We start from the raw sequence: 52,057 nt of genomic DNA, 5'->3' as shown, positions 1-52,057 counted from the left end.
AATTTAACTAAATAATTTGCCAATTAATTAGGGAAAGACAATCACTATAGAAGATAAGGAAAGATGAAAGAGGTTAGATTTCAAATAGGTGATGAAATATTTTTACAAAATTTTCTTTTTGATTATTTAAAAATAGAGCGCAATCTTTAACTAACAACAAGAACTAGGGAAACAATAAAAAAATGAAATAGAATAAATAAATAACTATAGGAAGGATTGAAGGAACAAATGGTCCGAAAAAAACAAAAAGAGGAAATAGGATAAGAGGGTAAGAAAACGGAGAGAAGAAGAAAATGATAAAAAAAAATCGAGAGAAAATAACTTCTTTTTCAAACTAGAGCTTACTATTTAAGGTATGAACAATTGAGGGGATATTAGATAATGGGAAAAGAAAAAAAATTAAAAACAAAAAAGTTAAGAAACTATATTAAATATACATTTCATTTCTACTTAATTTCTACCTTTACTTTTCATTTCATGCTTACTTTATTTTATTAGAAATAAAAAATTTACTATATATTATTGATTTTGTAAGAATATCATGAAAAAATGTTATTATCTCAATTATATTTAAATAATTTTATTTCTAAATTTATAAATAATTTTATAACCGCGCGAAGCGCGAAAATGTTCACTACTTATATATATTACGTAAATATAATAACGAAGAAACTTATAATTCTCTGAATATCATAGAAATGGGAATGCCTTTCATATTATTATCATATCAAAAGTCATTGATTTGTTCTTTTCCTTTTTTGAGCTTTGCCTCCATCAAAATTGCTTTGTATCTTCCTTTTTTTATTTCTATTCTTTGTATTTGTCTTTTGATATTTTATACCTACATTAAAAAAATAATTAAATAATATCAATTATATACATTGTTTGAATATATTACCTTTCATATCTTCTCAAGTTACTCCTTTCATGTCCTCAAATTTTCTAGACCATTAATAGTAGTATGAATATATTTTATTTTTTAAAAATAATAAATAATACCTTATTAGTTTTCTAAAGTAACAATTATTCGTCAATACTTTGAATTGGCTTAAAAAAATAGCTAAAATATGCCTTTAAATGTGATGTTATTAAGATACCGTTTGAATTGGCTTAAAAAAGTAGTTTTTAAGTAAAAAATAAAAAGTCAAATTGAAATAATTTTTAAGTCAAAAAATAAAAAGTAGGGGGAGACCTACTTTTGATTTTTGATCCCCCTACTTTTTATTTTTGACTTATTTTAAGTCATTTTTTATTTTGTCAAACACTTCCTAATTTATTTTAAGTCATTTTTGACTTATTTTAAGTTATTTTTTATATTTGACAAACACTTTCAGAAGTAAAAAACTGACTTAAAAGTAGATTTGACCAACTTTTAAGCCAATCCAAATACCCTCTAACTCAAACATATTTTAACCTTTCAAATATGATAAAGAATAAGTATCACTTTAGAAAAGCGATAAAGATGGTAATTATTAGATTTTTTTTCAAATATATCCTTGCTACAATTAATGGTGTAGAAAATTTGAGAAAAGAGAGGAGTATAATTTAATGGATTTCTTAAAGAATGTACAAAATATTAAAAGACAAAATACTTCTTAGTTGAGAAAAGAAAAGGAGTATAATTTAATGGATTTCTAAATGAATGTACAAAATATTAAAAGATAAAATACTACTAAGAACAGAAATAAAAAGGAATACTATAGAATTGACCTTGATAGGAGAAATGTAGAAGAATTTGGGGATATTTTGATTTGGGTATATTATTAAGGTGTCAGTGAGTCGGTGGGTTTGATCGGGTCTTTTTTAATCCGGATGGTTTCTCTTTGTGGATTAAAATTAAGCGAATAATCGGGTAGATACACAAAATGAGAACACGTGTTCGTCCGCCAGTGAAGTGATTCACTTTTTGGACGGGAAGGACTCTGGTGTCTCAATAATGAAACGAATGGTATACATATACCATTCTTGATAATTTTGGAGGTATATTTGTCTCTTTTTTTCCCCTAAAATGAAATTAGTGCAAAACTACATATCCAAACATTAATTTTCATCTCATAATTTCATATCGTGACATAAAGTCACATATCCAAACGCATACTTAGTGACAAAACTTGTCAGATAAAGGTAGGAGAAGAGAAAAACTGACTTAGAAATGTTCTTGCAATATCTCAAAGTAAATTTGAACTTGAGCTTCTAATTATATAATATATGAACTGATATTCTTGTTGAAAGGGGTTTCGGGGTTTGGGCCTTGGGCCTTGGGGTTTGAAATTCTTGCTCAATGTGGTTTTTAGGGTTTGAGATTCTTATTCAAAGGGATTTTAGGATTTGAGATTTTTATTCAAATTCAGAAATTTGTCTGAACTAGGATTTGGGGTTCTAGTTCAGAGTGTAGGTTGTGTATCGATCGGGTGAAGTTGATTTTATAGATTTTTTCACCTTATATTGATTTTTTTGAACCTGATTCCACTCTCCTATAAGACCACAAATTAAGAGGGATTAGTTGTTTAAAATCAAATTTAAAAAAAGTTATTGGTTCATCAGTAATGATAGCGGTTTCGGTAACGATTTTAATTTGATTTATTATAGGATTATCGATTCTTAACGGTTTAAAATTTTGTTTAATGGGTTAACCGATAACCCGATATATTGTGACTTTATAATTTATTTTTATTACCATTCGGTATATAAAGTCTTTCACTAAGGATTTAGTATTCATACTTTTATTTCTAGTTGTCTCAAATTCACGGTTACTCTACAATGTTTAGCGTTTGCTTTTGAGGAAAATACAATTTATCCCATTATTGGACTTTTATCTCAAACTCTACTCTACAATCTAATGATTCTATAACGATTTAATTAACATATCTATAAATCAGTAATCGATAAACTTCAAAACTGAACCGATACACAAATATTCCATTATTATACCTTTATATTTGTGATTGTGATCAGTTGCAGCCCAGTAATACTCAAAAAAGTATGGGCCATCAACGTATTGGGTCCTTATCGTCCTGGTTTGGTCTTAATTTTGGAAATATCAATAAATAATACAATTAATATCCCTAATAAAAGAGAGATTATTTAGTTTTCAAAAACTAAGCAAAACTACTTTTTTTTTTCCTTCAAAATATACTATTCAAACCTTAGTAGTCAGTCATACATGCATATCCTAGTTGTCAGTCATACATACATACATACATCCTTCGTCGGAAAATTATGTTATATGTCAAATTCTGTATTTAAATGATATATATATTTAAAGTTGGACATCCTTGACAAAAGCTAAACCTTTGGCACAGTAGTAATGGGTTCGAACCTCAAATAACACAATTTTATGATGTTATCTATTTTGACAGCCACACACTATCATTTTTGAATACCCTTGATAAAATTTTTAGCTCCGCCACTACATACATACTCTAATGACTATACATATTTGAACTACGCCTAACATACATTGACATGCACAAGACATACACACAATATCACGACCCAAAATCTCATTATGAAATGTGTTTAGTTTAGGGATATATTTATCCAAATATTGGCTACTCAATGCAAATTGACTATTTTTTAAATAATTACGTTTTAAAAGAGTCCCCCTGAAACCGGCTATTTGTGCACTTTCCCCTCAATGAAATGAAATTGGATTTGGGCCAATTAATAACCAAAGGCCTATGGGCCGAAAAAACTAAGCCCAATGGAATCCTTTTATATTGCTTCTCCATCACAAAACCCTAATCTCCATTGTCGGGCAGCACTGAGGCTGAAGAGCAACAATGGGTATGTTTGTTCATTTTTACGTTTTCAGTAGTTTTTCTTTCTGCTCATACTTTGAAATATCTGTTAAACCGCCGAATTTGTATTGTAATTTGTTGAACTGAACAAAGGCAGATCTAGCGTTTGAATCACTGTATATTTATTTGCGTCTATGCACATAGAGATTTGTTCTTAGCGACTAGAGTTAAGTTGAATCGCAAGGTCCTTAAGGTGTAATAACAATTGCTACTTATTTTAGTTTTTTTGTTTTTTTACTCATCATGATCAATGCTATATCGTACAACTTTAGTCTTCTGCCATGAACAGTGTATTAAGAAGAAATAATGGATTCGTTCAAAATCTAGTTGTTTGTTGTGATAGCGGAATTGTTGTTGAAAAATATCTCTCAACTACAATTTTAGACATTGAGCTAGTCGAACACTTTGGGCATAAGTAACTTTAGATAGCAGCCCTGCGTTTTAAAGTGACTCATATTATCATGAGCAACGAGACGAGTATGAATAAAGCATCTAGTTTAACTCACATTACAAACCAATGTAGTTCAATTTTAAAGCACTTTTCTTTTGAGACCAAGTTAATAATTGGTCATGTGTAATATCATTACAGCTACAAGAAGTACAACACACCATTGTTTGTCGGGAACAAATGGTCTTAGTAGTAATAAAACCCATATACTACAAGTAGAATTTAAACTACTGCATATTCATTTTTGCTGTATATGCTTCATTTCCCTCAAAGATTGTCCTTTTTATTGCAAAAAGCTGTCATATTTGAAAATATGATTGGTCTTGTATTGTTTTGGATAATGGTATTGCTAGAATAGCTGTTGATGTTTGATTTTGGTGGAAACGTAGGTGCTTACACTTATGTGTCGGAGCTATGGAGAAAGAAACAGTCAGATGTTATGAGGTTCTTGCAAAGGGTGAGGTGCTGGGAGTACCGCCAGCTCCCATCTATTGTCCGTGTCACCAGGCCTACCCGTCCTGACAAGGCACGCCGCTTGGGTTACAAGGCCAAGCAGGTACATTTCTGCTGTGTCTAGCAATGTATTTAACCACAGATATATTTTGTCCGTAAAATAGTGAGTTTGGATATTTAGTGAAAATCAATTTTGAGATTTATGTTCTTCTCAACAGTGTTTATCCGTTAATCGTTTATGAACTTAAGTCTACTTTTATTTGGCTCACTTTTAGATACTATTTTATTTCTCGGTTATGTTTGAGACATTCGTTGGTGGATACTGAGATGCTTGTGCAATTGTGTTATTGTTCTACCTTTATGTGTAGTTTGTAGAAGCAAAACATAGAAACACCCTGTTTCTTGTATACCCCTTTAAAGGAAAAGTATTATGCAGAAGTCTTTCTTTTATAATGTTAATTCCACATTTGCTTCTTTTCCCATAGTGTGTACTTTAGAGTTGTGATTTAGACCATTATCTTTCCAGGGCTATGTGGTCTACCGTGTTCGTGTGAAACGTGGTGGAAGGAAGAGGCCAGTTTCCAAGGGTATTGTGTATGGTAAACCCACCAACCAGGGAGTCACCCAACTCAAATTCCAGCGCAGCAAGCGATCTGTTGCTGAGGAGCGTGCTGGTAGGAAATTGGGTGGTCTTAGAGTCCTCAATTCTTACTGGATTAATGAGGTATGTCTTTTAAACTTTTAACCTATTTCTTCTACTTGTGCATTTTTTATCTTCTCAGTGCATAGTTAATTGCATTTGTAATTAAGACAGAAATTCAGTCATATGGCGGTTGAATTTCTTTTATGAATATGCAAATACCACTTTGTAAATGGTTCTATTTCGCTGACTGAAACTTGGCTTGATGTTCGGAACGGAATTATATTATTCTTATCTTGTCTAATGCAGGATTCTACCTACAAGTACTTTGAGGTAATTTTGGTTGACCAAGCCCATGCTGCTATTCGCAACGATCCAAGGATCAACTGGATCTGCAACCCAGTGCATAAGCACAGAGAATTACGCGGTCTCACTTCGGCTGGTAAGAAATACAGAGGACTTCGAGGAAGAGGACATCTCCACCACAAAGCTCGCCCCTCAAGAAGGGCAACCTGGAAAAGGAACCAGACTCTATCTCTCCGCCGTTACCGTTGATCTGCTTGACCTTTCTGAGAGATTGTCGCTTTGCTTAATATTTTTGCATTATCTGGTTTTTAACCCCTTTATCTTGAGACATTCAAGTTGTTTACAATTTTGAACAACTAGTTTATGTTGTTGCTGAGGCCTGAGAGAGTTTACTGAATTCAAACAATAGTTTCTAGTAGATTTTGTGTTGAAGTGTCCATTTTCCTTGCTTATAATATTAATTGATTGAAGTAATGACTCTAAACAAGAAGTATCGTAGATGAATGATACAATTCGTATTCGTCAAATACAGTCTATATCTAGCTAGGGATGGCAATAGGTCGGGGCGAGTTACATGTGGGGCAGGGTGGGTTAGATATTTTGTGGGTGCGGGGTGGCGGTTTAAATGTATTTGGTCACAAATCATATGATAGTTTTTTTTTTTTGAATGGCCAAAAAAATTGAAAGAAGGAAAAAGTTTGTCACTATTTGCATTTTTTGCTTATTACATCAAATGTACCTAATTCAAAGCTACCAAAAAATATGCTATTGACATTTTTAAAAGATGAGTATCGAAAAATTGCATTTTAATGCAACACTAACAGGTTAATTTAGCTGTTAACATTTAACAAAATTCAAACTTTTAAGTTAAAAACTTGTATGCCTATCATTTGAAATGTTTTTAACTAAATATATGGGATGGGGCGGGGAGGGTTGAAAACAACTAATCATGCTATGTGGAGTGGGGCGGGACGGATCAAAATCTTAGCGGGTTTAAGCGGATTTGCCCCGCAACCGCCCCATTGCCATCCCTATATCTAGTCTCTCTCCCAAATCTCAATCTCATCTTTCCTCTATCTCACTCATGCATGCCTCTTCCCTTCCTATAACAAGTATATATCAAATACAATTTGTATTAGCTTGTATGCATTAAATTGCAGTCTTTGCTTCTCTCCTTTAACTTTCGTTATACAACTTGCATCTATTGTCTCTCTCGAATCTTACTTGCCTCTCTCTTCTATTTCTCAATCTCATCTCTCCTGTCACTCTCGCCTGCCTCTCACCTTCCTCTAACAACAAGGATGTGTCAAATATGATTTGTATGCATTAGATTGCATTTGTTGCTTCTCTCCTTTAGTTTTCATTATACAACTTGCCTCTACCATCACTCCCGAATCGTACTTGCCTCTCTCTTCTCTCTCTCAATATCTTATCTCCTCTCACTCTCGCTTGCCTCTCACCTTCCTCTAACAACAAGTATGTATCAAATACAATTTGTATAGCATGTATGCATCAGATTGCAGTCGTTGCCTCTCTCCTTCTAATGGTAGCTTTCGTTATACAACTTGCATCTACCATCTCTCCCAAACTAACTTGCCTCTCTCTCCTCTCTCAATCTCATCTCTCCTCTCATTGCCTCTCACCTTCCTTTAACAACAAGTATATATCAAATACAATCTGTATGCATCAGATTGCATTCGTTGCCTCTCTCCTTCTTCTAACTTTAGCTTCCATTATATTACTTGCATCTAGCATCTCTCCCGAATCTTACTTGCCTTTCTCCTCTCTCTCAATCTCGCTCACATCTCTCCTTCTTCTAACTACAATTATGACTCGTAATTAGACAAACTATAGCTATAAATCTCTAATTAAGCCTAAACTATGATAATTTTTTATAAAGTTCCTCAACCGTCTTTTATATGTTTTAAATGAGTAGCCCAACTACAAAGCCCAAATTATCAAGAATTCTGACCCGACATAGTAATTGGGAGTATCCAGAATGTTCTACACCAAATACATTCGACATAGTCTACAATCTTTTTGTTTTATAGACATTTTTGAATTATCCTTTAGTTTGTTAAAATGTAAATCGCAACCCTCCTTAATAAGAGTTTTTGAGTTTGAGCCATGAATATGAAAAATTATTGATAGAAAGCGCTACATGTAGATGGGGCTATACCCGATGAGAATCCGATATAATAGAACTCCAATACAAGTATTGAACAACAGATGAGAAGAAAAAAAAAAAAGTAAGCAATCACAATAGAATAGCCATAGGAAAATTATTTTTGAGGTGTTTCACACCCTTTAAGCAAAGTAACATTTTTTTCAAATTGTAATTATGTCCAAACACAACTCTAATTTCTAATATCGTTTTTAACTTCTTTTTTTTCGAAAAAAAAAAACACATTTTTTTTATTTCCAAAACGTACAATTAATTATTTCACTCTTTGAAATGCCGATTCAATCACACAGCTTTACAAGAAATCAGAAAAAAAGTTTGCCTCTAAAAGTGAATATTCACACGTTCATGTTTTTTTCTGTTTTAGCTCTTTATGTCTTTCTTTTATTTATTTTATTATTTTTGGTGGGGATAAAGAAAGATTTTGCTAAAATGGGAAAATCTATTCAATTTTTATAATTCTGAACACTGAATGAAAACGTTGAGAAGATTCAATTTCCAAGTAGGAATGCATAGGTTTTTTTTCATAGTACATTATTTCGCTTCTTGAATTATTGGGTCAAGATGCCCTACGACTTTAATAATATTTAAATTAAATCCACTATCCTAGTAGTAATATATTATTGGAAGATTTCATGATATGTTTTAATTTCACACTATCAAAAAAACATTATTTTTCTACTAAAAAACATTTAATGCCTATTCCCACAAATATTTTAATTGAATCTGTAACAAAGGAAAAGAGAATAATGTTTTCACATGAAAAAATTGAAAAGTTTTTCACTATTTTAATAAGAATCTATTTCTCACTATGCATTTTTCTAATAAGTTGGTTAAATGAAAAATGAATAGGAAAATTATGTTTTATATTACACAAATTTTCTATTAATTTACGATGGGAGAAACCTTTCGTTTCTAATAATGTGAGAACCAAAAGAAAAAACCAACAAGAAAAAGAAGAATAAAAAAACAAGGACGTATTGTTGTTAAGACCTCAATTCCTAGGTCAATAATAGGAAAAAGTTTGGTGAAAAGTTGTGATTTGAGTATAATTCTAGGTTTACTTAAAAATGTTGTAAGTAATTCAATCTCTCAAAGAATTGTTGACACTCAATCATGTTATCTATACGTTAAATACTTTTTACTCAATTGTATCAAGGCCTATAACTTCTGGTCTAAGAAAAGTTACAATTATGCATTCCAAATTTATGGGTTGCCATATTTTTTTGATATATTTGTACTCTCCATTCAATTTTATTGATATATTTATCCTTAATTTTATTCTCATATTTAGCATCTTAAGTGATACCTAATGCGTGTATATAATTTTATTCTAATTTCTTCCAATATAACCCTTCTATCCAACTTATCTAACCTAATAAATTAATTTTTTAGTTGAATTAAACAAATAAATGTGAGTAAAAGATAAAACTCAATTATGCCGTGTTTACCAACTATAAAAAGGAAGAGAAAAGAAAAATGGTTAACTCTCTTTGACAAAAACTTTATCACTTTTTATATCTCTCGTTCCTTTTATCCTCTAATTTCAACTCAAATTATCTCACATTTCTAATTTATTTTCAATTGTATTTCAGGAAACAGGTTTTACATATTGAAGTCCAAGAATTATAATTTACAGATTTAAGTTCGGACTAAAAGTGATAATCATGCGATACAAGTTTATTCGAGTGTTGATTGGAGGAGGACGTGAAGAAATCACTATTGAAAAAAAATTCCAGTCATTATCTACTTTGCAAGTTAATGTTAGTTGTAGAATTAGTATCGAAATCATATCTTAGATATAAGTTTTGTTTTTATTTTTTCAAAAATAAATAAATATCATTTATTTCTTTTTAGTTTAGCTTTTAATCTTAATTTAGTTTTTCTTATAACATATTGGTCTAGAATTAATTATTCTAATAGTTAAAAAAATGGAAAAAGAAAATTAAAACAATAATCAATAAGGGCACTTGACTAAAGGAAAGTTCTAGGATGACATAGTCAGAAACAAATTGTAACATGGAAACAAGAATGGGATATAATAAACTTTTGTATGCTATTAGTTTTTCATATATCAAATTTCTTCGAATTTTTTTTGTATTTATTTTTTTAAATGACAATCATTTGCACCCTTAACTTTGGTTTAAAAATCAAATTTCTTTCTCAATTTTTAAAAATAATCATTCTCCTCCCTTTTTCATATGAAAGTTTATTTTACCCTTATCATTTTTTGTCTTCCATCTATGTAACATCTTTTTAAAAATATATATAATATTTGTTTACATATGTATTTATAGATTTTTATTTTAGTTTATTAACCTTAATATAAGCTTAAATGACTACATTTTAAAATCACAATAATTATGAAAGATTTTTTTTTTTAAAAAAAACACAACATGAATACACAAAAAAAATATCATATCAAAATAAATTTGTCAAACTAACATACAACTATAACAACAATAATATCCGGTATAATCCCACAAATTAATATAATATTAATAATGATTAAAAAAAGTAGCAAACACACATAATTTTTCTTGCATTTTTATAGAGCAACTTTCACATATAACAAACATAAAAATTATATTTGTATGTTAGAGCTATAGTTTGCATAATTGCGCTCCATAGCAAATTTTATGTTTGTTATGGAGCTTTTGATTTGTATAATTAGCTATAAACATCCAATTTTATACAAATTGTTCAATTTTGTATAAACTCATTTATACATTGTAATTTGTATAATAAGATCTGTATTTGTATAATTATAAGTGTATAGGATAAAAATATATGTATTTGTATTGGTATATAAACTTTTCTCTCGCTTTGTACAAACACAAACGCATTTTATACAGTTTATACCGAAATGTATAAAATGGCTAATTGTATATCGAATTAGATGGCAAAAAAAGGGGATGTTTGCTGCGAATTACAATTAAAATAAACTGTGGCTATAACATTTAATTTGAATTAATAGTTTGCTATTTCATACCATTTTCCCTTTTTTATATTTGTTCAACACAATTTATGTGTAAATATATTTTCTCTCTCTTGTTAGTTGTAGAAAGTTCTTGTTTTAAAGCAGAAAAGTACATAAATGGCCCACTTGTCCATGTGTCAAAAAATAAATTGAGTCTCACACGCCCAATTCTATTAAGTATAACGATTTTTTTTGTAAATAGCTAAGAGATAAAATTTAATTAGCCTTCATAGTTACAGTGTTTACCTAATTACGCTTCATTGTTTTGCTATAAATACTTTTGTTTGTATATTTTGTGTGCATTTAATAATTTATACAATTCGACTTTCATTTTTTTCTTGAGGCATGGATTCCATTAATATAAATCTAAGCTATTTGTATTAAAAAAAAATGGACAAAGAACAAACCTGATAAGTTTTTGAATACTTAAAGGACTAAAATCGATAAGTTTATAGTTAAGGGACTAAAATCGGTAAGTGTATAGTTAAGGGACTAAAACTGATTGAATAGTTAAAGGACTAAATCCGTTAAGTGTATAATTAAGGGACCATTTTAGACCTATTCCTATAGTTAAGGGACTATTTATGTCATTTTCTCGAACAAACTGATATGTAGTCACTAACAACAAACTCTTATTAAAAGCCTGAGCTAGCTTTGAAACGTTTGGAATTTAAGGAAATAAAGTTGAAAGTAAAGATAGAGTTATGCCTGATTATACTTTTTGCAAAGAATATTTGAAATAATCTTCATACTTGTATATAATTAAATATAACTTAATTATTATGAACAAATATTAATTTCTAAATAAATTAAAAATATTCCAAAAAAATAATTGATGGCCAAACGAGATTAATTATTTCACTTTTAAAAAGCTAGATAGAATGTAGATCCGATCACACACCTTTTTAGTCCTCTAAAGTGAATATTCACACGTTTATGTTTTTCCTTTTTAGCTTTTTATATCTTTCTTTTATTTATTTTATTATTTTTGGTAGGGTTAAAGGAAGATTTTGCTAAAATGGGAAATATATTCAATCCCAAAAGATTTTTAATAACCTATAAGAGCAAGAATTAGTGCATATTGAGTTGTCATAATTCAATATAGTAGGTGTACATATTATTCTTTAACCTTTATAAGGATTAATCTAAGGTATATATGTTGGTGATAAAAATATTTTATATTATTTGTAACTTTTAACTTGTGATAGCATATTATTGTTATTATTACTTATCACTTTTTTTTTTTTTTTTTTATCATTTTACAAATGAGCTTAAATTATATACACTCCCAGGGTAAATGTTTTTCTATATTATAAAAACGAGTAGTTTAAAAGATATATACATGTTAACCTACTTAAAATATAAAATTTGTAATCTCGAAATTAAGAGAAAGTATTTGTAATAATAAGCAAAGACAGCCTCATAGTATAAAAATCTCTTACATATAGTGACGCTGTGACGGTACCATAATATAACTTAAACTCATTACTAATTAACGAAATCATCTTCGAGATTTACTAGCATTCAAGGGTATGGGCTAGTGTTAATGAAGTGAAATAAGAACAATAAAATTTAAATTAAATTTCCAGCTTGCCAAAATAATGCTAGGTAATTTTTTATATATGCAGCTTAAGCCTTAGACGTGGACATAGTTATCTTACATATGTGTTAGCAGAAGATAACATCTATTACATATATAAAATTAGACTAAATATGCGTATAACTGACCTGAATATCATAATTATCGAAAAATTACTTAAATAGTATAGTAATATATATATATATATATATATATATATATATATATATTGTGTACATTCTTAACTTTATTCTAGATCATTCAAAGTAAGCCAACCCACCACCCACAGTTTAAATAATACTATACTATTTAGCCCACTGCCCATACATAAGACTACTACTATATAAAGACTTGTTTTTATTGATGGTTTCATCACTCTTAATTAATTTCTACAAATAATAGTAATCTTTATTATTTTTCACATAAAAAGAAAAAAATATGTCGGGGTTTAAGAAATTGTTGGCAACTTTTTTTCTTGTGCTAATGCTGGTTTTTGCTACTGGTATTTTTCTTTTACTTACATTTGATTTTTCTTATGTTACAATTACCTAGGTTATATATATATATATATATATATTTATTTATTTATTTTTTTTGCTTGTTTTGATGGATTCTAGAATTTTAAAGAAAGATCATGTGTGATAATTTCAAAAAAGAAATTTTGGATGAGAATTATATGCATATTTCATTAGTAAAAAAAATCAGAAATTAGCGACGAACAAAACTTTTCATTAAATAAAAAAAAATTGAGAAAAAATTAAAACATTTGACATATATATATATATATATATATCAAATGTATTCTTTACTTCCTTATAATGCAAGAATATTGAAAATGAAAAAAAAAATATGTAATAAGGAATTTTTACGCTATTAACCTTATGCAGCGTCAATCTAAATTAATAAGGCAGTTGTATTTCAAATGTCAAATAGTTAAACTAACAAAAGATCACAAGTGGTAAAACTCTTTAAAATTCAACAACTTATGTATACTAACAAAATAAATACTACAACTTTTATATTATTATAATTTAACTTATTATAACAAATTTACGTTTGACGTAACTTTTACAGAACTGGCTGAGGGAAGGACTTGCGAGTCCCAAAGTCACAAGTATAAGGGGCCGTGCGTGAGGAAGAGCAATTGTGCTAATGTTTGTCAGACTGAAGGCTTTACTGGTGGTCACTGTCGTGGTGTCCGTCGCCGTTGCTTCTGCACTAAACACTGCTAAATTAATTAATATTATTTCGCGAATTAATTGACATCTTATTTGAGTGTTTTTTTAAAATAAAATATAAATAATGGATGTTTTTTTTTTTTTTTTGCTGTTTGATTTTCATCGTAATAATAAGTAAGAAATCAAAATGTATGTACTCGGAAATTGATCTTTTCAGTTTCTGAAATTTGATGGTTTTGGTTAATTAATAGAGTGTGTTGTTATTAGAGTCAATTTTTTTCCATTTATTTACACAATCTTAGCTTATTTTAACTTTTTATTCCTTAAATGTATGTAACTAGCCATTTTAACTTTTTAAATTTAACATGGAAATTGTAACTAGCCAAAATGAAATTAACTGGGAATAATTAAATATAGAAGAACAATATGTGAAAATTCAAACAAAAAATAATTGGGTTTATGTATCTCCTTCACCCGATACATAGCAAACGATACATAAGTTATGCATCAGATACATAACTACAAACCAAATTCATATTGAATTAGGTTTGAAATAATTGGGGTTATGTATCAACAATAACAGTTATACCAGATACACTGTACACAAATAAAATTGTAATGTATAGGTGGAGTGATGTATCCAAATATTAAGAGAGAGAAGAAAAAAGGGATTATTTTTTTTGGTAATTAATCCAAATAGTAGGAAATTTTAGAGATTATATTATGTTAAGTCATGTAATTATAAATTTTATTAAAGTTCATAAACATGATTATACCATCTTTGATTAACTAAAAGAAGGTACTCAACTCTTCTTGCAAACGATATTTCTAATCAAATTTTTAATCATAAAATATAATAAAAAATATTAGTGCTTTCTTCACCATATAATAAAATATAATAATGTACAAAAATCAAAAGTGTGAAATAACAATTTGAAAAATTGTATCATGTATTTTGAGAACCAAAAGCAAAAACCATCTAGAAGAAAAGAAAAACATATTAATCGCGATAATTGAATTTCTTCAAATCATTTGCCTTATAGTAAGAAAAGTGAAATTTGATTCATAAAATAAATATTATATAAATAAAATAAAAAATTGGCTAGGTTATCTACAGAACAAACTGTCATGTAGTCACTAACAACAAACTCTTATTAAAAGCATGAGCTAGCTTTGAAACGTTCGGAATTTAAGGAAATAAAGTTGAAAGTAAAGATAAAATTATGCCTGATTATACTTTTTGCAAAGAATATTTGAAATAATCTTCATACTTAAATATAGTTAAATATAACTTAATTATTATGAACAAATATTAATTTCTAAATAAATTAAAAATATTCCAAAAAAATAATTGATGGCCAAACGAGATTAATTATTTTACACTTTATAAAAGCTTAGATAGAATGTAGATCCGATCACACACCTTTTTTAGGCCTCTAAAGTGAATAAAACACTTTTATATTTTTCCTTTTTGGCTCATTATATCTTTCTTTTATTTATTTTATTATTTTTGGTGGGGATAAAGGAAGATTTTGCTAAAATAGGAAAATATATTCAATCCCAAAAGATTTTTAAAAAGCAAGAATTAGTGCATATTGAGCTGTCATAATTCAATATAGTAGGTGTACATATTCTTCTTTAACCTTTATAAGGATTAATTTAAGGTATATATGTTGGTAGCAAAAATAATTTTATATTATTGGTTAATTTTAATTTGTAATAGCTTATTACTTATCACTTTTTTATTTTATTTTTATCATTTTACAAATGAGCATAAATTATATAAACTCTCAGGGTAAATGTTTTTCTATATTATATAAACGAGTAGTTTAAAAGATATCTACATGTAAGCCTTCTTAAAATATAAAATTTGTAATCTCGAAATTAAGAGAAAGTATTTGTAATAATAAGCCTTACAACCTCATAGTATAAAAATATCGTATATATAGTGGCGTTGTGACGGTATCATAATATAACTTAAACTCATTACTAATTAACGAAATCATCTTCGGGATTTACTTGCATTCAAGGGCGTCGGCTACTGTTAATGAAGTGAAATAAGAACGATAAAATTTAAATTAAATTTTCAATTAGCCAAAATAATGCTAGGTAATTTTTTATATATGCTTAAGACTTAGACGTGGACATAGTTATCTTATATATGTGTTAGCAGAAGATAACATATATATATATATATATCACATATATAAAATTAGACTAAATATGTGTATAAACTGATATGAACATCATAATTATCAAAAAATTACTTAAAATTACTTCAATAGTACAATAATATATATATATATATGTGTGTGTGTGTGTGTGTGTGTGTGTGTTTGTGTGTGTGTGTGTTAACAGGGGCGGCTCAACAGATCTCGTGGCCTAAGGCAAAATCATATTAAGAGGCCCTTAAATTTATTTTATAAAGTTTATACACTAACAAAAAAAAATTATTTTCTACACAATAGATTAATCATTTAAGACAAAAATAACAATTTTCACACACAAAAAGAAAAGGAAGAAGAGTACAAAAAATAAAGTGATGGATTATCGATGTTAAGCTTCAAAATTCAAATTTAAACTTTAATTTGGCTATCATCACAAATAAGAAAAAGAAAAGAACATATATAACTTAATAGTTGAAGTTTTGAACATGGATAGTAACAAAAAGATATACACCTTCTTATCAAATATGTGATCAATTTAAATGATATAATTCATTCCATTGAGTAGCATTCATTGGTGAATAGCTAAAACAAATTATAAAATTTTCATATAATATATTAAATTAAAACGAATAGGAAACTTGTGCATGAATGTTTTTGTGTTCACGCAGTTTAAGAAAAGGTTGAAAAAAATTCATTATGTTATCAATATATATAACTTAGCTCCTATATAAAAATGATAAAATTTAAAATTGGAAGTTAAAACAAATATATCAAATAATGAGTGAAAAGATTATGAGAATTTATGAACTTATTGATAAAAAATACTCTCAAACAAATTATAATAAAAAATATACAATAACAATTTTATTTATATAAATTATATTAATATATAATAAAATCAATAACAATAATTTAAATAAATTTGGGGCCTTCAAATTTTTGAGGCCTAAGGCAATGGCCTCACTGGCCAAGCCTTCAGAGCCGCCCCTGTGTGTGTATTGTTAACTTTATTCTAGATCATTCAAAGTAAGCCAACCCACCACCCACAGTTTAAATAATACTATACCATTTAGCCCACTGCCCATACTATATATATATAGACTTGTTTATATTGATGGTTCATCACTCTTAATTAATTTCCACAAATAATATTGATCTTTATTGTTTTTCACACAGAAAGAAAAGAGTATGGCTGACTTTAAGAAATTGTTGGCAGCTTTTTTTCTTGTGCTAGTGCTGGTTTTTGCTATTGGTATTTTTCTTTTACTTACATAATAATTTGATTTTTTCTTATGTTTTAGGTTATGCAGTGAAATTAATTTTATTTCCTTTATTATATATATATGCTTGTTTTGGTAGAATTTAGAATTTTAAAGAAAGATCATGTGTGATAATTTCAAAAAAGATGTAAAAGAAATATATATATATATATATATACACGCTTGTTTTGGTAACTAGAATTTAGAATTTTAAAGAAAGATCATGTGTGATAATTTCAAAAAAGATGTAAAAGAAATTTTGGATGAGAATTATAAGCATATTTCATTAGTAAAAAAATAATAATAAGAAATTAGCGATGAACAAAATTTTTCATTAAACAAAAGAAATTAAGAAAAAATTAAAACATTTGACATATACCAAATCTATTCTTAAAATTAAAGTACTTCCATGTAATGCAAGAATATTGAAAATGAAAAAAATATGTAATAAGAAATTTTTACGCTATTTACCTTATGCAGCGTCAATCTAAATTAACAAGGCTATTGTATTTCAAATATCAAATAGTTAAACTAACAAAAGAGACACAAGTGGTAAAACTCTTTAAAATTCAACAACTTATGTTTACAAACAAAATAAACACTATAATTTTTATGTTATTATTATTATTATTATTATAATTTAACTTATTATAACAAATTTACGGGTGATGTAATTTTTACAGAACTGGCGGAGGTATGGACCTGCGAGTCCCCAAGTCACAAGTATAAGGGGCCGTGCGTGAGGAAGCAGAGCAACTGTGCTGCTGTTTGTCAGACTGAAGGCTTTACTGGTGGTCATTGCCGTGGTTTCCGTCGCCGTTGCTTCTGCACCAAAAAATGCTAAATTAATTAATATTACTTATAAATAATGGATGTTTTTTTTTTTTTTGCTGTTTGATTTTCATCGTAAAAATTAGTAAGAAACCAAAATGTATGTACTCGGAAATTGATCTTTTCAGTTTCTGAAATTTGATGGTTTTGGTTAATTAATTGAGTGTGTTGTTATTAGAGTCAATTTTTTTCCATTTATTTACACAATCTTAGCTTATTTTAACTTTTTATTCCTTAAATGTATGTAACTAGCCATTTTAACTTTTTAAATTTAACATGGAAATTGTAACTAGCCAAAATGAAATTAACTGGGAATAATTAAATATAGAAGAACAATATGTGAAAATTCAAACAAAAAATAATTTTGGAATAATAGTTCTTGAGTAAATTGATGGTGATCACATGACCCTAACTTCATACCTAAACTATTGATTGTTGATCACAGGACCTCCCTCGACTATTAATTATCATGAACTCATATTAAAATACTCCTCAGAGAAATAATACATGTTACATGAATATTGAACTCCAAAAACTCCTGCAAAGTGGTAGTACACGTGAATTTTTTTGTGTGTGAGTAGGTTACCCTCCCCCTCCCAAACTATCATTGTTTACGAGTTTCATACCTAAATTATTGGGTATTCATTGAATCCCTTGAACTATCATAAATTGATTGTGCCACGTGAGATTCATTTTTATGACTTTTTTCATCTTTCACGTGTCTCTCACAAGTTATCCCAAACATTTTGATATACATTCAATCAAGGGTTATAATCCAAATTGAGTTATAGTTCAAAGGGATAACATAAACACTTATTAGTACTTTAGATGTGAAACTCGCAAAATACTGATATTTTAGAAAGATTTAAACATAATCGCTCTTTACTTTTCTTTCATTTCCCTTCAATCTAAGCAAATTATTATTTTGTATTTTGGGCATGGAATCGACCCAATAATCATGGGCTTGGTACCTATGGCTTAGGCCCAATTTTTCAGTACCACACTTGCACTTATCCAACTCATAAAATGAGCTGCTAAAATGAAAATTGAAAATCTTTTTTTCTTATTAAGAAGTTTAATACTATATTTAATTATTCGACAATAATAATTAACGTTATCCCAAACTGAATTTTCACAGTGTCAAGAAAATCTTAATAGCTAAGTTGGTTGGCTACTTGAACTTTCATCTTACTAGTGAGGGCTCAATTGCCTACCTTATAATCCCCTCATCCATTTCTACTTCCCCTACCCCCAATTTGAAGAAAAAAGTTTTCATTGTGTCGTCAACCGATTGTTAGTGGATAAAGTGTACGCATCCAGACTGAAAATCCCCATGTGGTTCGAAAGATACAGAGTTGATGAGAAGACTTTTCTAAGAGCCTGGTATGGTTCTTTAAGTTCTACATCTAGAGACAGCTGAAACAAACCTTAGTCTTACCTTATGAAGATAGAGAGACTATTTCTAAAAAACTCTTGACGTATGTAACTTATTTTTAGTGTATAGTTGAAGCATTATTAACTTTTTAAAAGTAAATCTAAGCACCGTAAAATATTCTACAATATGCAATTTCTCACACTTGCTAAAATGAAAAACTAAAACGATGTGCGTCTCATAATACCTTTTAATGGTCTTTCAATATAATACTGTACTAAAAATACATATAACTAACATCTATACGCACAGAAAAAAAAATTAATTCATTAAAAGATTTTTGTTCATGTTGGCGATTTCTGATGTAAATTAGGCGGGTCATCCCCCCTTCCTACGGATTCCCCCCACCGACCCAGTGACACATCAACCATGCCCCTTCTCTTTCTATGATCATAAAGCTCCCTGATCCTTTTATTTGACTTTCATCCTCCTGAATAAGTAAGACCCCGCTCTTTCCAATTCAAAAAAAAAGAGGGGCGAAGTGGCCGTTTGAATGGCGAAGGCCTATATATATGCTACAGTAAGCAAAAAAGTAGATTAAGGTTACGAAGCCACTTAATCGAACTAGAAAACTATAAAGAAAGGGATGTTAACTTTTGTAATCTATGGACAATATATGACTAAACATAAACTTTTGCCAACCTCTTACTTATATAACAAAACATGTCATTCAGGTGAAAATACAAGATTTGGGGTGTCATAGTTCAAATCACTATACAATCAACATGAATTGGGGTGAGATGGTTAGATTTTTCCTTGACCCTTGACCAAAATTCATGGATTGGGGTGAGATGGTTTGATTCCCTCGATCCTTAACCAAAAGTCTAATGTTCAAACTCTTGGAATTGATTTTTTAAATTAAAAGTATTGTCCTAAATTACTTCTATGACATAAATTTCTTATATATATATATTTATTTATTTTTTATTTTTATTTTTTTATCATTGAATATTCCCGAATGGACATAAACGTACATAACTAAAATCCTAGTATTATAGTTCCTATATATACAACACTCAAATACATCAGTAAGAACCATAATGTATTTATGAACACATAATTTAAAGTTCAGATAAAAGATTGGTTGATCAGATAGTTAACACCTTTTATGAGTGAAATCGATCAAATAGCAATTCAAATGAGTGAAACTGATCAAATAGTATAATCCGACAGAGTCAGGAATGTGACGAAGGGCATAGAAAGGAAACTTAAGCTGACACACTATATATAACTTTTATCGCTAAACAATAAATTAAAAATGCAAACTTTTAAAATCAAAGTCAATATTGCCAACCTGTTATGGAATAACCTTCCATTGTGTGAATTGCATAGAATACTATATTTGAATTTTTGTCATAAAAAATAGACCATAGGATTCCCAACCCTAATTCCTTGAAAAATGTATTGCAAATAATTATATTAATAATCATGCATGTGATTATATAGCTGTGATCTTTGACCTTATTACAATTATTTATCTTGAACAATATTCCTACCTAAAAGTCTTAAATTAGAGCTTTTTCCATTCTCTAGGTAACATTCTATCCCTTTTTTGTTTAATTAACAATATTCAAACATGGCTACTAATTTGGTCAAGTAAAATTGACCAAATGAGAAAACACAACTTTTATTTTGTCAAAGATCAATTTATAGTAGCTAGCAGGTTGTTTGTCAGAATCGTTCATGCAAATAAATAAAATTTTTAATACTTATAAAAATAAGGGGAATTTACATTTAAGGGTGTGTTTGGTTTTCAAGGAAATTTTTATTTTTTTTTGGAAAATAAATATGCTTTATACATATTTTCTAGCATTTGATAAGTAACCAAAAAAAATATTACTTCACACAAACAATTATATGTTATCTAGAAAAATACTGTAAGATCAGATAAAGCGGGCAGGGAGTAGGGGTTCATGGTTTTGGGGGTGGAATATAGTCAAGTGGTGGGGGGTTGGGGCATCCGGTGGGTAAAAAGGAAACAATGAACTTAAAATATCATTTCAATCATGGTAAGCAACTTGTTTTCCTAAAGAAAATATTTTTCAACAGTGGATCAACCAAATTACATGAAAAATTTGAATATATATTCTGAAAAATATTTCATACCAAAAACAACACCCATATATTTTTATTTGGAAACCTACTAAAAGAAAAAAGTTAAAAGGTTTTCAATGCAAGGCAATAGAAAATTATTATTTTTTTCCTTTGTTCCTACCCTTCCCAAGTTTAAAACAAGAAGAAAATAGTACTTGTTGGGATCCAATTTTGGATTATTACTTCAAATTAGCATAATATAAGAAATTAAATGTCACATCAAACATCCATAATTGACCTATTTTGTGCACGAGTGTTTTATCACAATGTTGCATATCTAGTTTTGTCAAAGTGTTAGCTCTTCATTAGTGGCTCATTTTGTGCACATATTAATTAAATTAACTAGACAAGAGCTGTAATGAATTCATTCATAATTTCTTTCATCGAAGAATTATAATATTATATGAAAATTGTTATTTATGTATACAATAATAATTACTACATCTCTCGGCTTCTTCTTGTATTTTTTTCTTATATATTGAATTTCCTAAGTGATAACGTTCGCTCTGTCACACTTCTAGAAGAGTTTAGGTGACAGTTTTTATCTCAAAAAATCTCAGGTAACTTTAACTCTCGTTTGAACATGACTTTTGAAGTTGAAACTTAAAATGCAAATATTGAATTTTTGTAATCGTTTTTTTGAAGATTGAAATTGTGTTTGAACATGTATGTTACATGATTTTTTTAAAAGTTATGCGACTGAAATTATTTGAAGATCAAAATTCATGATTAAATAAATATTTAAAAATATTTTTTAAAAATGTATAACCACCATATCTATATAAAAAATATATTTACAAGATATCAACCTTTACTACAACTAGATAAATGAGATATTGATGGTTATTATAACTCCACGAAACAAGACTCATATTCACAATTTCAAGTTTACTAAAAGTCTTTACTTATTTTTCATCACATTTCCATGTTTAATATATTTCTTTATATCACCTCTAAGTTTTGTTATTATATACATATAAAAAAAAACTAGAAATACAAGAAAGATTATCTTTTGGCAAAAAATCATATTGAAAATATCAACACTATCATATATTCAGTGGAATTTTGGAAGGATAGTTTGTACTCAATCTTATCCATTTCGCGTGAAGATTGAGCGATTGTTTGTGATAAACCTTCAGCTCAAATAAAACAAACAAAATCGGGTATTAAAAAGGAAATATAGTAATAATAAAGAAGCCATATTGAAAATTATGAATAAAAAAAACAGTAGCAACAACATATAATACAAAAATCGAAGCAAAAAAGTCAACCTATAAAATTGGTAACTTTTGGATCGTCCGATTAAAATTAGTATTTTTTTTAGAACACCAAAATAACCCACGGTCACTACTATATATTATTCATAGCATACCATATGATTAAAAGCTAGGGTGGACGTAATGCTTACCTTATTTCTGAGGAATATTGCATGTCAAGGTTTGACAAAATTGTAAGTACTTTTCCAAATGTACATGAACACCAAATTAAAGAGTATGTATAATTAATTATAATTCATGTATGTTGCTAAATTCAATCACTATCTTACCTAATTTGGTGTCTCACTTGGATCAAGAGTCAAAAATCATGGGCCCTATTACATTCTATTCTTAATTTAATGGAATAATTATGGCTTCAATTAAACACTTCAGTCAATTGATTTACAAAATATGTACAAAATGTATGATTATACTAAATATACATATACTTATATGCACTATATACTTTGATAGTATATATATTGTATATATTTTGAGCATATTAATAAACTAGTTGGTCAAACAATATATATTCATAAATTTTCGAGAGGATGGTATCAATAATTTATTGTTGGGAAATTCTATAATATGGGTATTAATATTTCTAAGTAAGTTAATCTATAAGTTGTTGTTACTTACAAATTTCTCTTTTGTATCTGCCACTATATTTTTGCATTATATATTTTGCAGAAAATAATTATACCAGTCATTATTTTTTTGTCGTGATAAAATAGAGAAAACATATGATAAGTTGAATTTTAGGAAAGCTAAACATAAATGATCAAGACATCAAGTTACTCATTTGATATCTGCATGTACGGGTGTTCACGAGTTGGTTTGGGTTGATTATTGATCAAAATCAAAATCAAATCAACTTAATCGGTTTTAAAATTATTAAAACCAAACCAAACCAAATATAATATACATTTATCGGTTTAGTTGTTTTCGATTTTGGTTTGGTTTGGTTCGGTTATTCGGTTATTAACCATACATAAAAATAAAAGAATCAATTCATTCAAAACGTGAAAAAAGTGACAACAATCCATTCAAACGAAAAAATAGTTAGAATGACTGGCATTACAGAACTTTGGATAATTAAATTTACTGAATAAAACTTCAAAATTCACTATTTTGGCATAGAAGGAAGAGACAATGACATTTTCAGTCCCACAATGAATTTCCATAGACATTTATATACATGAAACCAATAAGAAAAATGTTCTCACGTTGGACATTTTTTCTTTCATAAGTAAATTATAAATAAATTTTGATGAAACATCTATAAAATCTTTAAAATTGTTTATGAATATAATATATTATGTATGTATAGTAATAAAATTTATGTATATAACTTGTTGGTTCGGTTCAATTATTTTTCGATTTTTTTCGAACAAAACCATAACCAAACCAATGACTATCGATTCTTAACAATCTAAAACCAAACCAAATCAAAACCCAAATTAAATCGGTTCATTTAATCGGTTTGGTTTGGTTTGGTTTTTCGGTTTGGATCAGTTTTTATCCAAACCATGAACACCCACATCTGCATGATAGACGCCGATTCAAGATTTAGAAAAGCTAAACATAAATGACCAAGTTACTCATTTGATATCAGCATGATAAACAACGATTCAAGATTTAAAATTTATGAATTACATTTATAACAATTCTTGATAGAAGCCAATTCAAGATTTAAAATTTACTCCCTCCGTCCCTATTTACTTGTCCATATTTCCTTTTTTAGTTGTCCCTATTTAGTTGTCCATTTTGACAAATCAAGAAAGGACAACAAATTTTTTCCTATTATACCCTTATTTACACTTCTTGAAAATTGTAAAAGTGTATATTGTTTCCCTCCAATTTATTTCACTTTAATTCAAATAAGTTATTGTAATTTTGAAGTGAAAAGTTGTCATAAGGGTAAAATTGTAACTTCACTGTGCTAATCATTGTTGCCTTAATCTGTGTGCCATTTCTAAAGTGGACAACTAAAAAGGGACGGAGGGAGTATTAATTATATTTATAACGATTCTAAATGATACACAGCAAGATAGCACAAGATTATTTTTCCTTTTTTCTTATTATTTTTTTCTTAACCTCTCTACCCTACAAAAGAAAAGTATACTTACATTCTACCTTTTTCAAACTATATCAATAAAATTACGTTGAACATGTTATTGTTATCGTCTTAAATCTTACTTTTTATACCAATTCAACAAATATGTAAAAAAGAAATTATTTTCCAGTTCATGATTGACAAAATTGTACATTAATATGACTTTAGTATTATTCATTTTAGTCATAAAAAAAGACAAAAGTGCAATACAACACCATCTTTAATGTTACAAACAAAACAAAATAATAGTAAGACAAATATGAAACCCTAGATTACTCAAAAAGACATAAAATATAAAAATTACATAAAAGTTACAATACACTCAACTTACTGAAGTGTTTCTCTAATATCAACATGAACAAAAAGACAAAAAATAATAACCAAAAAAAAAAAAAAAGATAGAGAGAGAGAGAGAGAGAAACACTACAGTTAAAAAAGTAAAAATTCACCCCTTAATATATATAAAGACTAAATAAAATCTCAAAATTTCACCTAAGGGGGAATTTAATTTTCTTGTAATTAAGTTTCATAATGCAATAGATAGATTAAGATTAACATTTTGTTTTTCAGATGAAGAATGCCAAACATTCAAGTTTAAGCCTCCTGAGTATGAAGAAATTGTTTCACTAATCTCACTTATTATGGACGATGCATTGCTTCTCTGAGTCGTAGGACGATGCAATGAGAGAGACAACGATAATCCACGTTCATCCTCCTCTTCTTCTTCTCGAATATTATCTATCTTCATCGAGCCCTCAAATTTGAATCTCTTTGATGAATCCCTACTTGAATCTTGTGTCTTCAATACCTAAGCAACAAAAAAATTGATGTACATACTATCAGTATAGTTTAACATGTTAAACTAAGTAGATCATTGATTATCTAAACATTGTTCGTTTATAAAGGTTTAACTTAATTGTAAACTAACATATTTTGTAATGATAAGATATATAGTCCAACCATAAAGAGCAATATAACTTATGATGTCAAGTACATAACTTTCGAAGGATCAGATATGTACCTAATGATTTATTCTAAAAAGTTTAAACAACATAGCTAATAATTTTGACCTTTAACTCTAACTTGGCTAAAATTAGAGATTATTTTTCTTGGTAATGCCACAACAAATGTTGTTGAATGTGAATTATCTTCTAATAAGTCCAAAAGCCAAAAGGTCTATTTTTATTTAATGTTATATGAAGAAAATTTTCAAATATCTTAATGCACTGCTCATTTTGTGAAAAAAAATGTACCAAAAAGACTACTCATTACTTATTAAATAATTATGGTCCACCAAAATAAATGCACTGCTGCTTTCATATTTGTTGTACCATACTATATGTATTAAATACCACTTGGATTTTTTTGTTATAATATAAGATCTCAAAGAGATTTTGAAATATTCTTCAATTTCCCTTCCACATTTGCATGGTTTTCTAAATGTACTATATGTTAACAACCATAAAAAAATTTGTCAAATGCTGAGGTTACTGTATGAAGAAAATACAAAAACTTAGGTAGTATAGAAAGACTAATTAATGTTGGAATATAATTGCCAAGCATGGAAATTCCATTTCCCTATCAACATGTTTATTCATGTCAAAACATGACCAATGCACAATAAATACTCTCAACAACCCATCCAACAAATAATATATATATTTGAAATTTTATATCTAATATCGACGTAGATATATTTGAACGACCAGATCACTTAAAAGTTATAACTATTGGTAAATATACATAATAAACGAGATAATAGACCTATAAAATGAGGCATGCAACTCCCATGAAACAAGAATTAGCACTACAAAATTTTAGTAGCTAGACAGCAAAAATTCGTCGATAATCCTATTTATCAAAGGATTAGCAACAAATTATGTCAACTATCAGCACTTCAGCGACGAAGTTCGTGGCTAATTCCACTTTTTTGTACTTATTATTATGTTGAAACTTGTTAGTATTAGTTTCCAATTTTTAAATTTTTTTTTGGTGGGGGGGGGGGGGGGGAGGCAATGTATCTAACCATACTTAATTTATTTTCTTCTTAAGGAAAAAAAAAACAATTTAAAAAAAAAATTATTAGAAAAAAGTAGGAAAAAACAAGAGAAGAGAAAGCAACATTAACTTTATCTGTCAACTACTTACTAGTGTACCTAATACCCTATAGAATGAAGACTTAATAGGCTTTGCCAGTTGTAGACACCATGTTGAAGATTCAAGCAAAGAATTTACTGGCAAAGTTAGACAAAAAGAAGAAAAAAAATTTGAAGTATGATGTATGACTAGAGTTGGAACTTCAAAGTAGACCAAAATTAAATAGTATTCCTTTTTATTTTCGTCTCAATTTATGTGACACTTCTAAGCTTTTTTTTAGAGTTTATAATTTGACTAACTATCAAAACTAAACTAGATTATATAAACTCAATACTCTCTCCATCCAAATTCATTTTTAGTCTGTTTCAAATCGTATGTTACATTCCTATATATTGAGTAAAGATTTCTCTATTATCGCTAATAGAATGATTTATAATCACACAAATTTGTCAAATAACATCTTATACTATAAATTTCAAAAAAAAAATCTTTTTTTCTTACACTTTGGGCTAAGTCTAGCAGTTTCACATAAATTGAAACAAAGAAAATATTATGAGATTAAAATTCTGAATATTTAAAAACTAAACAAAAAGAATCATACGTAAGCATATTCTTCGTGCAATAAGATATGTTATATGTTAAAATGTTGATCAAATTCTATATTTATATTTAAAAGTCCTCTTTATTATGTACCTGAATTCAAAATCTATAAACTAAAAAAATCTCGACTCCACCTCTAATAACACAAATAGTACACTCAACCTTATGTTATAGTAAAAAAAGCTGCACAAAGGAAACTACCCCTACTATTTCTACTACTACTCCTAATACCAAGACTTATAACTAGCAGTTTAATTTGAACAAACAAATAAAAAAGTATATTGGGATATGTACCTTGAAAAATTGAGATTCTTGAAGTTCATTGCTTGTTGTAAGAGGATTAAAGATATGAGTAGTACTATTGCACAATGGTTGTGCTGCTTCAATTTTCTCATCTGCCATAATACTATGGATATTATAATCATTTCTACTGTTGTACTCATTGCTCACTGCTTCACGTATTCTCTGGCTGCTGCACCTCTCTATTCTAGCCCTGTAAAAAATAAATTCATCAAACAAAAAGTTGTTATTTTTCAAGTTACTAATGTCACTTGTTATCTATAACTCTTTGTTGCTCGAATTCTTTAAAAATATAATTGATGTGTGTTATATTTCTAAAGGATATGATATGAGTATGGTAATCTTTTTTGGAGAGTTCGAGAAACATGATTGACAATGTATGTAGAACTAAAGACTTTTTTCATGGTCAATGTTATTTGACGTGCGAATGCATTTTATGTGTAGAGTATTAAAAATATTATCGGATGTGTATCAGATATTTTTAAAGGATAGGAGTATGTATTTTTTAGGATTCATTATGGGTGAGACAATATTTTTGGAGGGTTTAATATGGGTGCAACCACATTTACGAAGGGTCTGAGCAATATAACTATAGTTATATTTTAACGGGTCAGTTGGTTGGTGGTATGATATAGACAAGAATATTGTATGAGATTATGTTATCTCGTGGAATATATGAGATAAACTATATTACTATTTATATTAATAAAAATAATTTGAGACTAAATAATATCAATTACCAAACACTGAAAAAAATAACTTCAAAAATAATTAGAGATTATTATTCTTACCCCGCCGACTAAAATTTCTTTTAGATTATCAATATAAGAGTCTGAAAAAGTTTAAAAGGAAAGAGAATAATGCCATATCAAAATTCATAAATGCAAAATCCTTTTTTGTTTCTTAGCAAAAAACCACTTTATAACATGGGAAACTGAGGCCAACAAAGAGTACAAAATCACCTTTTTGTTGGTTGAACACTGTTAAAGTATGGTGTAGAATCTGTTCTCTCCATATTGGGGCTGCTGCTAAAAGATAATGGATATTGGTAAACCAAAAGCTTTTGTTGTTCAACACACCCTTCATCTTCTTGTTCTTCTTGTTGTTGATAATGACAACCAAGATCCTCTAAAGACTCTTGTTTTCTTGGTTGAATACTCATTCTCTCTGCTATTTGTCAAACACAACAAAAAATGTTAACGATTAGAGTCTATCAGAAACAATCTTTTTACTATCACAAGTCAACATCTCAATACATCACTTGTGGAATTATCCTGAGTCTATCAGAAACAATCTTTTTATTCCCACAAGTCTATGTATATTGCAATGTATTAAGATGTTGCTCGTGAAATTATACCGAGTATGTTATGATGTATTGATAATGAAAAGAACCATGCATTCATTGGGAAAGAAATAAAGGATATGCAATAAATGAAAGTGAGATTATTTCCACAAACATGCTTTACATGTTAGATATGCACAAATGTGAAAAAAAGCAAAGATCAAGAAAGTCTAATAGAGGAAACAAAAAAGATATGGTCAATTAATCCATAATGAAAGAACATTTAATATACTACTAGTATAGTATAACAATGAACATTAATATATATACCTTGCTTGTTGACATCACTCTTCATGCTTCTATACATCTGTTTTCATGTAAACAAGTGTTACTTATAATAAAGTCTTGAACTTTACAAACTTTATATAAAAAAAAAAAAGATCTTTAACCTGAAGATGGCTTTTGACATGAGAAATAGTAAGTCCTCTCACATCCATCATTTGAAGAACAAGCTTAGGAGTAGCCTCTATACATATATTAGCACCAAAACAAAAAGTCAAAAACAAGTACGACAATGTTATGTAGAATGTAAGCAGGACTTACCACTAACTCATTCGATAAAAGAAGAGAAAATTAGTGAGTTTAAAAACTTACTGTCTTGGCCACCAAGTTTTTCAATAGCATGAACAAAACAATGATGAAGATCAGGTGTCCATCTCAAACGTGGAACTTTTGATCTTATGTATTGTCTAACACCTCCATTTCTTCCACAATTTCCCATTCTCTTTTTAAGCTCAAATATCAAAAAGGGTATCTTCAAGACTCCTTTTTTTATCACAAAAATCACTTCAAATTCCAAAAGGGTATCTGTAAAACTCCTTTTTTTACCTCAAAAATCACTTCAAAATCCAAAAGGGTATGATCAAGACTCCATTTTTACCTCAAAAACCACTTCAAAAAGGGTATGCTCAAGACTCTATTTTTACCTCAAAAATCACTTCAAATATCAAAAGGGTATCTTCAAGATTCCTTTTTCCCACAAAAACCACTTCAAAATCCAAAAGGGTATGATCAAGACTCCTTTTTTCCCACAAAAATCATTTCAAAATCCAAAAGGGTATCACCAAGACTCCTTTTTTTCCACAAAAACCACTTCAAAATCCAGAAGGGAATAATCAAGACTCCATTTTTACCTCAAAAAAACTTCAAAAACCCAAAAGGGTATCTTCAAGACTCCATTTTTACCTCAAAAAAACTCATCAAAATCCAAAAGGGTATCTCCAAGACTCCTTTTTTTCCACAAAAATCACTTCAAAATCCAAAAGGGTGTCTTAAAAATGATTTACCCAAGTTCTTTTTTTTCTATATAGAGGTCGAACAAGAAGGTGATATTTGAAGTTAGAAAAGAGTAGGTATTTTGGCAATCCCGTTGGAAATGTCTAGGTTTAAAGCAACAAAAAAAGGTACAATTATTACTTTTACCTGTAGAAAGAGAAAAAAAGAAAGATCACGAGAAAATGAAATTCCTTGTCAAAAATATTTCACTCTGTCTATATATGTATTTTGTTTTCACTCTGATAAAGAGAAATGATTACAAATATACAAATAGTAGAAGCAACTGATGCGCTGATACTTTGACTCTCTTCGCTTTCTCATCATCACATATACCCACCCTACATATTACTCTCGTCGTTTCATTTTTAGTGACACCAATATTACTGCACATTCGATATTCAATAATTAATAATTAATAATTTAAAATCAATATCACCTAGTAGTAAATTTTGATTTGATATAGTATTTAGTAATATCATATTGAAGTTGTAGCTGATTGCTTCAATTATTTCTATCTCTCTATGAAGAAGCATGATATTTTAGTCCGTAAACTTATACTAATGAGTAATGAACATGTTGATATATGATATTGATTAAGTAATAATATGATATTTAGTTTCAAATATCAAATGATACTGATGTCTTATACCAAATTTAAATACGAAAACTATAAGGGTAAAAAGGTTGTGGGATTCGGTAATTTAATTTTTGATATTTTATGCCGAATTCTATGCAACAATATATGTCGGAAATCATATAAGACACAAAATTATCACGTAGAACATATTGTGTTTATTTGTTCAATTTTAATATCTTTCTTTTTAAATGTATAATTTTATGTGTTTTTTAAGTATTTTTTTTAAATTCATTTTTGTATTTTATTATATTTTTCGTATTGTTTTTAAATATTTTATAATATTTATTTATTTTTGAAAAATGATTCTTTATTTCGTATTATAATAAGACAAGTAGACCGACATGATCAGATGTACAAGACACCACGTTTTACTCAATTGGATACACATTTGGTTTATTCAATTAAATAAATAAAAATATCAGTATAAATTAATGTATTTGATCAATAATTTGTCTTTTAAAATAAATAAATTAACGACTATCAATTATAAATGCAGTTCATAACATTAAGATAATCAAATAATTAACATTTATATTAAATTACATTTTAAACTCTAGTCTAAATAGAATGGTATTACATAACAAATTTTATATATACGATTTAGATTATCTGCTGAGCGATGCATAGTTATTATTATCTATTTCCCACCTCAATTTCATAATCATAATTAGACTAACAAAATGAAGAATAATTTAATTAAAATTAATTTGAAAACAACCTCAGACTATACACCATCAAATTTTGTGGTAAAATTGTAAGTAATTTTTATAAGTATTCATCTATCTTTAATCGAGGTCTATTGACCCCCCCACCCCCACCCCCCCTCCCTTTCCCTCCATCTCCATGACTCCACCCCTTTCAAATGTGAATTTAAATTACTCTAACTTCAAAGTGAATATAAAACACTACGTAGAACCCCCCCCCCCTCCCCCTCCACTCCCACCATGGCTCCACCCCTTTTTAGATGTGAATTTAAATTACTTTAACTTCAAAGCGAATATCAAATACTACGGTCTACGTAGAACCCCCTACCCCATCTCCGCTCATTCCACCTCCACTTTTCAGATCTGAATTCAAATTAATCTAATCTCAAAGCGAATACCAAACACTACATAGAACCCCCACTCCCTAGATTCAAGGTCAAAAGAATCGAAAACAGACTCGGAAATAGAATTTCCCCCCCCCCCCCCCCTCCAAGAAAAATAATAAATAAAGTTCGAGGCTATTATAAGGAAAAATATTCCTTCTGTCCAAATTTATGTTTTGCTAAAAAGAATAATCATATTTCTATGATTCGAAATAACATAACTTAAATTTTCTTTATCCCTAGATAAAATAATTTATATTCATAAAAGTGGTCAAGAAATGTTTTAAATTGTAAATTTCATATTTTTTATTTTTTATATTAAATCAAACGATATCACATAAATTACAACATATGAAATATTAGACTCAAGAAAAAATGGTCCTTTTTCTTTCTTTTCACAAAGTCAAGACTCAAGACAGACAAAAGTCAACTTTACCTAAAACAAAGGCAAAAGATAATAGAAAGAGTCCAAACAAAGAAAAAGTCATCAAAGGACAAATAGAAACTAATCAATGAAATCCTAACCGTTCAATAAATATCTCTTATTGGAAATCAACGGTAGAAAGACGAATAGAGAGTGAGGACAAGATGGTAAATTAGTCAAAAGACGGATTTGTTAGCCGGTGCCAATTATTTGAAAAATCAAACTACCCATTAAAAAAAAAAGCATCCTTATTTTCCTGCACTTTAAATGCCAATGTTGAAATTTTTCCTAATAATAATCATATAAATTTCCATTATTTTTTTTAATATTGCATATTATTTGCTATAACATACTTGATCCTATCATCTTGTTTTCAAATTTGCCACTATATTATTTGAAATTGTCCAATATTTATTATTCGTTAAGCTTTAGATTGAGAGTAAAACAATGGTGTATATTTAGAATACTCTATTATATCATTCGTTACACTTTTTGTTGTTGTTTTTCTTACTTAGGATGTGATATTACTAATAATACTATTTTTATCTTTGCAGGGTGGAGTTATAATAAGCAAATTCTCTACTCAAAAGAAGTATAATTAAAGCATGATCGCAAGGAAAACGGCAATAGCAAGATGAATAGCACGTAATAGTAAAAAAAATGAAAAAAGCAACATACGCAAAGACTAATTAATACTGCTAAACAAGGAGATCTAGAAGATGAGAAGAAGAGACTAACCCCTGCCTTTTCTGCATAAAAATATGACAATACTAAGCTACATACTATCCTTTTATTATAATTTTTGATATTTATAATTTTTTATCTAGAGTCATATTCACGTTAAGATGAAATATGTCAAGTTAGATCTAATTACCTCCACTTAATCTTCTTTGGCCTACTTAATTTTAACTCTCCCAAAATATGTGTCATACAACAATGTAGGTTTAATCATCACTCTGTAGAACTTAACATCAAATCAGAGTGATACATTGTTATCACATAGTACCCCTTTGATCCAATAGGATGCGCGACATAATCAGTAATCTCTTTACTTTTTGGAGTATAGATTCTAGATACTTGAAACTTTGTCTTTTGTGACTTGTATATTGATCTTCACTCTCGTATATACACTTCATATGTTACAACATTAAACTTTTACTCTAGTCTCTAAGTACTTCATTTTAGTCTTGTTCATCTTATCATTACCTTCAGTCCTCCACCATGCATCTCGTTGATCAATATAATATCATTTGTGATTTGTGAATAGCATATATCACGATACCTCTCCTTAAATATATCATCATTTGTGATTAACATACATCACGATACCTCCCTCAAATATATCGATCAATTGTGGATAATTTATAAACTTTCATGTGCAAAATTAATCTATTTATTTTCCTAAAAAAGTTAATAGATCCTTAATCAAGGTTAAAATTGTCATTTCAAGCTATATAAAAAGTAGTGTTTCCCTAAAAGGGGCAGTAATCATACAGTACTTTTATATACCCCTTGTATAAAATACAACAAATACAAAAAGCCATTTGTGCATTAAATTCTTCTTCCAAACTTTTCAAAGAAGAAGCCAAAATATTAAAATACTGTAAATATTTTTTTGAAGTGACTGGAAAGTGAATTATAGGGATTAACAAAAGAAAAAAAATATACAGAGGGGTGGGTGGGGGGTAGCGGGGGCAGAGAAGGAATGATGGATATTCCTGGCTTTTTGCAGAGAATGGAATGATGCAAAATTGGAAGAAGTCATAAAGAAGAGAGAGTCAGAAAGACTATTTTTTTTTTACCCCAAGGATTTTTCTGATTACTTTTCTCCTTCCGTCTCAGTTTATGTGAACACCGTTTAATTTAGAGAAAAGTATTAAAACATCTCTAAATTTAACATAAATTATTAGTATTGTCTATAAACTACTGACAATCTTTAAGACAATTCTTACTAAACTTAGATACGTCCCCCATCTGCCACATGACATAATAAGTGATATCAAACTCTCATAGGAGCATGAGACTCTTAATTAAAAATCGAGAAAAATGATGAAAGCGCTCATAAACTTCACGAGAATTTAGAAGTGTATTTCATTCATGTTGCAAAATTTGGGTAATATTTAAATTCAGTTAGTCAAATTCTAATAAACTTAGACACAACTCCGATCTACCACATGACATAATAAATAGTCTTAAACTCTCATACGAGCATGTGATTATTAAAGAAAAGCTAAGAAGATGTTGCAAACACTCCTAAATTTGACGAGAATTTAAGAGTGTATTTCACTCATATTGCAAAATTAAAGATATATTTAAATTTAATTAGTCAAGTAAAAAAGTGTTTTTAAAACTCTTATTAGTTAATGAACGAAACTAATAATTCGTGCTTAATTTATGAATGTTTTTACTACTTTTCTGATTAATTTAACATAATGATATATATATATATAAATGGAGCACTATTTTTCTAAAAGAAAATTTTAGAATTAATTTTTTTTTAATTATAAAAAATAACATTCTTTTGAGACAAGACTTGGGGAAAAAATTGCTATATAAGATGAAACAGAGAGGAAAATATACTTCATAAGGTACAAAGGACAATTGATATTGGCAGTGGATTAGCAGTCACATGACACAACACTTTTTCTCTTTTATATATATTTAATTTTCATGTTTTTTTTTCATTAGTTTTAGCATTGCTTTAAATTGTATTTCCTAAATTAAGAATCTATTAGAAATAATCTACCTATTTTTAAAATAGGAGTAGTAAATCAACCTACAGTCTATTCTTCTTAAATTTAATTTATGAGATTACATTAAGTAAATATTATGTTATTATTTTTTTTTATTTTTTGTTGAATATTTAATATCGCTTTAAGACATCAATTAATATTGAATTGTATTAACAAGGTCCATTGGAAGAAGAAACAATTTCATATTTTTCCTAATTTTGAAGGCTCAAGATCAAAGATTTCTAATTAAAAATAAAATTAATTATATTCATCTCGTCACAAATATGTTATTATAGAAATATTTATGTACATTCATTCTTTATTTTACCTATAGTGCATTCGAAAGACACCAATATTATATATTTATTGATTTTGTTATTATAAATATGTGCACGAGTTATTTTATCAAGAGGGTACTTTTTTTTAAAAAAAAACAATAATTAAAAAAAATATTCAGAGAAGCTTATATGCACTTTAGATGTTTCACCCAATACTTTATTATATATGTCTTTAATTAGCATAAATATCGTTTAGCTTCACTATCAAATTTTAGACAAAGTATTTTTCTAAAGAAACCACTTTTTTTTTCTATTAATAAAAATACTTATTTGTTTAAATACATCAACTTTTTAAAACAATCACTTCCATTTTATTTTATTTTTTAAAAAGACCATTTAGTTTTCTTAGAAACTTAGTCAAGTAGGCTAGAAATTACTTGAGTATATAGATAGTAAAATCAAGTCCAATGGGTTATTGACCAGCTTATTTATTAGTTCAATTCATTTCAATCGATTAAAATATAGGTTAATATGTTATCCAAATTGACTCATGAATTTTTTTGTCAAAATATTTTAAAAAAACTATTTTTCAAAAAAAATAATCTGATATGTTGTATATAACAATAATAAAGAAAAAAAAATAAGGTACTAAAATAGCCTAAAAAGAACAAGTAAAATCATTAAGTTTGGTAAAAATTGAGTTGGATTGAGTCTTGACCCGTAATGTAATTCATTACTTAACCATTTTAACCCAACTCATTTTGAACCAAACAAATATTGAAGTGAGTCTTGACTCGATTGTTGTCTCAACCCATTATGATTCGTCCAAATTTAACTCAACTCGTCCAATTATCACCCCTCGAACTAATTTTTTTTTTTTTTTTTTTGTGTATATTAAATTTTTAACACCAATATTTAAGATTCACCTATTTTATTGACCATTGGATACTCTATGTATGGTAGGACAATTGATTGCAGTGAGAGTAGCCACAGATCATCAATTTTTTTTTCTGCCATAGCCATAGCCCCATATATAGGAGTCACCACTCTATATTCTAGGCAATTGTCAATATTGACAAATTTGAAACAAAGTTATATATATTCTCATCTTTTGATCAAATATTCATAGGGATGATGATAGTGTATCCTACTATACTTTATTTATTTAACATTCATTTATTGATAGTTGTGATATTTCAATTAACTTGCCTACATCTGGAGTAAATAGGTATCAAGAAATTTCGTCCACTAAAATTAAGATAGATTATTAGAAGAAATTATTAGTGTTTCTCTCTGATCTGTTAAAAATTTGAAACATGAGATTTCATGGTGCTCAATCGACTGATCACTAAGACATTGCGACTGTTTATTTCTCTCTTTTAAAAAAAAAACTTTAGGAAAATATCGAAACATAACTTTGCATTGTGTCAATAATACAAGAACAAATTTAATCATATTTCGATAAATTCATGAAGAAATACAATAACATATTTTGTGTATTTTTATAGATGTTGTTTAAAAAAAGATAAGATGTATATATACAAATTGTATCATTGTCTTTTTTATTTTGGGTTTTCCACTCTAAATCCAATTTTAACTAAATCTGAATTCACACCGAAAAATTCCACATTGAGAGGTAAAACACTCCCTGAGAAAGACTACTATGTACCAGCGTGATTTGAATTAGTTCAATCCTGAAACTTCTGGTTAAGGACAGAGGATTACTTATCAATCCACCACAACCGTTGTTGATGTATTGCTATTTTCTGAAGATAGAAAAATTGTTTTCAATAGCTCAAAATAAATTGAAAATATGTCAACTAGGGTTTGAAGTGTAAGTAGGTAGGGTATATATATATAGGGTTATAGGGAAGACCATGATGAAGGTATAGTATATTGTACTATGTAGATTAGAGCAAAAGGAATGAAATGAGTTAAAGAGAATAGAATTACAGGGCTACCTATTTGATCAGAGAAGATCTAAATGAATATCCATCTTGATTCTTGAATGCATGCTTTCTACAGTGTGACAAGATATATCCTCCACACCACACCTACCTAGTTAACTTTGCCACTTTCACAAATGTATTCTTCTAGTGGACTAGTTTTTGGCTTGTTACACTTTGCATGTAGGAGTACTTTCTTTTAAGGGTCGCTTCTTCGTAGCTGGTTAAAGTTATATAGTTTTTGAAATATTACACTTAGTTGAATGTAGGAGTACATTTTTAAGGGTCGCTTCGTAGCTGGTAAAAGTTATATAGTTTTTGAAATATTACACTTAGTTGAATGTAGGAGTACATTTTTAAGGGTCGCTTCATAGCTGGTTAAAGTTATATAGTTTTTGAAATGTTACACTTAGTTGAATGTAGGAGTATATTTTTAAGGGTTGCTTCGTAGCTGGTTAAAGTTATTAGTTTTTGAAATGTTACACTTAGTTGAATGTAGGAGTACATTTTTAAGGGTTGCTTCGTAGCTGGTTAAAGTTATATAATTTTTGAAATGTTACACTTAGTTGAATGTAGGAGTACATTTTTAAGGGACGTTTCGTAGCTGGTTAAAATTATGTAGTTTTTGAATTGTTACACTCAGTTGCATGTAGGAATACTTTTCTAAGGGTCATTTGTAGCTGATTAAAGTTATGCATGAATTAATTATAAAAAAAAAAGCTATAATTATTGTTAGATATAATATAATGATGAATATAATATTATTACTATAAAATTCTTTACTTATTGTAGTGGTATGACAATTAAAAATTTGTTATTGAGTATGATAAATCTATTAAGAAAATTATTTAATAACTTTAATCAAAAGATAATTTATCAATATTATTATCCTTTGTGTTTCTTTCCTAACTTTTTTCTTAAAATTGGAGATAGCTGAAGCTCATCATTAAAGAGAAGGATAATTTTGAAGAGAAAAAAAAAAGAACAATTAATTCATTTTGGACCATATAAAAATTGTCATATATATATACGAGTTTCTAAGTTCCAAAAACTAAATATCATATTAAGTGTGTTGAATTTATACATAGTAAAAGATAATTGCTATCCAACACGGTATTACTTACATATAGTTTAATACCCAAATAACTTAGCTTGTACCAAACTACTTATGTAGAATGTCACGTAGAATATATGTGTATCTTTGTTCAAATTTACACAAGTGAAAATGTCTGGTTAAGCACATCCAAAAAAAACATAAATATCAACTGACGTTAAATTAAATAAACGTTTATATATTATCCCAAATATAAAAGACACACAAAATCTTAACTCTCCAGTTTTAATTGATAAAATCTATTTAACCCATAGTCAGCATTAAAATAAGTTGGGGCCTTGGATGTTTGAAGTGTAAAATCTAATTAAGCTAGTTGAATGAGATTAGTCGATTTAAGACTAGAATACTCAACTATATTGTAAGTACCAAAAAGTAGAAAAATGTCATGATTAAGGGTTAATGGAGGAAAATATTTTTTAATTTTTTAAATATTTTGTTAGTCATTTTTTTAATTAATATTTCTCGAAGAAATTATTTTTTTATTAAATAAAAAATAACTTAGTAAAAATAGAAAAATAAATTCCACATTGATTGTATCTTCTTCACTCCAGAACCCTACTTGTGAGCGTGAATTTAGAGGTTAAAATCAGGACATGTGAATTTATGGTCTCTCTGTTAAACTAAATATAATTGAATGCTGAGTTATTTACCTAAAGGACTACCTCCCCACACTCTTATTCCTACCTCAACCTTAGTAACAATATTTATCTAAATTATATATAAAATATTTTCTAATACTTATTCATCAAATATAAAAAATAAAAAAGACTCACTTATTTTCCAAAAATCAAACATGAAGAAATATTGTTTTTTCATACCAAACATATCCTATGGAATCGTTTAGTATGAGAATGTATAATAATCCTAGAGTAAAATACATGGTTATATTATCATGTGTTAAGTTAAAGATAGTAGATAGTCATTAAATTATTTATCTCATAATTTATTTCATAGTGATAAAATAAATCACACAATATAAATAATAAAATAATTTATCTCAAAATAACGTATTTCCAACTAAACGAGCCTTCAATCAACAATGATTGAATATAATGGGGTCCATGTCCCTAGACTTTTTGTCCTCCAGGTTACAAAATTAGGTAAGATGGGATTGAAATTTTTAGTAACACAAAATTAAAAAAACTATATTTAATGGAAAGAACTTTTTTAGTCACATCCATGTGATTTGAAAATTGAAATATGCATAGTTTGACTTGATAAATTATTCCATTGCCTTCACATCTAATCTAAAGGTAAGCATTACGTACACTCTTTTCCTTAAAATTCTTTTTCATTTTTAGAAATCAAAAACATTTCGTGTTTGATATTTATTTTGAAATTAAAGATTCCAACTAGTTAAGTTTTAGGTTGTGCGAAATTGTTAAAAAGGAATTATCTATCCTACTATAACTTTTAAAAACACTTTCTTTAATTAAAAAAAATCCATTTTTTATTTGGCATTCAATATTTATTTGAGTATTCCAACTAATTAGGTTTTACATTGTGCAAAATTTATTAAAGAAAAGTTTTCAAACTTAAAGAGGTTCACAATTCGAATTCATAACCCTCAAAATTGGCCAATTGGACTTTTTCAAAGTTGAAATTTTACACTAGATAAATATGAATGAATTAATATTTTTAAATTTTAAAAAAATACCAATGATCTATTGTATGCCCAAGTCTTATTCTTCTAATTATTTTTTTTCGAAAGTTGTTGATTATTCCTAACTAATCGTGATGCAAATAATGACGAAAGTTTATTCATGTAGAAACAAAACATTAATAAAGCATGAAATAAAATAAAGTTATACTCCCTCCGTCCCATTGTATGTGACAATATTTGATTGGGCACGGAATTTAAAAAATAAATGAAGACTTTGAAATGTTTACCAAATTGCCCTTTAAAAAGTAGACTCACTTTTCTCTCTCCTCATAAATTTATTGGAGTATTATTTTAAGATTAAGTGGGACCAACAAGGGTAAAAAAGGAATTATACCTTTAAATACTTACCATATAAGGAAATGTGACATTCTTTTTGGGACTGACCAAAAAGGAAATGGTGCCACATAAAATGGGACGGAGGGAGTATTTTATTTTGAAATTTATTTTTCCTTTATCATACTAATCAGACCAACTATAGGAAGAATACAAGCATTTTCTTTCTATTTTTATATTTTTCCATTCAACTTTTTAGCCTTTAAAATTTAAAGTGTGAATAAAAAGTGAGAGAATGGAAAAAACTCTAATTTAACGCTTTCACACATTATTGAATAATGAAAAATTCCAGCTACCTTATGACGAATATTTCTAGATCATATGACAAAAATACATATAAAATTGTAAATAAAACTTTCACCTGAAGTTTATTGAACATGAATGAACACAAACGAAAGTAATCCTTTTTGCCTCGGGCTCAGCCCATGGAAATAATAACATTTTCGGTCACTCAAGTATATGTAAATTTTAAATTTAATTTTTGTGATATTTAACTAAACACATTTTACTTGTAATCAGTTGAAATGTACTATCTTTTTATTATCTCTTTGCTTGTGAAATTCACATAATTTTAAAAGCATTAAACATTATGTCATTTAATTATTCATGTGTTTTTTTTTTTTTTTTATATGTTTAGCATGTATTGCTACTTTATATTTGAGGATGTTTTAATCAAAGGTAGGAGCTAGATGTCCGAATATGGATTCAATCGAACCCAATAGGTTTTACTCAAACATTATATTTGTAGTAAGAAAATTCATTAAATATGTACAATACTAAAATTAAAACGTTATTTTTTAAAATTCAAAACTCATAAAGTTAAAAGCTTGATTCTGCCTCCGAGTATACTTTAAAATTTAGTTCAAATATAACATATTTCCTATATAATATAACCGAAAGCAAACACATTTAAATATCGAGTCATACTTTGATTTGTTTCTATAGTTGGAACAAATATGAAAAGGGTTCAAGTTTCTAAATAGGAAGCCCTTTTAAATAGGGAAAATTGTATAAAATAGCAAATTATTAATTTAAATTAAATGCTATAAATACAATTTCATTTAATTCTAATCCGTAGCAAATTGTTTGTCAGTCGCCTCTCTCCTAGCGAATCTCGCTCGCCTCTCTCACTTTATACAAACACAAATGTATAAATTGTGTTTCTGTTTGTAAAGTGAGAGAAAATTGTATATACAAATACATATATTTTCGTCTTATACACTTAAAATTATACAAATACAGATCTTCCCCTACCCAATTTTCTTTTGTGTTTCTCTCTTTCTCGCTTTATACAAACACATATTCTACAATTGATACGTATATGTATAGCGAAATATACATATTAATAGTCATTCGTATATGTATAGTGAATTATACAAATCACAAGCTCCATAGCAAACATAAAATTTGCTATGAAGAGCAATTATACAAACTATAGATATAACATACAAATATGATTTTTATGTTTGCTATATGTGAAAGTTGCTCTTTTAAATAATCGAGACTTGCTCAACAGAAAGATTTACATGCAACAAAGTCTCAATTTTGTGTATCGGGTTAAGCAAGCCCAACCCACCAACTTACATCCAGACAAAAAAAATATAAATTATAGGAACCACATATTATAAGTACTAAATAACATCATATCCCTTCTAGTTTGCTATTTACCAAAAATCCTATAAAAATGATGTTTGCGGTACCAAGATTCCTATAAAAATGATGTTTGCGGGATACATAACGTTGTGCACGGGATACATTAGGTTTGATACATTCCACATAGCGGGATATATAACGTTGTGCACGGGATACATTAGGTTTGATACATTCCACATAGCGGGATACATAGCGTTGTGCACGGCATACATGCGGGATACCTATCGTTATGCACGGGATACATAGCGTTTGATACATTCCACATAGCGGGATACATAGCGTTGTGCACAGGATACATAGGTAAATAAGGGATTTTTGTAATTTTTGAAATAAGTAGGGATAAATGGATATTAAGGTAAGTAAGGGAGTGTAGTTAAGTAATTTGTCCAAAAAAAAAAGTGAACACATAACACGAAAGATTTTACAAAGTAAGCCAAGACAAGAAACAAGAGTGTAACAAATGAACAAACAATAGGATTTTTCAACAAAGAGAATTCAATTGAACTCTCCCTTCATTGGTTGTAGTTCCACGATTGTGATATCGTCAATCCAGTAGTATATCTTTTCTCACTCAACTTTATTCATGAACTACCATATGAATTTGGTGTAATCACCTAGTGCAGGTTAGGTTTTACCAAATGATATTATGAACACTTGCATCCAGGAGCGCATTTAGAGGCAAAATTTGGGACATGTGAACCCATGATCTCTCTTTTTCGTACTACAAGTAGACTAAATGGTGCACCTAGTTGAAAATTGAGTTACTTAAAGAGGACTATTTTTGTTGTTGAACAGTAATATCTTGCATGAATTATGAAAAAAATGGAACAAAACATTTAAGCAAAAATATCAAACTGGTTTTAGAATAGCATAAAAATTGTTGATGAGAAAACATTATTTGCATTCAGGTAGAGGTTACAAATAGTTCACCATCTTTATCACTCAACAGAAATCAACTTCAAATACAAATCCACCAACTAGTATTTGACAATTTTCTTGGTTTCTGGAGACCTTGGCAATTTTTTCATCTTCCTGTGAAAACAATCACCATAGTTGAATTCAGATGAAGGAAAACATGATTTGGTAAAACACAAAGCGGAGTGGTTTGTCAACCACCATTAAAGATAAACCAACTTCATAGTAAGTATGAAATAAGATAACAAGTGGCTGTAAGAGAAGAAAATTATAACTGCAAATTTATACGAGATACACTTAAATAAGTCTAACAAAGGGGGTACTAGATGGATTAGGACCAGTTCACGCACCACCAAAATATCAAAAAAAGGAGCATCTAAGTGCTAAATCGAAAAAGAGAAAGTAGTTCAGGAGGTTGACCAACTTCCAAGAGTAAACATTCCGAGTGTAAGAGAATGTTAGAAGGAAGTTGAATGACCGTGCACCAGTTCTTATGGTCTTCCGAGGCTATTCAAGATTACCTGAGTTTTTTGTAATTTTACAGACTCCCAGAATTACTAGGTTTATATTTTGATTTGATTTGTTTAGAAGAGTTGGTAACACCTTGGTTCTTATTATGGATAGAATCTTCTCTTTCATCTATCCAAAGAGGAAAGACATAAAAGAAGGAAACAAGAAAGAGAAGAGAAGAAGAAAGAAGGAAGAAGGAAGAAGTCATAATTTTGCTCTAACTAAAATCTTGTTCCTTTCCGACTAACTGCTAAGTAAAAAACCAAAGATTGTGAGTTTTGAGAGCACTAGAGTAAAGGGGGAAAGGGCCATAGAAACAGTTGTGGAAATCTAATGGCCCCTAATGTTAGTTGTTTTACGCTGTTAGTTACACACGATGTAAGCCGTACTCGTGCAACCTTCAGACTAGAGGATTGGCAATATGCAACAAGTGCTTAGCATTCAATGGTTAAGTGGGGGATTGGCAGCAACCTATTTGCAGTAAACAGTGGCAAGTCAAACCTGGTCTTTATTTCTTAACAAATTCAGAATTCCTTCTGTTAAGTCATACACAGGGAAGGAGCTATTGAGTAGGTTGGCTGTTAGGTGAATGAGGAAATCAGTAAGGAAGGTCTGGAATACAGTCTCAGACTGTGTCTATTGGGTATTATGGAAAGGAAAGAATGTCAGATGCTTTACTAAGGAAATTAAATACTTACAGAAGATTAAGCTATAGATGCATATGGCTTTTGGCTTTTTGGTGTAGCTTACAGGATGTTGAAGATGAAAATAGCATATGCTAGATTTCATACTCTTTACAGGAATAGGAGCATGTACAGCTGGAACCCCTTCTTTATGTTTTAATATAATTACCCTGGAACCATCTTAGTGCTAAGATTCTTATTTTCACATGCATTATTTAACTGTTCAAACAAAAAAAGTGAAAGGGAAACTTTCGTCTCCTGAGTAGGGGAATTTGCAGGTGGAGCTTACCAGACCCATAAAAAGAATCCCTGGGCTCCATACATGTGGGCTATGTGTTAAAAGTAATACTAATACAGTAATTCTAGATCAGAAAGTTGTATGGCGGAAGCAAATTAGAGATGAGCACGACAAAGACAAAAAGAGAAGGATAGAAGGGAAAGAAATTCTAGGAATTCCTACCAGCGTCCTTTGGAATACCTGGGAATGATAAGGTTGCTGCAAGCTTGGCAGAACACAACAATGTACCCAGTGCAATCCCACAAGCTTGAACATAGAAAGAATTAGAATTTTATAAACTTACTTTTCTATACATCTAACAGCATCACCTTGAAAGAGTTGTATGACTTTTTCATTGTTTTTTGGAAATACCTCCATTCCACCTCGTGGAACAATAGAGAATCATTTGCAGTGACCTCTTCAAGGAGATAAAAATGAATTATTTCCTGTTATGTAAGGGCTAGACAAAAATTTTACATTTTATGATAATTATAGTTAAAAGAGTCTAAAAAAAAAGTCTCCAGTCTGCTCAAAAGGCTTGCAACAATAAAGTTGTTGCTGGACACACAACTGCCTATATCAATTGTGACATAAGTTACTACATGGTAATGAAACAAGACTTAGATATTCTCTAGTCAAAGTCACTTGCATCAGATGCTGCACAAATATAAGAAGCTATGATGCCATTTGCACTCCATGTGCTTAAAAGATAGGAAGCTGTTTCAGCATGTTACAAATGTCTTTAAGTTAAAAGGATATTGTTACTACGTGTCTACATCATAAAGAATCTTGGTTGATCCAATGTTTAATAATAAATCTGCATTTGAACTGCACAAGCTAGATAATGAAAATTTCAAGAATTTCAAATTAGGACCTTGACTGCTGATTAAAGGTACTCTACAGTTCTGCGCTCTTCATCCCCCCCCCCCCCCCCCCCAAAAAAAAAAAAGAGTTGTGTTTCCACTCTACCTTTGCTGTACCTTCCAGAAGAGAATGAGCCAAACAACCAAACAAAGTTGTACCAAATAAGTTCCACAATAAAGAGGATTCTTTTTTTTACAAAACAATCATCTCATTGCCCATCTATAAAGCTGAAACACCCATAAAACCCAGGAAATGTTTTAATCATCAGATCATAAAGACACCTCATATCTCAATTAGATGAAGCACGATTAGGAGAAAAACACTATTACTCACTAATCAGTCAAACCTAATAGCTATTAAAACTTAGAATTATGACTAAGTTCTTTGCTAAGTTACAAAAGTGAGATCAAATATCAGACAGATTCTGAAATTCAGTCTCAGGTCTGCACTTGCTGAAAAGGGTCAATGGCAATGAATCATCGCTACCGCAAGTAAACCTGGAGATCCTCACTATGATAAAAGAAAGAACTAACATCCTTGAAACTATAGATCATCAACTGTAAAAGAAACATTCAATTTCCTAAAGGAAAAGTTGATGACAAAATATATGTGACAATGGTGAAGAATCTCAAGATTTATTACTATGATCTCAATCAGATACAATGTCAGTTTCCAATAGACACATCGTGGACATGTTCTAGAACATACTGAACTCCAACAACTATCAGAGAAAATCCTTAAATTCCTAAAAGAAAAGTTGATGGTAAAAAGCATGGATATGTGAGGAATCTAAAGATGTGCCACCATAATCTCAATCATGCACCACATAATTTTCCAAAGAAACACTCCATTATGATCTCCTTAACTTTTATTCAATGCAAGACCAATAATATGCTGGATACTGAGTTTTGTTGTGCCCAATGCCCCTAAAATCTATTTATGTGATTGTGACTACGACCACTAGTATGGAAGGATAAACGAGACAACACTCAACTACCTAACTAACTTTTTTTTTTTTTGATGACAAGGGAAACCCGCAGCCGCTACCCTTTGGGTGTGCATAGGGTAGAACCCCTGCTCGTATGCAATAGCTCGCAAACCACATAGGAGAGGTAACCCGCACTAGGCAAGTCCGGTGCGATGAGCTCGACCCAAAAGGCAAACCCCTTGCTTTCACTGGCAAGGGGTTTCGAACTTGAGACCTCCAACATGGAAGTCCCAAGCCCAAATCACTGGACCACCCCGAAGGGTAATTACCTAACTAACTTTCTACCCTTATCTATGTGATTGTGTCTTTCATAACCTCTTATCTAAGGACAACTCCTAGGTCAGAAGTTGTGTCATGTATTGTCAAATCACCTCTCCCCAATAGTTCCTCAGCCAACCTCTACCTCTCCCAAAACCATCCATAGCCAACCTTTCACACCTCTGCACAAGGACATCCGTGCATTTTCTCTTCACATACCTGAACCATCTCATCCTAGCTTACCGCATCTTGTCCTCAATCAAGGCTACTCCCACTTTTTCTCAGATATCATCATTTCGAATCTTATCACTCTTAGTATGCTCACAATCCCAAAGCAGTGTAGGTGGGCTATATGAATAATCTGTGTCCATTACACTCAATTCAACAGCCTGTTTCATTCCAATACAAATAAATCTGTCCTAATACATATTGGAGCCCGAAAAGTAATCCTTAGTATCAACTCTACTCTATTCAAACTTGGTTCATTTCAATACTAAATAATCCGTCTTTTATTACAAAATCAGGAATTCTCTATATATTGAAGTTTATTGAACTCACATTTCTGCTTAAAAGGATATACGAATCTCCAAGATATCTCTTGAAGTAGAGAAAGGCAAAAAAATAAAAAACAAAAGCAACTTCTCCTTCCCAAGTTATATAACACACTCCATATTTTGGGACTACCAAAATGTTTACACGATTCTTCAAAAAAATAATTACTATATACTACTTTTTTAGAGGGGATTCCGATATATAGAACTTTCAAACTAACTTGTTAACTACTAATCCAATATTTTCACGTTTCTTCTATAATGGTGATGTCTAGGCTACTTTACTGCTTGTCAATTAAACTGCTGGGTACATGCTACCTTCCACCAACAAACAAAAAAGTACAAGATATCATTCCACCAAAACTCATACTTTTGTCTAGATATGACCCCTTGTTTCCTAGTGTCCATTGCAACTTTAGTGATGGTTGCATTCCAATACTAAAAACACTACCAGAGTGGAAACTTGAATTCTCTATCTACTTAACAATAACTTTTACTTTATTCATTTCAATACAACATTATTCGTCTTTTAGTAAAAACAAGTGAAATTCTTTAGATCTTTTGGTTCTCTAAATCCTACATGTATCCTTCCAAGAAATCTAAGTCAGTAAAATGCCAAACAAAAAAATAAAAGCTAAGATCTCCGTTCCAATTTGTATAACACTGTCTAAGTTATAAAAATGTTTGATACAATTACACAAATAACACAAGTTTTGCAATATTTAAACAAACTCGACAAACTACTATTTAATTCCTTCATCAAGTTAATATCTTAAACTATACATTCAGTCAAACACCATCATTAAAAATAAAACTCAAAGCAATTTGGAGTAAAATTGAAGCTATGAATAAGGAGATCAATTCAAACAATCACTATAACAATAAAGAAATCAAGTAGCGGTAACTGACCTAGATGATGGAAAAAACTAGACATTAGCAGTCTTAGGAATGAGAGGAATGGATTGATGTCCCTTTTGCTTCATTCGTGCTTCCTCTTCACGGATTTTCTGCATCTGAAGCATCCGTTCCATAACAAGCTCATACGCACACTTTTCATATGTATGGCGTTCATCCTCGCACTTCCATGGAAGATAAAATTCCGATTGCCGACACTTGTTCAAAGGGATCAAAAGGTGTGCGCACTGATCCCTATATGCTAATGGCACTTTGTTTTCCACCATTTCTTCTTGTGTTGCGATCATCTTCTTCGATGAACCGGGAACCTCCATTGCCAAATTGACTTTCGCTGTTCGATTTTGGGATTTTTCTCGGCGAATTTTCTCCTCTTTCCGATCGCTCTAGAGATTTGCTGTTGTGGTTTGAGAGGTATTGTTGGGCTTTTGGGATATTTTGAGGAGGTATTTGGGCTTTGGATGTTTGGGGTTGTAATGATTGGGCTAATCTTTAGGCCCAATAAAATTGTGTTTTACTAATAGCTTTTGGAATTTTTTTTCGAAAACTTACATAAAACTCATTAGTTTAGGAGCTAATTACTGGGCCCGTTTGGCCATGCGATATGATATCATAATATAAAATCATGAGATAAAGTTAAAGTTTTGTTTGGACATGCGATATGAAATTCTTGTGTTGTATATTTTCTCATAAACATAAGAATCTCATAAGTTGTAAAACTATTAATTAAATAGCCCAAGTTGTTTATTCAATCTCACCAAATAATCAAAAATTTAAAAAATCGTATAATAAATTATTACAAAGCTATTTGTTCTCCACTTAAGTAACTGTTTCATCTAACTTTAATTGATCAAAATTTAATTCAATAAAAAAAATTGAACATAAATTGTAGTGTACTAGTCTTTAATATAATCATTCCACATAGTACGGACAATCTCCTCACGTTGAACTTGCATTTCAACCAATATTGTTACTTTGAGGCATTTCTTGGTCAATATCATTTGCAACTATATTTTCATGCTCATAGACCATAAATTTTTCATCACTTTTTTGGTATTCTCGCAAATAATTATGTAACATTGTACAAGCTATAGCAATTTTCACTTGTGTGTCAATATCATAATGGTTCATGCCTTGTTTCACTTGTGTGCAATTACACACTTTCAGTGCATTAATTTCATGCTAAAATCAAATATATTGGAAGTAGTGATTAACAAACATATATCACCAACTTTGTCTTTTTTCATATTAAATTGCTTTAAACATTTTCATATGTAGCCGAAAGATAAGTTTTTTAATTATGAAAAACTAAAAATGTATTACTCCCTCCGTTCTTATTTATATTCACCAAATCAATTCCCACTTTAACATTTATATTCACCAAATTTAAAGTAATAATAAATTTTATGTTGGTGAGAATAATAAATTTTAAAAAGTAATGATGTGATTATAAATTTTATTTACATATGAAATAGTAGATATAAATGTGGAGTTGTTTTAACAAAATATAAACTTGTGGGTCAATTTTTGTATTTAAAAAATCACAAATCATAATATGGAATCCCCAAATCATGATTTTTGGAGAATATGGAATTCCATCTCATGATATGGAATCAGCATGAAATCGCATGTTCAAACGATATCTCATGATTCCATATCGTAATATGGTATCGTATGGACAAACGCTTACTTAGATTCACTCTACTTTGCAATATTACGAATCTTACCAGATTTTGGTGCAGCAAGATACATTTTGGATACATCCAGATATATGTATCTCGAGATATATGATGTCAAAATTAGGTGTAATTTGTTCGAAATACACTGTATCCAAGTGGATTTGCATGTATCTGAGATACATAACAAATCTCCCTCGCCTCCCTCCCATCTCCCTCGCCTCCCTCCCATCTCCCTCGCCACTCTATATATATGGTATCTCATTTATATGTGAATCACACCAGATACATACATATACATGTATCTAGTGTGTATCTAGTATTATTCGCATGTATCTCAGATACATATGAATATTGCTTGCCTCTCTCACTATTTTAGTGTATCTAGTAACAAAAATACATGTATCTGGTTGTATCTTCCTCAATATATGACAAATAATTCTTAATTAGTGGTAAGATACGTAATATTTTGAAAGTATAGATAATAATAATAGTATATATAGTAATGAAATATATCCAATTATGTGGTTTTCTCCAAAAAATATTATATCAAATAGCGATTTGTAGGATCGACAATTGGAATTCGAAAATGGCTATACCTCGAAATTAAAAGGCATAAATTAGTTTTAAAAATAGAAAGAAATTCTAGGACGATTTTAAATCTATGCTGGTGAAATTCAAAGATCATGTCTTAAAGTACAAAATTATGCAAAGTAAAACTCAAGAATCATATCTAGGAATTCAAAACAATGCAAGTGAAACTCAAGGATGCGTTCTAGAGTTTGAAGTATTGCAAGCGGGCATGATATGATCACAAGAATTAATTATGTAGTCCATCTATATCGAATTAAACCACTTGCTTCACCGTTTGTGCGGATCCCCATCAATTTCTTTGACTTTCATTCTTATGAATTTACTTTCTATACATTATACTTAACGTGTTAGCTATAGCATTGCATGAATTGATACGCGCGCACACAACGCCTACACCTAGTATCCATCATTTATGACTAGAATTACTGGGGTATTTAATCCAATTCGATCCTTTAACTTTCGTCCCTCAGTATCAGTGTCGACCCAACAAAATATTTCTGTATGTTATCAACGTTGGATAACTTAATTCTATGGTGTAAATATCTTGTTTTTACTTATACATCATATACATTTATATACACACAAAATTAAAAACCTATTCATTTTAAAAAAATATTATTATGAAAAATATTTTTCATCGTATCAAACAGTACACCTTGATGTTGTCATGTACTAATAGTCTCTCTTGTCTCAACACAATAACTCATCATTCTCACACCTATATTGTACTTCTTGACAGTCGTCATCATCCCTTCCCAACAAGTGCCACCGCCAAAAAAACAAAAACAAAACTATGTTATTTTTTTTTTTCTAAGTCTTGACAAATTACTAGTCATAAGTTATTTATTGTTCATCACCAAATTAAAGAATATTGTGATAGGATGTAAAATATTATCTTATTTATAATCTACAAATTCAAACTAGAGCTATTTATCAGTTGGTTCAATTTGATTTTGTTAAATCGGTAATCGAATCATTAAGTTGTCAAAATATCTATAAATCTAGATAAGGAAAAAGGATAAATATACCTCCGAACTATCGTAAATGACATGCAGATCCTCCGTCATACTTTTGGACATTGGTACCTCTGCCATAAAAAAAACTAGAGCATATATGCCCTTCACTCTAACGGAAGACTAAATAGGGACACGTAGCGTATCTTATCCGTCGATCCGATATTTAATAAATATGTCGGATCGATAAATAAAATTATGACACGTGTATGTCCGTTAGTATAAAGGGTATGACGGCATGAGCACCAATGTCACAAAAGTATGATGCAGAGTATCTGCATACCATTTACGATATAGTTTGGTGGTATATTTGTCCTTTACCCCATCTAGATATGAGAAAGATGGGAGAAGGGTACTAAAGTGTCACGACCCAAAAATGGACGTGATGACACTCGTCTTAGCCCACCAAGACAAGTCAGCCTAAAACTCAACCATTACAATAAAATGCGGAAACTTTTATAATAAACTCAAAAATACCCCAAAAATCTGGTTGTCACGTGTACAAGCCTCTAAAGTATTACAATTGATTCAAAAGAAAAACACAAGTCTCAAATGACATTGTTTCTAGAATAGAACAAGATCATAATTAAGGAGAAAGAAGGTCCACTGAAAT

General features: G+C 29.4%; 5 protein-coding genes across 5 annotated transcripts; 3 read left to right on the top strand and 2 right to left on the bottom strand.

Annotated features, from left to right (window-relative positions):
- Positions 1-3,711: 3,711 nt before the first annotated feature.
- Positions 3,712-6,079, top strand: LOC125818740 (60S ribosomal protein L15). Its single transcript, XM_049498251.1, has 4 exons — positions 3,712-3,786; positions 4,638-4,804; positions 5,228-5,425; positions 5,651-6,079. The coding sequence occupies exons 1-4, from the start codon at positions 3,783-3,785 to the stop codon at positions 5,894-5,896; spliced, it is 615 nt and encodes a 204-aa protein (XP_049354208.1). The 5' UTR covers positions 3,712-3,782; the 3' UTR covers positions 5,897-6,079.
- Positions 6,080-12,826: 6,747 nt separating this feature from the next.
- On the top strand, positions 12,827-13,620 carry LOC125818741 (defensin J1-2-like). Its single transcript, XM_049498253.1, has 3 exons — positions 12,827-12,890; positions 13,296-13,298; positions 13,463-13,620. Exons 1-3 carry the CDS (start codon positions 12,827-12,829, stop codon positions 13,618-13,620), a joined length of 225 nt encoding a protein of 74 aa, XP_049354210.1.
- A 3,302-nt stretch (positions 13,621-16,922) lies between these two features.
- LOC125818821 (defensin Ec-AMP-D1-like) lies at positions 16,923-17,837 on the top strand. The gene is made up of 2 exons (XM_049498339.1): positions 16,923-16,986; positions 17,677-17,837. The coding sequence occupies exons 1-2, from the start codon at positions 16,923-16,925 to the stop codon at positions 17,835-17,837; spliced, it is 225 nt and encodes a 74-aa protein (XP_049354296.1).
- A 7,239-nt stretch (positions 17,838-25,076) lies between these two features.
- Positions 25,077-29,841, bottom strand: LOC125818824 (putative Myb family transcription factor At1g14600). The gene is made up of 6 exons (XM_049498343.1): positions 29,656-29,841; positions 29,451-29,527; positions 29,332-29,368; positions 28,682-28,889; positions 27,714-27,912; positions 25,077-25,530 (listed from the first exon to the last, which is right to left on the bottom strand). The coding sequence occupies exons 1-6, from the start codon at positions 29,780-29,782 to the stop codon at positions 25,249-25,251; spliced, it is 930 nt and encodes a 309-aa protein (XP_049354300.1). The 5' UTR covers positions 29,783-29,841; the 3' UTR covers positions 25,077-25,248.
- Positions 29,842-48,169: 18,328 nt separating this feature from the next.
- Positions 48,170-48,542, bottom strand: LOC125818971 (NADH dehydrogenase [ubiquinone] 1 beta subcomplex subunit 7). The gene has a single exon (XM_049498478.1). The coding sequence runs from the start codon at positions 48,476-48,478 to the stop codon at positions 48,176-48,178; it is 303 nt and encodes a 100-aa protein (XP_049354435.1). The 5' UTR covers positions 48,479-48,542; the 3' UTR covers positions 48,170-48,175.
- Positions 48,543-52,057: the final 3,515 nt, after the last annotated feature.

Source organism: Solanum verrucosum, unplaced genomic scaffold (genome assembly GCF_900185275.1).
Source record: "Solanum verrucosum unplaced genomic scaffold, falcon-dt-bn FXZP01000252.1, whole genome shotgun sequence".
Taxonomy (NCBI): domain Eukaryota; kingdom Viridiplantae; phylum Streptophyta; class Magnoliopsida; order Solanales; family Solanaceae; genus Solanum; species Solanum verrucosum.
This window is presented reverse-complemented; position numbering and strand designations above follow the sequence as displayed.

What these genes read in the sequence shown, in the direction of transcription:
- LOC125818821 (XM_049498339.1), top strand. Translation starts at nt 16,923, where the DNA reads ATGGCTGACTTTAAGAAATTGTTGGCAGCTTTTTTTCTTGTGCTAGTG. An exon ending in AGTGCTGGTTTTTGCTATTG is followed by an intron (nt 16,987 to 17,676) that starts GTATTTTTCTTT and finishes TAATTTTTACAG; the next exon opens with AACTGGCGGAGGTATGGACC.
- LOC125818971 (XM_049498478.1), bottom strand. Translation starts at nt 48,478, where the DNA reads ATGGAGGTTCCCGGTTCATCGAAGAAGATGATCGCAACACAAGAAGAA.
- LOC125818741 (XM_049498253.1), top strand. Translation starts at nt 12,827, where the DNA reads ATGTCGGGGTTTAAGAAATTGTTGGCAACTTTTTTTCTTGTGCTAATG.
- LOC125818824 (XM_049498343.1), bottom strand. Translation starts at nt 29,782, where the DNA reads ATGGGAAATTGTGGAAGAAATGGAGGTGTTAGACAATACATAAGATCA. An exon ending in AGTGTTCAACCAACAAAAAG is followed by an intron (nt 27,913 to 28,681) that starts GTGATTTTGTAC and finishes TATTTTTTACAG; the next exon opens with GGCTAGAATAGAGAGGTGCA. An exon ending in AAGAATCTCAATTTTTCAAG is followed by an intron (nt 25,531 to 27,713) that starts GTACATATCCCA and finishes TTTGTTGCTTAG; the next exon opens with GTATTGAAGACACAAGATTC.
- LOC125818740 (XM_049498251.1), top strand. An exon ending in TGGGTTACAAGGCCAAGCAG is followed by an intron (nt 4,805 to 5,227) that starts GTACATTTCTGC and finishes TTATCTTTCCAG; the next exon opens with GGCTATGTGGTCTACCGTGT. An exon ending in ATTCTTACTGGATTAATGAG is followed by an intron (nt 5,426 to 5,650) that starts GTATGTCTTTTA and finishes TGTCTAATGCAG; the next exon opens with GATTCTACCTACAAGTACTT.